This window comes from Aythya fuligula, chromosome 1, assembly GCF_009819795.1.
Source record: "Aythya fuligula isolate bAytFul2 chromosome 1, bAytFul2.pri, whole genome shotgun sequence".
NCBI classification, from domain to species: domain Eukaryota; kingdom Metazoa; phylum Chordata; class Aves; order Anseriformes; family Anatidae; genus Aythya; species Aythya fuligula.
In genome coordinates, this window is record NC_045559.1 from 198,368,646 (window position 1) to 198,440,734 (window position 72,089).

At 37.9% G+C, this 72,089-nt stretch overlaps 1 protein-coding gene across 1 annotated transcript; it reads left to right on the plus strand.

Moving 5' to 3' along the window:
- The first annotated feature begins 4,197 nt into the window (after positions 1-4,197).
- Positions 4,198-38,981, plus strand: RAB38 (RAB38, member RAS oncogene family). Its single transcript, XM_032207564.1, has 4 exons — positions 4,198-4,242; positions 17,858-18,128; positions 26,142-26,422; positions 38,789-38,981. The coding sequence occupies exons 1-4, from the start codon at positions 4,198-4,200 to the stop codon at positions 38,939-38,941; spliced, it is 750 nt and encodes a 249-aa protein (XP_032063455.1). The 3' UTR covers positions 38,942-38,981.
- The last annotated feature ends 33,108 nt before the right edge of the window (positions 38,982-72,089 follow it).

The window sequence follows — 72,089 nt, forward strand, 5'->3', positions numbered from 1 at the left end:
GCTGCTCTTTTTGAACCTCCCTGCCAAAAAGTATCCAACCATGTTAACAAGAGTCTCAAGAATAGTTTTTGTTGTCCATTGGATCTTACTAGCTGAGGCAAGTGGGGGTGGGAGGGGAGAGCAGGGCACTTTCAACTTATTCCTTTCCACTTGGATTATGTGATACTGCTGCAAAACTGGGCTATGTCCTGTAATGACTTAATGCTGTGGTAGGGGGTGCATTACACCAGGAGGATATGTAGTTCTCCCACACAATTATTTGCCTGAAATGCACAACCATGCATACATTTTCTTTTGTGTTCTCTTCCTGTTTCCTCCTATACTAATGCTTTCCCTGGGAAAAATGTTGCTGGGGTGGGAGAGGCAATATTGCTCTTCTTTCCCCTTTTGTGGAATAGGGAAAGGGATGGCAGGGGCACAGCTTTCCCTTAGTAATCTATGCATGGTTTGTGTCTGCTGTGTTACCATGCATAATGAAATGGTGTGATGGTTCATGTGCTGATAAACAACTCTCAGTAGGTCACCCAACAACCTTTAAGCAGGGATTGATTTGAATTACAGTAATAAAACTAAAGCTGAAAATTGCTTGAAACAAAGCAATCAGGAATGAAAGAAATTGTTGCCTGTGCTGTCATTATGGAAGAAAACAATACTGGCTGCACTGCAATGGCAGCAGCGTGCTGCCTGCTATATTGGTGTTACAGCTACACAGCTTGACCTAATTTGGATGACAGCTTTTCTGTATGTCTGCAGCCATGCTGACACAGGTATGAACTCTTATAAGGTACAGAAGATGGTCTTCTACATATAGGTGGTCTGCAGGCTTTCTCTGTTGCCTACTTGTAGTTTCACTACACAGGTACAATGCATTTTAAATGTCAAAATAAACAGGTATTTTCCTGATTTTTTGGCTTTGCATGGATATGGTAGGATCTTGGATTTCTTTAATATCTCTAGTATTTATTAAGGAGCTTAGCTTGAGAACAGATATAAAAGCTAGGTCATCCTTATTGGTTTTACAGTGCATTGGCCATTAGAAAATTGGATCTTAATTGACTCATCACCAAACTACTGCTGACTATGGCATTACTAATAGAGACTTGCTGTTCACCATACCTTTATTGATATTAGCTACATGAGTTTTAAAAAATATTTTATCTTCTTCTGTTAGAAATTCCAGTGTGTGTCTATATACCTGTCACTGCTTGTGTGTGACAGCAGCACTGATGCAAACTTGAGGATAGGAGAGTTCTCAGAGCTGTCTGTCACCATCGCTGCCCCCAACAACTGTCGTCAGATGTACTTCTTTGCCTCTGGCTGACTGCAGTATGTGAATGTCCCTGTTTTCTGTATTTCAAAGTTGCACAGAGAAATGTCAAGCAATCAGTCTGATGGAGCTGGCTATGTGGCCAACATGACTTAATTGGATCCTCAACTTTTATTTGGGATTATGAAGCTGAGCACAGAAAGTACATTATGGACCCAGATGCTGAAAAACAGATTTTTCTTCCCAGTGGCCAAATGAAATGCAACTGCAAGAGTTGATAAACCTTTTTGTAATGGTGGCTATGGCAGTGTTTCCCATCCTGGGTTGCAAGGAGCAAATCCTTCTAGTATTCTTCTAGGTCCTCAGAAGTAGAGAAGTGTTGAGTAAACTTGGCTCTTAGGTACAGAAGATTGCAAATAAACTGCTACCCACAAAATAGACCAAATGAAGAGGCACAGGACTTTGCAACTCCACATTTTTTAAGAGACTGTAGTTTGTAACAGCTCTACCTGCGCTATCTGGAGTAGCTCGAAATGGGGGAAGAACGAACACATTTGACAAATAGGTCTTGCAGTGAACAAGTATCTATTTAATTTATCAAAGGAAAGTTAATACATAATGCCATGATTGATAAATAGAGGCGAAACAGAATTGATTATCAGCCCAGCAGAGAGATTAAAAATTTAGTTTTAAAATTGGTTACATACAGAGGACAAATAAGCTATAGTTGTTTAACAAACAGCAAGTATAGCAAATCCTGAAAATCTATCAAGGGCTGTGGTGGAGTCTCCGTCTCTGGATTTGGGTGATTTTCTAATTTGAGCATTTCCCTGGCTCAAGAACTGATCAGGGAAATCTGGTAGTGGGTTTTTGAAGGAGACCTGATCAGACCATCATGACTGCTTCTTGCTGGGATCTGAGGACTTGAAATACACAGTGACACCTAGCTTCCAAAGTTGTCAGTCCAACTTGATACAATAAATTGCATGTAAAATGACTGAAGAGACTTTTTCCTAGATTTATTCAAACTGCTAAAATTGAGAGTGAGAATTTTAGCTCTATTGGTCCAAGGGTCCATTGGGAAGACAGGATAAAACATAATGTGCACCAGTGGACTTAATCTCCCAGGCTTGCTTGCTATTTTAATTATTATACTTTGTCAGCTTTTTTTTTTTTTTTTTTTTAAGTGAGCTATGTTCTCATCTGTTGCTTTTTTCTCCATCATTCCTGGGGGCTTAAGAACTGGTTTGTAAGGAGGAGTTAAAACCACTGGACTGCTTTAACTGGTTCTTCTGCTAATGTGAGACTTCCTGTGACCTCTGAGAATATTAATTTATATTTCTCAACTATTTGTCTTTCAAGGTGTAATTAAAATGGGTTTGTAGGTATTGTTAATTGAATATACACAAGGATGCCAATTGGAGAATTTTAACAAGTGTCTTTTTCTCAATTTTTATAGTAGAAACAAGGGATAAATGATTTTTTTTTTTAATTTTTTTTTTGAGAAGAAAAAAGATGGAGTAACAAACCAGAAAATTTTAGTAGTTTCAGTCTGCAAAACAGTATCCTTTACCAAGATTTCCAGTTTTCACTTTCTCATTCTTGATGGTCATTCCCTTCCCTTCCAAACTCCATAACATGACTTTTTCCACCAAATCATTTGTTTCTTCAGAAGAAAACAACTACAACAACAAAATCTTCAGGAAAACAAACAAGCAAAAGAGCATTGCTAGGATATGCTAAGTTTCCCTTAACATGAAATCTATCACTGATTTCACTGTTACTCAATGGATGGGGCTTATTTAGCTCTGCTCAAGACCATCAGCAGTGATAGAGAATATCTAGCTGGGGCCTACTGACATAGGGATGAAATTGCATCAGAAATTGTGTGGCTTCCAGAACTTGCTGAAGAATAATTTCTGGAGCATCCCAGCGTTGAGGCACAGTGGTTGCACAAATGAGCGAGAAGAAAAGTTTTTCTGGGGTGTCTATTGTAAGGCCTACCAGTGATTTTGTGGGGACCCTAGCATGTTGCAGGAGTAGGGTAAACGTATTGAAGACCCAATTTCAGGATGCGGAGATGGAGGACAAAGGTTTGCTAATGGTATTTGCAGCATCAAAGCTGGGCAAATAGTCATCTTGGCCTGTTCGTGCATTAATGGAGGGGTGCTCATATCACAGGTGTGGAGATGCCTGTCCCTGGTGAGTCTCACAGCACAGACTTACTAATGCTGGCATTTGCACCAACGCTTTTGAGAGCAAAACAGCACTTGAGTTGTAGAATGAAGGGTATGAGACAGGCCAGGAAGCCCTTGGGTGCTACCAAAACAGGTTCACAACTAACTCTGCTTTCCTCCACAACATGCATTATGGATGTAAATGTATATTTAGCTGCCTTTTAAAAGTACAGTTGAACTCAGTTTGAACCAGTGACTCAAGGGGAGTCCAAGTGTTTGTTCGTGGTTTTGTTTTGTTTTATTTAATAAATCCTTTCCATATTCTGGATGTTATGGGCATCATGTGATAGCCAAAAAAAGAGGCAGTCTTTGACTGCAGTATGAAATAACAAAATGTACTCGCCTACCCTTTCTGAGCAGTAAGTTTTAAGCAAAAAGGCTTGCACCTTCTTGGCTGAGACCCAGGACATACTGTGTGATCAGAAAAAAAGTGTCAATGCATGCAGTTCAAGCAAGCTGAGGTTTCTTTGCTGGTTGCTATGGTTTCTAGAAGCAACTGCAGGCTGAAGCAGCATGTGAGCATGTGTGTGTGCATGTTTAGGTTTCCAAAAATAAATAAGAAACATTTAATGGCAGCTGGAAAATTATTAATGACCCACAAAATCAGTTTGAAAGTTTCTACCCCAGGTGGTCAGGTGCAGAATAGTAACAGAACATCAGTTTTTGTCAGGTCTGAATATCAGGTGGGGCAGAATGAGGGGAAGTCGAAGGCTTTCTTTGAAGGCTTCAGTGGAACAGGTATGTATATATGCAATAATTTTCTATCTGTAAGAGGAAAGACTCTGACATATATTTCTGCCAATTATTCTTAATCACTTCATTTGGATTGACTGATTTGATCCTGCAGATGCCAGTTAGCACGAAGTGCACAAGCTAAATAAATCTTGGATTTTAGCTTGGATTTTATAAATCTTGGATTTTATAAATCTTGGATTTTAGCTTGGATTTCAGTATGGAAAATATTGTACATTCTTAAATATCCAACAATTCCAACCTTGGTGCTCTGTGTGCAGTAAGGGAAAATTTCCCAAAAGGTTAACTAACTGTACTGAATCTTTATGATTATATTTAACAAAGGAAATAAAATACATAAAATCTGTATATTAAAAACACAAATGACAAAAAAAAAAAAAACACAAAAAAACACCACTTATTTAATTACCTTTTCCAATACTCTGCTGCTTCAACACTTGTGACAGTAATGTAATATAAAATGGTGACCTCTTCTACTGTTCTGGTAATGTTTAGCCAAGATAAATAGGATGTTTGGTCTGGAGTGTACATGGGATTCCCTAAGATGTTTTAACTCATCATTGTAGTCAACTAAAAGACCTGAGTCTTTCAGTTGTAGCAGATAAACTTTCCTGAAAGTAGACACACTATGACCCCTGGGAGGCCTCTACTTCACCTGGAAACCAGCATGCCCAAAATACCACTCTCCTGCCTTTTGGCTCACTTCTCTGCTCTTCTTGCTCCCAGCCCCTTTGTGATCCCCATTCCTGCACTGCAGTTTTGGTAAATCTCTTGAGCCCACTTAAAATTGCAGTCCTATTCTGGGAACATTTCTCCTCAGACTGTAACTGTTCAGGCATAAATAGGTATACTCAAAAGCTGAACATTTGTAGATAGGGGGACTAAGTCTGCAGTCTGTACTGTATTGTCACTGTGCACAAGGATTTCCTTCTAAATCTGACATTAATAAGGTTGTCGAGGATGTGAATTTTATCACTCAGTTTTGCTTCTCCCCCCTTTCCTGAAGCTCTCTATTAACCTTGGGATTATATGCACAGGTTTAAATTTTCTGCAGGATAATAACTGCAGGAAACAGCATCCAGTTGTATGTGTGGGGGGGAAATCAATTACAAGAAGTTGACTAAAAGGCCAAATCAAATACATAAAATTCTACAGGGGGATAATAAAATATAACAAATGCAATGCTTTTGTTTTGCACAGAATGTATCTATTTTCTGTATATGCTGCCCTGAGGAAAGAAGTAGAAATAGAGTGATTGCATCTTTCTGACTGCTGGGGGCTGATTTTTCAGCTGTGACATTGAGAGGTTCATTTTTTTCTTTTTTAATTAAAGATGCTGGCAAAGCAAAACTTAATGTTATTTCTTTTATCCATTTGAATTGCAGAGATTTGTAATAGCAGCATTAAAACTGCTCTAAATGGAAAATGAATGGAACTGGCTGGGTGTGGAAACACCAGGAGGCACAGCAGGGGATGAGCTGTAAGGAAGGCAAGTGCTGAAGGCCAGGCACATGGGTTGATGGTGCGTTAAGTTCCCAGCACAACTACATGAAGTCTATCAGGACACTCGGGACAGGTAACAAAGGGCAACCTAAAAGAGGGGACTGGTTTTTGGTTTTGTTTTTAGAAAAAGGATATCACCTACCTACGCCATTAAGAGGTGGTGGTGAGAAGTTCAAGTCCTTTACAGTAGTAGCATCTGGGAAAAGACTTGATACTTTAATAGGCAAATCATAGAATCACAGAATGGTTTGGGTTGGAAGGGACCTAAAAACCCATTCAGTTCCAACCCCCTGCCATTGGCAGGGACACCTCCCATCAGACCAGGTTGCCCAAAGCCCCATCCAGCCTGGCGTTGAACGCCTCCAGGGATGGAGCATCCACAGCTTCTCTGGGCAACCTGTGCTAGTGCTTCACAGAGGTGGGACAGAATGGAGAGGCCAAGGATCACACACAACCATTGTCAGATCCTAAGCAGTACAAGGAGTCATCCAAAGCCAGCAGCTGAAAGCTAGCCTAAGAAGGATGAGGAGATGATGAAGTCTGGGTGGCTGACATGCCTTTCCCTTCCCATTGCTTCAAGAAAACCTGGCCAGAACACTCAGGTTTACATGGAAATAAGTATATAAGTTATTTGAACATACATCATGACACTTGTGAAAGGTGGGTGTGAGAGTGTTGCTGTATGTTTTAAAATAAAATCATTTTCCCCCCTATAGGTCTTGCATTGAGCTTTGCTATGCTGCTGCTTACAGTAAAACAATGTTAATTATTGCAAAATCTCTGGCTTAAGAGTTCAGCTACAGGACAGCCCTGTTCCTGAGCATTAACTTGTGTCGTGTTTTGATACTGTATGGCAAAGCTCATGTTTACCTTCTAATTTGCCTACACCCTTCTCTGCAATTGCAGCTCCATAAAGAAAAGAAATGTTGGATGTGCCATGTCAGGTGGTGGCCCTCTTACATAATGTATAGATTAAGCTAAGAAACATAGCTGTCAGCCTGGTTACCAGTGGAAAGGACAGGTCTCTCATCAGTAAAATTACTTTCAAAATGGATATGGTTTCTTTTGTTTGAAAAGAGTGCTAAAAATGGGATAAAAGTGGTCAAAAATGTAAAAAGCTCTCATTTCTGAATTACTTCATAACATTTTCTTATTTCATAATGTGAAATTCATAAAAAGCCACAAAAAAGGGAAGATTTGCTAAATGTATAAAGTTTCATCTGCTCAGCAACGTGTCCTGGCATTACTTTTATACACAAACAGAAAAGATTATTTTTTTTTCTCTCCTTTTTGCAGTTTAGAATGCAGCCAAACATCACAATCTGGAAACTTCACCAGATGGACTGAGATCCACAGTATATTACTTTATCCACCTTATCTCTAACATTCGCTTGTCTTGCCTGTTGAGATAAGGTTTTCAGGACCAGGTCTGGCCACCATCCTGAGCCCAAGCGGTGTTCACCACACAGGAACCTTTCTTGTTGGGCACTGAAGCACTGTTCTGGAGAATGGGCTAAGTAATGAATAATAGAAGGTGGAAGGAGCAAAACCCAGTACTGTCTTTGTAAAGACTTTTATTGTGTTTTATTTTCTTTTAAAAGTATTGCCTTTGTGCAATACTAAGTAAAATGGACTCCTAGTTGCTATTTTGGGTTTAGGTGGCTCCTTCTAGAAGGACACATGAGTTGCTTCTTCCCTGGAACATGAGTGAGGCTGGTGGGGAAGGGAAGACCTCTTGAAGAAGCAGCAAGTGGTGAGCAAGATTAAAGGAAGGTGTACCTGTGCTGCAAAAAGATCTCTCTGAATTTCCCAAACCATGGTTTTGTTCTAAATCCCATTGCACTACTTTTAAGATCCCATTTCCTTGTGGTAGAGTGAGAAAGGTGCAACCACATTGTCTGATGTGGCCAAGACAGGAGTTCTGTCCCTCCTTATGGTCAGCTCAGCGTCTGGTTCTGCTCTTGGAGGATCATGCAGACCTTCATGTTCTACTGAGGCCATTGCATGTCTGAAAACAAAGGGAGGTTTTTGGAGCAGAAACTTTGATGTAGCCTGGCTGGAATATATCAGGTGAAGATATGTCTCTCTTGTGAAGAAACCACTCTATTAAATCTCTCATTAGGTAAAAATGCCCATTGCTTTTATAAGAATTGCTTGCTTTGAGTAGCATGTGGCTTTTCTTGATGTTTGACGTTTGTGGCAATATTTTGCAGTTGGTATGTGTGGGCTGCATGAGGGCAGTATTTGGCCATTATAGTAACATCATAACCACATGAAGTAAGCAGAAGTCTTCAGTCAGAACAGATCATTCCCATGTCTGTGTGAAGCAAGGAGACATTAGGCTTGGAGAAACAATATGCTTTTTGGTTGTATTAATGAAGAATGGGATCTTGATTCTGGTGAAGAACCAATGGGAAAGGTTTCTGGCCATTCTAACTGAGGACAGTGTGGACATATAATCAGATCTGAGGTTTAGCTCCTCATGCAAGTGAAATGCTGTGGTAATACATTTATAATGTGCTTCAAGATTTATTTATTTTTTAATCAACAATAGGGACTAACATTTCTGTATAAAAATGTCCAGAATCATCATACTTTCTTAGGAAGAAAATGGGGAACAAATTCCCCCCCTCCCTTTTTTCTTTTCTTAGGAAAAAACAACCCTCATCTCTGCAAGTATAGAGCAATTCCTTCTCTCTTGACCTTTCTCTTGAAAGTAGCAATAATAACGTTTCAGTCTTGCCTGTGAATGGCAGTGTGATATGTCCCCAAAAGGTAATAGGTGCGCAGTTCAATATGCAGCTCTGCAATCAGAAACAGAGAAGAGGTTGCTGGTTATTTGGAAATTCTCAGAACTGGGTCATTACTCATGTTGCATTTCATTTGCATGTCATGCTCTTACATCTGAACATTGGGGGTTAGTCTCAAATAAGACACAGTAAGCATCAGTAATAACGGGGTACCAGTGTCCAGCTGTGATCGTGAATCTTGAGTAACCATGGAAAACTCTTCAATAAGCCGGAGTGAATTTCTGCAAATATTAAGTTGTCACTGGAAGAAAGAAACCAGGATGGTAGTTCATGAACTGTCTGTAATTTTTAGGCACTTTATTCTTAGGCAGATAAATGTTACTTACAGTGAGCCATGTGACATGATGTCATGAATGACATGGAGACTCAGGCCAACAAGCATCAGTCTGAATGAGTAAGAGGTCAGGATCTGCCCTCCCTGTTCAGGTAGACAGATGCCTGTGGTTCAGCAGAACTTATTAATCATAACAGAAAAATGCTGAAAATTGCCCTCAGTGCTGGCTGTTTTGCACAACTGCGCCTTTTACAGTTTTTTTTTCAAGACTGGTGTTTATAACAATTTTAATATGTTTGAATCAATATTTTGTTTAAAATAAATAAATAAATAAATAATCATCAATGTGGCCTCAGGAAGAGGAAACTAATAGCACAGGCATCCCAAAGTGATCGTGAACAGGCACGCTCAAGACAACACAGAAGTGACCAGAAAAGCTGCCCATAACTCCACAAAAGACAAATGGATCACTTTGGGATTTGTAAGTCTCCACATATTCCCACTAGCACTTCTGTTCTTGCCAACTTGTTTTGGCAGTCAAGGGTACATTGTTCCTGTCACCAGTGATGTCATTTTAGTCACTAGTTTCTATGCAATGCATCTTGTGCTAGATGTTGTAAAACAAGCTATCTGAAGTCACTGCTCACTTCACCATAGTTCTTGTGTGCTGGACGTAGCAGCATCTGCAGCTGAGGTTGGGCCTGAGGATATCAGTTTTCTCACTCTTCATCACCAGAGTCCATAGTGGGTGTTTAATTTTCCATGAGAAGAAAGACTCACTTGAACTGTGCCTTGATATGAGAGTGCTTAAGGAAGTGATCTTTTGGCTGCTAAAGGGCTTAGCAATCCTGTTTGTAGCCTGCCACAGAGAGCCACTAGAAAGAGAAAGACAGGGCAGAAATATCAGAGAAAGGGAACTGTTGAAGACCTAACTGCAGGTGATTCCTTACCATTTTTGAATGCGTCCATTACTATAATGACATCTTGCACATATAAACTGTCCAAAATACTGTAGGGTTTTAGAGCCCCCACACTACTGCTCACCTTCATGAACAGCAGTCTCCTAATTAAGCAACTCCTTGTGCCTGCCTGCATTTCAGCCTCTCCAGACATAAAATGTACTAACACTGGAGCATGAATCTTACTTGACTGCACTATGAACTATTCTATAAACCAATAATCAGATTAATTCAACATAGTCATCTATTAAAAGCCTCTGAGTTCTTCTTTTGAGATACCCACAGGTCTCAAATTTCTTTGACTGCAAGACACTGTGGATGTTTAATGTCTTTGATGAGATACTGTGGACCACACAGAATCAGGCCCTCTGGACATCTGAAATTTCTTACCAAATACCATTGCACTGTCTATTCTAGTACAGTAAAACTCTCCTGGGGGCTTTGCTGTGCACCATCCCTTCTGAGACAGTTACAGCAGGAGACAAATAAAGCAAAGAAGATTGCAGCTGACAGTGCTGCATGAATAAATTGCACGATTTCTTTTATGATCCTTAACTACTGTAAGGCTCCTAATCCATAATGACTTAAATAATTTTGATGGACCAGTTCTTTAAACTGAATTTATTTATGAATATCTTTCATTTTTCTTGGTATTAGAAATATTCTTACGTATTTTGCCCTTCCTCAGACACCTGGAAGAAGCCTTAGGTTTGCAGGCTCTGATCCTCATGGAGCCTTTTAGTCACCCCAGTATCTGCTGCAGGGACAGACCAGCAGGGCACAAGCTGAGCAGAAGGTTTCTGGAATGCATTGATGGTAACTTCCTGACACGGATGATTGAGGAGCTGATAACCAAAGTTTCACTTCTGTACCTCATACTTACAAACAAGGAATACCTATATGTAGGTATGAAACTTGGGGGTAGCTTTGGCTGCAGTGACCATGAGAGGGTGGAGCTCAGGATACTCAGAGCAGGGGAAAAGTGGTGATGGGACAGGTTGCACCCTCTGCAACTTGGAAGATGGTACAAAGTGATTGATACACCAGATGTGTTGGGTGCCATTCAGAGGGACTTCAGTGGGCTGGAGAACTGAGCAGAGATGAATCTCATGAAGTTCAAGGGGAAATGCCATATTCTGTGCCTGGAGAGGAATAACCACAAGCACGCTGGCAGATTACCAGTTGGAAAGGAGCTTTGAAGAGTAAGACCTAGTGGTCTTGGCAGCTACTGAGTTGAACCTAAGCCAAGCCAGTGATGGTCTCTTGCAGCAAAGGAAGCCAACAGTATCCTGGGCTGCATCGTGTAGGTGATATTTCCCCTGTAATTAACATTGGTGAGATACTGGAGTGCTGTCCAGTGCTGGTCTCTCTAGTACAAGAGAAACAAGGAGGACTCAGTTTGGAAAAGAACTACAAAGTTTAAGTGTTTGGAGCACTGAGAAAAGACCAAGAGATTTGGGACTTGAACCTGAGGAAGAGAAGACTCAGGGGATTCTTGTTAGTGTGAAAGTCTGAAAGGGGGAGTAAAGAAGGCAGACAAAGATGGAGATTCTGTTTAAACAGAAGAAAAAAGGTTCCATCTCGAAAGATACTCAAATCTCAACTGTACGTGGCCCTGAGCAACTTGCTTTCACTGACCTTGCTTTGAGCATGGGGGTTGGACTCATCAGTTTCCAAAACACCTTCCCACCTCATCAACTCTGTGATCCTGTGATGTTTTAAATTTTAGCAGCTATGACTTGCAAACTATATTCCTGTTGAACCCTGATCAGGTAAAGGAAGTAACTTTTGTTGTTTTGTTCCAAGGTGTAAATGTGCAGTTCGGGGACCCAGACCCCAAAGAAAATGATTTAAACCAATGCATATTAATTTTGGATCTATCCTTATAAATGTTCCTGCGCATAAAGCCCATGCTAGGTGAGCACCATTACAGAATAATACTCTCCAAGAATCAGGCTTACATGTACATGAATCAGACAGAAGTTTTGCTGATGTGATTCAGCTCTGTTCTTAAAGATGATGTTCTGTTGTTGAGGACACTATTGCCTAGCCATCAAGCTCCTGCTGTGATGATTGCATACAAACCCTTGTGGGAGGTCATAATACAGATAACTATCAAAAACTTTCTTCATTGTGCATATGTACCTCTACCATTGCAACTGTTCTGTCTTCACCACACAAATCACAGTAACTGGAGAGTGAAAACTGCTGTACTGTCAGTTTGATCCAGGCTTTTGTTGGTAGCTGCATAGTAGCAACTCTACAATGAATGTAATGGTTTAGTCTACAACCTCATTGAAGTACTTTTACACTTTGCTTATTGATTCTGAGATACAGCAATATTTATTTGGAACTGCCACATTTCAGACTAATTTTGTGCTGTATGATGTTTCCACTGCCATTTAGCCTTGAGGAGAAATCAGTTTTTCTTCTCCCAGAGTATTACTGACCCCCCTGTTATTAGATTTTATCCATGGCAGACATTCTTCTCCTACCCCTTATTGCTTTTCAAGTTGCACCGTGTTCACGTATTCCCAGGTGATTGTTCAAATGTACAGGGTGTAAAATGCACTGCAACCCATAAAAGATTTTGCTGCAGGCTTCAAAGGATAGACCTTAACTTATATTTTATTAGGTTGAGTGGATCTATACAAGAATGGAAACAAAACAAAACAAAACAAAAACCATAACATATTACAAATCCTTTTTCAAAGGTATTCAGGTAATCATCTTTGGCTCTCTGTTAGAATTTGATCATGTGAATAAAGGGCAACACCTACCAGAATTCACCCTTGAGAAAAGGTAATTGTATCTAATTATTTTTGAATCTGTTGGAAAATAAGTTTGTGTCTGCATTTGAGCCCTGATTGTGCTCACACACACATCCTAGATGGTTTTAATCACCTCTAGTGATCCTAGTCACTAGTGTGGTTCCCTAGGGCTCCATTTTTGGACTCTTTAATGTTTTTCATAAGTGACTTGGGTGTAGCACTTGAAGGTATACTGAGTAAGTTTACATATGACACTAAATTGCGAGGAGCTGTTGACACCCTCAAGGGTGGAAAGGCCTTACAGAGAAATCTTTACAAATTATGATGCTGGGCAATCACTAACAAAGTTTAACAAATGCTGGATTCTGCATCTGTGACGGGGCAACCCTGGCTGTATGTACAGACTGGGGCATGTGGCTGGACAACAACCCTGCAGAGCAGGATCTGAGGATTTTGGTTAACAAGTTGAATCTGAGTCAGAAGTGTGTCCTGACAGCCAAAAGGACCAATCATACCCTGGGGTGCATCAGGCACAGCATTGCTAGCTGGTCAAGGGAGGGATTGTCCTGCTCTGCTCTGCACTGGTGCAGCCTCACCTCAAGTACTAAATGCAATTTGGGGCACCACAGTATAAAAAGGACATAAAACTATCAGAGTGTCCAAAGGAGACCTATGAAGATGGTGAAGGGTCTAGAGGGGAAAACATATGGGGAGCAGCTGAGATCCCTTGGTTTGTTCAGCCCAGAGCAGAGGGGAGGCCTCATGGTGGCCTGCAGCTCCATCATGAGGGGAGTGGAGGGGCAGGCGCTGAGCTCTGCTCTCTGGGGACAGTGACAGGACCCGAGGGAACAACATGGATACATGTTGTATCATGAACAACATGGAACAACAAGGGAGGTTTAGGCTGGGTGTTAGGAAAAGTTTCTTCTCAGGAAGTAACACTTGGGCATACCCATTAAGTCCATATTGCTATGCTATTGATTGAGTGCTTTCAGCCATGGTGCAGACTGGGCTTAAAATGAGTAAGAATAACTGAGTGTCAGAGATATAACAATAACTTGGCATCTGACCATAATAGCAAGCTAAACGGTATCTCAACTGGTTGCATAAATATTTGTTTAGCTATTCCCTGAGGGATCTTTGCTGATAAAGTGTATTTTCTACTAAGTTAATTATAAGTTAGAAAGATCATAATTTAATCAAAGGAGAGCTCTGGCTATGTTTAACAAGTCAATAACCATCCCACTATGGGTATGTTTGATGAGTCAATAGTAATTTTTAACCAAATGTCTTAATCACAGGAGCAGTTGGAATGGAAGAGGGGAAAATCCAAACTAATTAAATCTTTCTTGTCTAAGAATATAACAGGGAGGAATGCACCATTTTGTTAAAACAATCTATTTCTCTGTAAGAGGTTATTCTTGCCATGATTAACCATTCCCCTAATGAAGTCAGTGAATACGTTGTAACTGAATTGAAGAAGACAATATATTAATAAAAGATGAACTATCTTCTGTGTAGCTAACAACTTAGAATTTGATCCGTACCCCAGGATTAATTGGGATATGGAAATCTGGCAGAAATGTGTATAGAATTTTAATGTTGTGTGTGTGTTTTTAAAGCATTTCATAAGATAATTTTCTGTCATACGAATTTGTATGTATATAGATAGATGTAAATGTATATATACATATATATATGTATATGTATAAACTTGCTTACGTATGTCATATCTCAATCCCTTCAAGGCATTTAAAGTTACTAGGTATACCCATGATAGCTGTGGTTTAAATGCTGTATCTAATTAGACGGCAATCCTTACAGTACATTTATTTCCAATAATTTAAATCTATTTCCTTGGTCAAAAACTTTCACCTCATGGTTTTAATATTTCAGACAACATTGTGTTCTTTTGAAGGTGTGTTGGTAACAACCACAGTGCTCAGTTAAGACTGCAATCTTTTTCTGTGGTTTCTGTGTTTTTTTAATGCCACACAAAGATAATGACTGATAAAATGCAGAATACAGTTACATTGTCCTTGACTTCTGCCGATGCAATTGCACCCTCAATTTTATCACTTCTTCTAGAGGAAAAGATCTCTACTAATGTCAGAGAAATAGTGAGAAATCCCTGCAAATTATCACTGTAAAATGAGCATAGCTTCTCTGCTGTGACCAACACAGTCCATAATGCCTTAATCTGATGGAGCTTTCTTGAATATTATTTACAATGTAGTTGTAGAGTTTGCATCAATTCCTACAAATTAAAATAGAGTATTAGTATACTCATAAAATAGAGGTAGCAGAGCATGGAACGACTCTATTGTGGCAAATAGAATAGTGATTAGACAGGGAACATAAAAATAAAACAACATAGATACACATTAGTATTAGTATTAGTATCATGTGGAATATTTTCAAATTACTGTTTACTTTGATTTAATAATGTTTAAAATGCTTGTCTTTACCAGAGAAAACAGAGGCAGCCAACATATAAACACTTAAACATTACATAAATTTTAATATGTTTACATGTACTTATTGCATAGATGTTGTTGAACAACTTGAAGCAGGACTTGAAGTCCTTACTTGATCCTTACTTGAAGTAAGGACCCAGAGACACCATCAGGCTCTCCCAGTTTAACAAGTGTCATCTGAGCCATGGTAACTACCTACTTGTGGGTGGTTAATGCAAACTAATATGGTTTATATCAACTGCCCTCAACTGTGGTCTCAGCAAAGACAGATTGCTTTGCATCTGCTGCAGGTTGAGCACGCTTCCCTAGACAGCAAATCATTGAGACATGGTAACCTGGTTTTATGCCTTAAGGGATCAGCCAGTGTTGTCAAACAAGTCTTGCAGTTATCATTTAAGACACAACCAGCCCAAACTGTCTGCCTTGCTCTGTGGCAGTGCTTGTTGTTCCTGCAGCAGAGCTGTGCAAATGAGCAGTACATCCACACCTCCCTGTCCCAGTGCCTTCGGATGCCAATGAGGCCAAACAAGTACTGACACATAGTTCAGGAGGTGGGAACAGTCCTGCAAGAACATGGATTAAAGCAGGGATGAAAGCTTTATCCCAGCTCAGCTGCCTTCTGTAGAAGACATTTATAAAACCTGATTCACCATGGAGAGAAATTAAGAGATCTGGATATAGCTTTCCATCAGAAAGACTCTGTGGTTATGTGCTTCACATTAACTCAGAAAATCATTCCTCTAAAGGCAATGGAGCTTCCTACATTCTCACCCCACATCTGAACACCTCACTTATGGTCCTACTGCCATCCTGGGGCGACCTAGATTTAGCTTGTGAGTAGCTCATTGTACCAGGGTGTCGCTGGGGCCAAGAATTTAACTAGGTTCAAAGAAGAATTGGAAACCTAAATAATGTGATTATTCAGTTATTGTAGCTAATGCTAACAAAAACTTTGGAAGGGAGGTAAAGCCTCATGCTTCTGGTTGTAGGCCAATCTTTAACTAAACTTACTAACAGAATAAGACTGTTACCTAATTAATATCTGTTCACAACTAGGTTTTGTGCACTGAGCACTGGCACATCAAAGAGTATCTGAACTATCTTAGACTGTTCTTTTCTAACCTGTAAAACCAGAATCTTCAACTTTAGAGAGGAACTGTAAGCATTTTGAATTGCTTGGCTAGTGGATACTCTCTGAAAATGGCAGTGCTAGGAAGGCAAGAGTCACAGCTTGCACACTGCCAGATAGCAAAGATAATAAGCTTGAATCACACAAAGGTAGTAGCTGAGAGGAGTGAAATGATCTGCTTCTCAAATTGCAGTCTTTAATGATGCTGTAAGCTAACAAAGCTAATCCCTTCATAATTTTGTCTCCAAACAGAAGTATAGAAATGACATCTTATTTTTGGAAAGTGTCTTATTGAAAAAAAAAATAATAATAAATTTTATTAAAAAAAAAGCTTCAAGGAAAAAAAAAGATTTTTTTTTTTAATCCTCAAATTACACTTTTCTGTATATGTGTATGTAAACAAACTTTTGAGTTTAAAAAGTGATTATAAAACAGTACATAACATAAATGTTCCTAATGGTACTCTGAGATCTTTGTCTTCTAAAATCCTGCTTTTGGATAGATTACAAATTCCTAATGCCATTTCAGTGCACATTTGGATAAGAACTCCATTAAATGGTATTTCAGTAAGTGTATAATATATTTTCATTTTATCACTGTCATTGATAAAAGTTAAAATAATTCACGGATGAGTTTCACGCAATATCAAAATTATGGGAGTTTGCTTTCAAAACTGTTAAACGGTTCAAATGTCTCAAGGCAGCACATAAAGGTTGCCAGCAAAGCTGCCTAATTGAAACTGTCACTGTCATTTTCATTTAAAAGGTAGGGTCAATCATGTCAATGGAATGATTTACTCAAATATTTTTAATTGTTTGTAAGTTTGGTATCACTCATATTGGAAAACAGAGAACCGTTGAGACACTGACATTCACATGCTGTAATGCTTTTATGCTTTCATAACTTCTAATTATCAGAGTCATGGGATAAATCCAGATTTTTTGCATTTTAGATTCCTGTTGTATGAAAACACAAAACATGAGCATTCAGCAGATGTGAACATGTACCTTATTGGGACAGATGATAACAAATTATGATGTTAAAACAAAACAAAAATATGTATCTGTTATAATTAAATTCACACATCTTTCCTAACATGGAAATGTGTAAAGATGTTTTATATTGTTATTAACTGCCACTTCTAGAGATATAAGTGAATTCACACTGACTTACATTGATTAAAAAAAAAGAAAAAAATCACATCTAAAGTTAGTCACATTGGCTTAATTTTTATACTTTAATGGAGGGGTGACATCCTTAAAGGAGATTTCTGCCTTTTTTTGTGGTGACTGCCATTTTAAACATGTCTGGAAATGAGCAGGGGCTAATAAATTATCACCAAGAAGATAGTGATCAAAAAGAAGTTTTCAAAGCTAGTGTACAATAGACACACTGTCCTTCCAGTGAGGAGTGAAACAGGGAACAGAACTGTGGCACTAATTTTCCTGCAAAGTCTTTAGCAGTCAGACTAATCCCAGACACACCTCGTGCTGACCTTTACACATGTACGCACTAAACTTTCTGGGAGACTTTTCTTCCCCGAGTTCCTTGCTTACTTCATTTCCCAGCAGGGCTGCCTGCTGGACTTGGTGATCCTGCTTCCGTACAAAGGGAAGGAGCCTCCACCTACCATCTTCGCTTCCCTCCCCGGCTCCTCACTCCCTCTCTTCCTCTCAGGCTGGCAGGATTCCTGGGGCAGAGTATGCAATCAGTTTGCAGGGAGCAGCCACAGCAACAGGAAAGATGCAGAAGCACAATCAGAAGGAGCACCTCTACAAGCTGCTGGTGATCGGGGACCTGGGAGTGGGCAAAACCAGCATCATCAAACGCTATGTCCACCAGAACTTCTCTCCTCACTACCGGGCCACCATCGGCGTGGACTTTGCCTTGAAGGTCCTCAGCTGGGATGCTGAGACTGTGGTACGGCTGCAACTCTGGGATATTGCAGGTGAGTACAGAAGGGAACCCTGTGCCCTGTAACCCATCTAGAGACAGTACAAAATATAGACTCAAATTCATTTGTTCCGGTCTTTAAGTTACCTGTGCAGTGAGGGAGAGGAGACTGAGGAGAGAGAATTTCAGGGCAGCTTGAAATTTTGGAGTTTTCATAAAGCCAGCAGACCCATAGACAAGGGATGTCAGAGCAAAACCTGTCTTGTCTGATTTTTCTCCCAAGCCCTCAGACACAGTCTCCTCTCTCTGAATGGCCTGATTCTTCCCCTGCAGCTGCCAGATCTCTGTGATGGGAGGGAGGCTGACAAGAATTTCTTGTTGTGTCTATTTAATTTGGTGGAAGAGATGAGGGATTAAGTAAGACAGTTAATATGATTTTTATAGTTAAAAAATGAGGAAAAAATATATCAGGGTTACCTGATCACAATGCCTACTTTCCTTCCTTCCTTCCTTTTTTTTCCTTCCTTCCTTCCTTCCTTTTTTTTCCTTCCTTTTTTTCCTTCTTTTTTTTCCTTCCTTTTTTCCTTCTTTCCTTTTTTCCTTCCTTCCTTCCTTCCTTGCTTCCTTCCTTTCCTTCCTTCCCTCCTTCCTTTCCTTCCTTCCTTCCCTCCTTCCTTCCCTTCCTTCCCTCCTTCCTTTCCTTCCTTCCTTTCTCATCCTCTCCATCCTACATTCCTTGTGCCCAATTCCTTGTGTCTGATGAAATGTAAAAACTTCTGACACACTTTAAAAAGATTAGTGTTTGTATTTGGCAATTCTTTGTTAGAATTTATTTACCCAGGTTTACTTGTTCTTTTTTTCTAACATCAAGCAAAAAAGGAACTTTATGCTCAGGGGGAGAAAACAGGTTAAAGAACTCCATCTATCCTTGCATGCCTGCATTATTTAAAAAATACAGAATTGACATTGTTGCAATCAGTGTTTCAGTTTTTTTATACCTAGCTTCCAACTAAAACCACAGCTACTCCTTCTTGCCACATGCCTTCCTAGACTCCTTCTTGCCACATGCCTTCCTAGGAATAAACCACTTGATACAGTGCACAAAACAGAAGCTGTGCATGGCATATTTTACATGATATAAGTATTCATTTTTCATGTAGTGTATATGAGAACCCAAGTTCAGCAATAACACAATATATTACAACAAAAATGATGGCATTTTTGAAACTCAATTAAAATAAGAAGTTATGTTCATTAAGTAGGGAATGAAGGTGAAAATTGCATCAGCTGTTAGGCAGCTGTGCCAGCCTGTGAGTTCATATGTGAGATCTAGTCTGCAGTTGTACCTAGTAAAACTAGTGGAATAGGAAAATTCTTAACATTCTTATCAACTGAGGGAGTGCCTTTCTTCTACGCTTAGCTAGTTCATATCTGAGCTCTGAATTTAGCACCGAGGCACTAAAACTTATGCAACAACACTGCGTTATACAAAATGTGCATATCCTCAACTTTTTTTTTTTTTTTTTTTTTTACACAATAATGTAATTGGGGGGGATTATGATATTAGAGAAACCTGGGTGTTGTTTTGTTTTGTTTTGTTTTGTTTTGTTAGAAGTTTGAATAATGGGGAAAGCATTGCTTTTATTGCTCACCAGTGACTGATTATAATGATAAATATGTACACAGCAAAACTTTTCTTCATGAGAGAAAAAAAAAAAAAAAAGTCTTTAATAGTAAATTCCAAGTACATTGGGGACTTAAAGAATGCATTTTGCATGCTCTGAAATTTCAGAGATTTATTACACTACTAATCATGTGCTGGCAGATCATATGATGTAGCTTTCAGTCAGGCTGCAGAAGCAATTACACCGAGTTGTAGTACTGAATGACTAGCATGCTTTCTGAGTTATCACACATGACAGAGAGAATTACAGCATAGTACTAAATTTCATATGAATTGCTCAATTCAAAGCATCTCTGTGAAGGTCAAGACAGCGGCCAGTAATAAACAGAGTTGCTGTCTCAGTTTTAATGACTTCTGTGTGAGGAGCTTTAGCTGTTAATGGCTATACATAGAAATTAAGTTCTGCAAGCAACCTTCTGAATTCAGATCAGTGTGGTGCTGGCATAGAAGTTACAACAAATATGGCATCTGGCTGATGTGAAAAAAGTTGTTTCAAAATGAAAACGAAATGAAACTGATTCGGCATATGGAGGGAATGGAAGCGTTTTCCCCTGGCTGTGGCTTTCATGTGTCAACATGTGCAAAACACAGATATGTAGGAGTAGGAGGAGATAAAAAAAATACCTGGTTTCAGAACAATCCCTGTTTTTTGCTTGAATCCTTGTTATTAGGTCATGCTTAGCTTCGGGGGGGGTAAAGCCCCCAAGTAAAATTTTCTCTCTTTAACCAAGATTAAGGATGTTGGCTTAGCATTTAGGACATTTTTAATTGAAACAAATGCTGCAGTGTATTAATAGCATTTCATATTGATACTTATATATAAATATAAACATATAAATATATATATATTTCAGGTATTTTTGCATGTCTCACATCCTAGCCTCCCCCTTCATTATACAGTCAGTGAACGCTACTACTAAGCATAATGTGTATTCTTCCTTGCACTTCACTGTGTGCATCAGTAGGTAGTACATTTTTTAACAATATATAAATAATTTTCTCAAAAATGTTTTGAGTAAAATTAGCATCAAACTTATCTATGTTATTAGTAAGATTTAAATACCTGGTGATTTCATGGGAGGAGTGGTGCACTCCATCCATAGAAGGACCAATTTTACCCATTACATACTTCCTATAACAGATATAACAGGAAGAAAGTAAATTTGTTTGGTGCCATCTCATTTCATAGTGAAATACCATATATTTTTCTGTAATATATTATTGTGTATTCCTTAATTTGGTAAACAAAACTAAAATAAGATCTAATAGCTAAATGTTGAGCATGCTTTTTTTTTTTTACATGAGAGATAAATGCTGAACAATAATAACTAATCATTAGAAAATAATAATTCACAGATAAAAGTGGTTGTTCTTCACGTATTATTACATTGGTTTCTTTGTTTCTTTTTTTTTTTTTTTTTTTTTTTTTTGGAAAAATAGTATATCTGTTCCTAAAGCTCTGGCTGTAAGATAGGAATAATTGGATAAAAATTCATGGTTTCTCACGTTTTGATGTCTCTAATGACAACATAGTGTCATTAAAATGTACTAGTTTATGTCTGATCCAGTGAAGTGTCTAATGATTTGGGTGACTGAATGTTTGCTATTTTGTGTGGGAGAAGATACACATGGTATGATTCTCATTGTGTTTAATTTCATCCATTTTATTTCACTGAATGTCCTAAACTCTCTGTTAAGGTGTTGTTGTCCCTCCTGACGTGTTCTACCACCTCTGCTATTGTGTCAAATATCTTTCAATCTTGCTCCTCTGTCTTTTGTTCTGTTTCTTTAGCTGTTCTGTTACCTCTATACTATCATCCTTTAGATTTGTGGACAGACTGTTGGAAGGGAACATTTAAAAGAAATACTTATTTATATTTGGAACAAGGTTCTTACAAGATAGGATTACTGTAGGCTTCCCTCCTGCGGTGGGGTGGTCCTGTAGTTGCAGACTGGAACCATTTTTGATGAAGCCAGCTGTTGCAGACAGGAGGTCTAAGGCAGCAGCTCTCTGGGAGAGACATGAGGGGCAGAGGGCAGCATTCAGAGCCTCCCACAGAACACTTCAGAACAGGCATCACTGCATACATGTATATGTGGGCTGGATTATTCATTGCTACCAAAAATAGCCTGGTTTACTTTCACAAGGCTGGATCTTATCTCATAAATGGTCGGTCCACTGCATTGGAGACATTCACACAATACTGGTGACAAAAGACCAGTTTGATTTCCTTTCCCTGCCATTTTAACATTCAAAAACAATAGTATTTGCTTAGATATAGACAAATGTCTGAATAGTTGTAAAGTTTTGGGGACCAGTATACTCCACAAGGACTAAACGGGCCATTCACAGATGCGAGGCACTGTACATCCTCAGTGGTTTAAGGTTTTAGTGGCTGCTAAGCATTTCAGTACATATGCATAATTAAGATAGTCATGGTGATTTCTAGGCTAAGTTACCTTGAAATTATTGTCTGCAATCATAAATAACTCCCTGACTGAAATTATTGTCTGCAATCATAAATAACTCCCTGACTGTGACAGTTTTATTTTGGTGGGGATTTGATGGGGTCTGTAGCCTGATCCAGCTCAGAGCCTGCTTCTCCACATTCTCATGTGCTCAGTATGTGGAGTTTTTTAGTCTGGTTTATGTTTCAGTCTTGCTTCCACAAAGTCAATGACTAGACTTGAAGAGTCAAAATTCTGAAAGTTGTTTTGAAGTAGAAGATAAAAAATGTTTAATCCTTTTGCACATTTTCCGGCTTTTCAGTGTTGGCTAAAGGCCCTCTGTGTAAAGCCGTGTGGTTTCCACAAACTTTTCCCTCCGAGGATGAGGGATAGTAGTAAGAAGTAAAACCCACAGTAAATGTGGGCATTAGACAATTTTTATCTATACTATTTTTCAGATATTATGGTGGAAATTATCTGAGTTTTAGCACTTTCTCATCAGTTTTTATAACTTTATCAAAGATAATAGTGGTTATTGGAGATTGAAGTTCTGTAGAAGTCATGCTTATGTAGTGTGCATTTTTATAAACTATAATTGTTCAGATGTTGATTGCTTTAAGCTTGTTAAATGATACCTTACCCTGCTACAGAAGTCTCTGAGATCAATATAAAAGCGTGGACAGGTACCATTCACAAAGGAATTCCTTCCCTTTAATGGAAATCTTGTTGCTTTGGAACATTCATCTCTTTGGGATGACTTCAAAGTAGAATAAAATTCATCTGGCTTAACAATTAGACATCTTTTCCTGAACTGAGTGTAAGCTAGTCACATTGGGCTCACCAAGGAGTCACGGGCAGAGAGTAAATACCTCCATAAGGAAGCTTATGTGACCTCTCTTAAAAGTCTGTCCTTGCCGAGAATGTCCTCTAGACATCTCTTCTCAGTCCCTGACTACAAAGGGACCCTAATCTTAGACAGAAAATTAATTTTTTAGAACCTAAGTTAGGGCTGATGAATCCCACCATAGAGCAGCATCTCAGTGGGCAAAAGCCATCAGACTCATTGGACTTGATGCCAGATGCCAGTGGCCTTGCAAAGCCCAATGGGCCAGATCAAACAAACGTTTCACAAATTTCTGATCCTTTCTAAAAAAGGCAAAAACCACCTGCCTCAGTCACTCATGAAATAAAGCAGGTTCTAATGTTCAAGGCTGCTTGTGAGATACCACTGAATACCTAATGGTTGACCTAGTTTGCAACATAATAACCGCCTAAGCCATTGTGTTTCTGAAAAAACAAGTCCACATTCTGACACCATCAAGTAATGCCTATTTTCATGAGTAATTCTGCTAAGTGAAAAGGTTTTAGGAACCTTGTCTATTAAGATAAATATTTGTTCAACTAATTTGGAATCTTTGGAAGAAGTGTCTTCCCAGGTGCTTTGATACAATCTTTTGTACTTGAAGCACAACAAAAACACAGAGATCCCCTTTTCACAATGCAATTTAAATAAGAGTGAATCCATTATGCAAATGACATAAAGCTAAAAGTCTGTGGCTATGAACTACCTCTTTTCAAAGTTTCATAATATCATTATGCTAAATATGTTCATATATTAATATTCAGTCATCTGAATGTAAATTAATATTCAGTCATCAGCTCCATTCCTTCTCTTTCTTTGAGATGATTTGTAATGGAAGTTGGTGAGCTCTGTCTGTCTGCATAAAGTTGCTTTTACTAGTACAGGGACTTTTCAGTGGAGGGAAAACCTAGGTATCTGCAAATGCAGTTGGAAGCAGGACAAGAAATCAGTCACACCATTTGTCAGTACTTTATCACCACTAGCCAGAAGAACACTTCTTCTGAGCCTTTTATTCCTTTAACCTTCATTGTTTGTGATGAAGGATTTTTTTTGCTGCAAATTATTTATTTATTATATATTCTACATCACACCTATCTTAGAAAACTGTAGTGCTGAATATGTGTAAGACCCAAGTTTTGTTATTCTTACATATCCACATCTCATCTGCTGTGCAAGCAACTCAAGAACTTTGCATGAGAAGTGTAAGGTATCACTGTAATGCAATATACATCAAAAATTAATTGTATATGTTGCTGTTGACCTCACTGATGAGATTCTAATCAGTCCTTGACTTCTGTTTGAAGGTACCTTCTTGCAGATGAAAAAAAGTTTGCTCAACAAGGAGGTTGTTGAATAACACATGACTTAGCCATTCATCTGATCAGCCCGCTAATAGGAATCATAAGACATTTTAATAAAGCATGACCATAAGAAATTTTCAATCAGACCTTATATTTTTCAGATTTTTTTTATATTTCTGTCTTGCTTTATCAATGGAAAACAATGTTTGTTTAAGATAAAAAAAGAATCTAGAATAAATTTGGGGATGACAGATATCTGCTTTGAATTTCTGTATCATGTGAATGACTTTGTGTTTGCTAGAACTATTGCATAAAACCAAAGATGAATGACACAAATAGATGGTGTTGGCTCCATAACATGCATTCAGTAAATTCCAGGGTCTGGCCCTAAGTATGTCTGGCCAGTGTCATTTCCATTAAATGAAACTGCATGGCTTAGAAGCCCAGCAATCAGGATGCATCAGGTCTCATTCCAACTTTACATTTGACAGCACAAATTCCATTCATAAAACCTCTACAGGTAAACTTCTTGGGGTGAGACAGACAATCTTCTTGTCTTTATAACCCACTCAAAACTATGCACATTAGGAAAATCAGGCCAAAATAGGTTTCCATGGAGTATTGTCTATTTTCATAGCACTTTTTCTCAGCTATGGAAACATACAGCTAAATACAATGGCTGTCTTACTTAAATCTGCTGTTACTTTGAGGTGTTTCAAGCATTGGTAATTATGGGATCACAGCTCAGCAGTGAGATCAATTATTTTTTTTTAAATGTTTTTATTTTTTCACTTTGAGGAAAATTCTGTGTGCTTTATTTATTTATATTTATTACTTTTTTTTTTTGCCAAATTTCCCATGAAAACAGCACACACATTAAAAAAAAATATATCCTGATATCTTTCATCACTAACCATGTAAAATAATAGACATTTCCAATCGTCCATGTTGAAATATAATAATGTACTGTTACCTAGAAAAAATAAAAATAAAAAAAATGTGGGGGGAGAAGAACCTTAACTATCTTTCCTTAAAATCCTTTTAATTCAGCAAATAAAGCTATAAAACTTAAGAACACATCTAGTGTAAAACTTTTCCTCCCAGTTCCTCTTACTGGAGCTGTACAGCTCCTTGTATTGCTACTGCAGTTTTCTGTTTTCTGATAATGTTTTCCACTTTTGTAAAGCTTTAAACACACCTTTTGCACCTCTGTGTTTTACTTTGTCAGTGACAGTAGGGTCATAATGACTCTACTGCCTGGTATAGTTCCAGAGCTTAATTAAGCTACTGTTTACTAGAATCACTTGCATAAAACTGTGTGGGACTTCCTGTCATGCATGAGACCATCTGCATTAGATGTTTCCCACATAATACTGTAGTATCATGGAGCTTCAAATCTTATACCTAGATGTTTTGTGAGTCGTTTAAATTCCTGTGATGTACACCAAGAATCTGGGTACCGTCCACAGAAATCTGGCAGCTTAATAAGTATTATGACAAGCTTGTCATAAATTTATTACATTTCCTTGTATGTTTGCTTTAAAACTGCTTTTTCCCTCTGTACTCACATTTTCATACATGAGTTTAGTACTCTACTTATCATTCTTTAGATAAATAGTAGCCTTCCAGAGGTGTCAGACTTACTTACTTACAAAATCAAGCCCTACCTTCAGTAATATTCTATTAGAACATCTGGTATGTGAAATATTGACTTAGACTGGAAACAATGATTTTTACAATTATTATTTTTTCTCCCCACATTCATGATCACAGGTCAGGAAAGATTTGGAAACATGACCAGGGTCTATTACAGAGAGGCCATGGGGGCATTCATTGTCTTTGATGTTACAAGACCCGCAACATTTGAAGCAGTGACAAAATGGAAAGAGGATTTGGACTCTAAGCTGGTTCTTCCAAATGGCAAACCTGTGCCGACAGTCCTCTTAGCAAACAAATGTGACCAGGGAATAGATGTTCTTATGAACAACGGCATCAAGATGGATCAGTTCTGCAAAGAAAATGGGTTCGTGGGCTGGTTTGAAACGTCAGCCAAGGTAATGTTTCCATTTCTTTTTAAGTGTTTTTCCAAGAACAGAGAAATTGTTTTCCAAAATAGGTCACTCAGTTGAAATATGTATTTTGCAAAGGTCTTATATTGGTGGATTTAATTAAAGGTGAATTTGTAAAGTAATACAGCCTTCTATGGCAATTTATATTTGTTTTAAGCCTTTTCTTTCAAAACAAGTTATATGCAATGTTATGAAATGCTACAGCTCTAAGATTATAGGCCAGCAGTAAAGTATGTAAACAGTCAACAATTTACTGCGTAATAGCTTAAGAAAGAAGATGACCTTTGGCAAGACCCAAAGACTACCTCTTATGAGAATATGAGGATATTTTTCATAATTCTTAACAATGAACATTGTCTCTAAATTTTTATATAACCACTGTCTGTAAGATCTCCTGATTTGAGACAAGAGCTTCATTGTGTTAGATTCCAGAAAGCCAGTCCATGGTAGCACTACTCTGGTTGTACTATTCTGACTGTTGTAAGTTCTCATCCTCAAAAACGTTTTCAGAAAAATCACATGTCCAGAGAGGAAGAGATCAGTGGTCAAACTGCTGAATGAGCTTCTCTTGGGTTAAATTCTTTGCCTTTGTACAGATTTCCTGGGTAAGGCATTCAAGATTAAAAAGGCACTGGGATGTTTAGAGCACAAAGCTTAAACATACAGTGCTCCTGTATACCAATTTGAGATTTCTCAGACAATATCAGTACATGCAAAATTTGCAGAGCTGGCATAGTAAGCCTAAGGTTTTCTGAAAGGGAACTATCTCACAGACTGTATGACTACATATCACCTGGATATTGCTATGGCTTGTGGAAGATAGTCATAACCTTGAGGATTTTCAGATGCATGGTTGACTTTGACAAAAGGTCCCAACTAATTTTATTAATACATAAAGACTATATTCAAATATGCAGTGAACTTTTAATGAAGAATAAGGTTACCATACAGGACTAATGGAAAACTTCTGCTTCTGAAACAAGATTTCTATTTATGGAGAGAAGATATGACCAGGAATACCAATAACAGTAACACCAATACCCACAGACACATTTTCAAATGCTTTCAGTATTTTTAGTCTTCTAAATATAGCCTTTGTCCTCTATACTTCATCTATAAAACATGGATACTCTTGTATCTCCAGTCTATTGTCTGCCTTTGGCTCATGACTACAGAATTTAAGAAAGCAGCATTTGGCTTCTCCTGATGTTAAATGGGACTTTTTGGATAGTTTTATTGACCCCAAGTACCTAAATTCCACCTACACTGTCATCTCAGTGCCTGAATCCATTTTTGCTTCTGTTTCTAACTGCTTTGGAGCAGAGATGGACTCACTGAGTGAGGAGCCTGTGATGTGGTTGTCCAGACTCCTCTTGGATTCAGTGGAGAAAAACATACCCTTCTATACTATCCTGAACTGGACACGTAGAAAATTTTCTCCCAAAAGGAACATTAGCTCTCCATTTACTACCAAGGTATATTAACTCTCTATATCCTCTCAATAGGTGTCTAAAATTTATACCCTTATTATGTTTGTATACTTTCTACCACAATGTGACTTTGATTTTTTCTAGCACATGAAATTAAAACATAGGAAATTTCATGTCTTGATTCCCATCAGCAACAAAGGTATCTAATCAGTGTTGCTTGAACTTGAATTTCTGCTATTCAAATTATTTCATTCCTATTATGACAATGACTTTTAGTAGAAGCTTGATTGTACATGAAATAATGATTTAAACATAACATCTTGGTGGATATTATGTTTATTATATTCTTTGATTGTGAAAGCTGCTCTCTTCATTAACAGAACAGAGGAATGCTTGAGTGTTTGAAATGTAAACCGTTTGGCACTGGTTTGGCTAAAGTTGTTAGTAGACTGAAAACCAAAATGTTATATTTAGTTGTTTAATTTCTTTTAAACACTTTGTGAAAGTTACTTAAGAATCTTTGAAAGGTATACCTGTATTTTACTCTTCTGGTCTTGATATCTTCTAAAATATTAATATTTAAAAGAAATTTCATTTGCAATCAGCAGGGGTAGCTGCAGGTAATTGCCTCAAGCATTGTATGAGTTGTTGGCTGAGAGGTCATTGTGATTAGTGTCTTTACTTTCCCACTGAATGGGCTTCAAAACTAGCCACCGTCTCTTCAAAATGGCTTTTCTAGGGAGACATTGTGGTCTAGGTTCATGTGTAAATTATCTTTCTCTATGTATAAGGTTACTTTCATTGCAACATTTGCAGGGCATGGTTTGAATTCAGTGTGGTTATCTAATGATTTTTGCTGGATGAAGCCACCAGAATCCAGTAAGGATGGTATCTATTTCTGTTTAAGAAACAGGATGAGGACAAATTATTGTTTGTGTAAGAATTACATGTTCTGGACTTTTCAATATTTTCTTAGGTGTCTAGCTGCATTTCAGGCCACAAATAACATGAAATATCTGGTTGTGAGTATTTGGGATCCAGCTCACCAGTGATGTATAACATTGTATGTGGCTGTTTTCTTCAGAACTACTTTTTCTTCATTTCTGACATTTACATGACTCTACATTTCCTGGGGACAAGAACCAATTCACTGAAAACTCAGGCCTGAGGGCAAAATCACCACAAAAATCATCTGCAGAAAAATGACTTGATTGTTTTAAAATGCCTGGATCTAAAAGATTTACGAAGAGAAGGAGATGGAACAGGGGAACAAGATGGACCATTATTTAAAGGATGCAGGTTTCATTGTTCTAGGTGGTTTGGATCAGCAGCTGCTCACTGCTCTTTGACGTATGAGAAAGCATATGAGGAAGGAATCCATACTGTGAGTTCTATGAATTAGTCCCCAGCAAGCATCTGTCCTCCTCTTTTAAAAACAATAAGAACAAAGCATTTATGTTGTTGGACTATGGACTACTTAAAGTCAAGGCAGGGAATGAATGTACAAAGAATTTCAAAGGTGGCAGAGTTTTTACCATAATGGTAGAAGATAGGCACTCTTGTGGAGAATCGTGGAAATGTAAAGGACAATTAAATCTAAAAGAAGTGACAACAGAGGAAAAATCAGTCTGGGTTTTTCTGAGACAAACAAGTATAAGATTTTGACTTAAAAAAAAAAAAAAAGCAAATACAAAACAAAAACAAATACAAAACAAAAACAACCTACTTCTTTTCCTTACTTTTTTTTTTTTTTTTAGCTTACTTTATTTAGATTTTCCTTACTTTATTTATCTCAGAAATAACTGCTAGCCAAGCAGTCCTCTGTTTACCAGTCCAGACATGATTGAACAGAAAGAAATCCAATTATTTAAAATGATTCAAAACAAAGTAATCCCACTAACGACTGTAAAAGTCACATTTAGGCTAAGTTATATAAAAATAATTTCCCCATTTGGTCTAAGTTCTGAACTAAGCCTGTGCACTTTTTATTTTCTTTCTTTTATTTTTTTTTTTATTTTTATTTTTTATTTTTTTCCTAAACAGGTGTTGTTATTGCTGTTATTTTAAAATATTGGATGTTACATGTATCTGGTATTCTTTCAGCCTGAGGCATATTAAATAGTTGAACTCAGCTCTAGGTAAAATAAAAATCTAGCTATGTTTGCTATAGAGAATAGAAACTCTTTTCTGAAGTAGAAAAACACTGACAGAGAAGTCATCGTATTGCAGCTAGCAGTTTTAGTAGTTCAAATAAGTAATAACTCTTTTTTTGTGGTATCCTAGAATAATTAGATCTCCAGAGGTTTTCTGCCAACGTGTCTGGAAATGTTATAGCCTTCAGAACAAACTGAATATGATTTATGTGTTTTGGAAAAACAAAGGTGATTATTTATAAAAACTTTTTTTTTTTTTTTAAGTTCTAGTCGCCATGCCTAAAGTAGCATGCTATATATGTACCTACCATGTTTCAGGCTGTCAATGGTTTGAAATTTTTGTCTGTGGAATTGGCAGAACAGCAAAATACATCACTGTATTATTCCCTGGTGCTGTTTTTTCTTAAGTTAACAACTTTAATGTAAAGTATTTGAGCCATGTAATGTATTCTCTTGTATTAGTTTTGATTCTTACATTAATATAAAGGAAATATTCAGCCTATTCCAATCTTCTGTTCCCTACAAACATAGAAACTTCTTTTGATAGTTTCTCATGTAAGAAGGACCTCATTGGGCAACAGCACAATGTAGTATAGTCATGTTATATTTAACACCATATTTCCAGTGGGGAGCCTTGTCTCTTTTACACATATCTTTGGTTTGCTCATATTGATTGCAGTCTTAAAAACACATCCCCGGATATTCACAAAATAATCCTTAATAGTAAATTATTTAATCAATTTCATTACAATTATTGTGAAAGGTACGTTTATTTAAAGAGAGAAAATTTTTCATTCTTGTCACACCTTCAATCATCCAGCTTGTGGCTAGAGCAGCTGAGATGTCCACTCACTTTTCCAAGCCTTTAAACTGTTATCACCACCATTCCCAGTTCAAAGAGACTAGCTTTTCACTTGGACTAGAAGAGCAGCAATTTGAAGCTTATTATCACTTCATAATGGAAATGGAACTCATGCATCAAAACAGACAAGTCAGGCAAAACTATTGTGCTTGAAAATACCTACTTCAGAAATGAATTGAAATACCTTACCACTTACCATCGCTGTAATATGATCATGTTTGAGTTTCTCATTCCATGCTATAATTCCACTGTCAACAATGGAGAATTAGGTAAAAAGACAGTCACATTTTGTCCATATTGCCCAGAAGGTCTGGTAGCCATGCTTTCCAGATCCTTACCAACCTAGGCTGAGCACAGAGCTCCCTCTGTGCTGAGCACTGTGACCAGGAGACTGAACACCAAGTCTTTGGGCTATTTGGACACATCCTATTTGGACCTAGAAAAAGTTATATAATCTTTCCTTCTATAGAAAAGGTAGGTAATAATGTATCATTTTTCTATTTTTGTCTGACAAGCTATACAGAATGTGTCATAGTGCTCAAATTCTGCAACAGGAATCAGGAGTCGTCTTTGCCATTAATCTGCTGGGTGACCTTTCAGAAAGTCACTCTCTCCTCTGACCCGGCCACTTCTAAGCAAGGACAGCAGTTCTGTTTGTCTTATCAATGAGCTGTGTGAATGAAGCAAGCTCTACTGTCCCTTGTTTAAAGTATAAATTCTTCTGACTGTACAATCATGAAAGTTAAAAAACAAACAAACAAAAATAAAACAAAACAACAACAACAACAAAAATCCCAAAGAGAGGACATGGTTTTGATTTCCATAAAGACAAAATAGGGTCATGTGTGTGTCATTTGGACATATGTATAAATTATGCTGACACACAACAGCTAATCTGCTGATCTGGTAACCGAAACCAAAGCAATCCATTTGAGGCTGCCAGACACGGTTAGGAATGTATGGCTTCTTACATTTTCTTTCAAATTTGTGGGAAAAAAAAAGTCTAAAAAAAGTCTAATCCATCTAATCCATTTTACTGCACAGAGACTTAGAAATATACTTCTGTTTCTGCCATAAAACTAGTGAAACAAAGCTGACACCTAAGGCAGAAGCTTACAGTTCAGATATACAGTCACTCTATGTGGAATCCTCTGCAGATTTTGTTTCCTGAAACTAAAAGAAGAGTTGCTTCAGAGCATACTAGAGGCATCAGAGCTGTCCTATAGCTCCATGGATCACTGTTCTTAAATACATTATTTAGTACCGGCCAAAAGCTGAAAATTCACAGAATTACAGAATTATTGAGGAAGGTGCTTCTTGAGGTTATCTAGTTTAGCCCAATGGAGTCCATTAAGAAGATCTCCAAGATTGGACACTCCTCAGTCTCTCCGGGCAGCCTGTGATAGTTCTCAGTCATCCCCACTGTAATAAAGTGTTCTTGTGTTTAGATTCAATTTCATGTGTTTTACTTCAGTTCCAGTACACCTGCTGCTCACAATAACCTGGAAATTTTAATGTTTCCTTCCAAAATGAAAATTCAAAATTTTTTATTCAAAATAATTAAATTGTTCAGTTTAGGAAAATCTAAAATCTAAGAGAGCCCTTGGCTGAGCTCTGAGGTTAGAAGGACATGCTGCTCTGGTTTCTCAGCCATGAGGCCTGGCAATGCCTCTGTGTGGAGCCAATGTTTCCTTAGGCAGACTGCCCTGAAACCACACAATCAGCTTCTTCTGATGGAAAGGATTTTGTTACAGGATTTCTAAACAGCTCTAAGAATTCAGTCCCAGAAATTATCTGGTTCTCAGGGGTGCAGTCACAGAATTTCACATCTGAGAGTTTCATGTTCATGCACCTGGATGCCTTTTAACTCACGCTGTTACATTTTCCTAGAAACCCGACCACAGCAATACAACACAACATCTTAATAAGTCTCTGCTGCCCATGATTTACAAGATTATCTACTCTGATAAGCGAGTATGTGTAGCCATTTCCTCAGATTGGTTGCACTGGGAGAGTGCACATTACAATGAATTTTAAATCATATGCCTTCTCCTGGATTTTAGTGCATAATAGAAATAAAATTGGAAAATGATGAAGTCATCCTGCAGCCTCCTCTTCTTCAGACTGGACACCCCAACGCTCCTCAGCCTCTTCTCATAACAAATGCCTTCCTGCCCTTTTGCCATCTTTGTTGGCCTCCTTTGGACTCTTACAAGGATATTAACATCCTTTTTTTTTCTATCATGGAGCCCAGAGCTGCACACAATATTGAAGGTGATGTGCGTGGTAGAATAGTGGGAGAATCACCATGTTTGACCAGCTGGCCATGCTGTCTTCAATGCACCCAAAAATGCTGTTTGTCCTCTTGGCTGTCGGGGCACGCTGCTGGCTCATCTCACAGTTTGACCATCTGTCCAGAAGGGTGCTGTGAGGGACAGTATCAAAGGCCTTACTAAAATCCAGAAAGATCACATCCATCACCCTCCCTTCATCCACCAAATGGGTTACCTTATCCTGGAAGGATATCAAATTACCAAGGCAGGAGTTTCCCTTCAGGAACCCATGTTGACTATGCCTGATAATAGCTTTGTTCAATAACTGCCTTTCAATAACCCCCAGGACCATCTTCTCCATTACTTTTTCAGGGACTGAGGTCAGACTAATAGGTCTGTAGTTTCCTGGGTCTTCTCTCATGCCCTTTTTGTACATGGGTATAACACTGGCTAGCTTCCAGCCCTTCTCCCTGACTTTCAAGACAAGATTCAGAAGCATCAGATTCAGTCAGAGAAAATACAAAATACCTGAATATAGAAAGGGAGCAATTTTATATCTGAAAACAACCAGAAAGACAAACCTAAGATATCTATATGGCAAAGAAAAAATGAATAAAAAGTGTTTGATTTGGAAGTGAGACAGGCCCATAAAACTATTAAATGTCTTTTTTCTTCAGTAAAGAGCTAAGAGTCAGTAAGGAAGAAAACAATCCAGAATACAAAGAAGCTTGCTGGGCTTGTATACTACTGTGAGACATTCAACAGAGTATTTATTTTCCCTTCGGTTGATTGTTGCATTACAAGACTATAAAATTTCCCATAGCAATGGGATCAAATGTTTTAAGTCATGCAGCCCTCCCCCCTTGAGTTGCTGTTCTTTCCGCAAAAATGTCCTTTGAGATACTTCTGAAGGACATTTATCTACAGAGCAAACTGTAATTTCATTTGCGTCTTTCAGTGTTCCTTTCTGGTTTCAAAGATTGCTTACATTTATTTTCTTTGCTTTACTTTGGTAATAGAATTAACAGTAGCAAGTTTTGATTTTCACTTAGGATTGGATTCAATACTCAGTTTTTGCAGCACTGACTGTGACAGCATCTTTCATGTGCTGGGGCTTATTAAGGCACAAGAGTCACAGAAATAGGTTAGACACCTCCTGTTCAAGATGTCCAGGAAAAGTTTTTATAAGAGCTATCATGCAGGAAGTGTATGTGAGAGGTAGTGGAAAAGCGAGGGGAGAGGACCCAAAGCAATAAAGGCACCATGTTAGTGGCAAGATCCTTCATTTTTGGTCTTGTAGTATAAACCTTCCACAAGCCTTGGAGGAAATAAACAAGCAAACAAACAACACTTAAACACTTCAAACTGTGCCTTCACCAACTTCCCAGCTAGCCACCATGAACTGGACCAGGATTCTTGCAGTTTGCTTTGTCTGGGGCTCTTAATTTTCTTCATTTGGTAAATGGTTCTAGCAGCACTTCCCTAACTCAGAAAGATGCTGTGGAGAAAAACAAATAAAAGATGCCATGTTGAGTATTAACAGCCTTAAAATAGTGTAAGTAAACAGTCCTTCCCTAGTATTTAGATAACTATCCAAAGTTAGGAAATAGAATATAATTTAAATAAGCTGCAGAAAATAAGCTGCAGAAACAGTAGTGCATCTAGTAACATGTTAAAGACTAAATGAACCTGTATTCCCATCCTGATATTCAGAATTTCCTCCACCATTAAGGCAGGGTACATTCTTCAGGATGGCCTAAAGAATTTGCTCTGAACATGAAAGAAACCGAGTGAAAATGAAAAAGAAAGGAAAAGAAAGGTGATCTGAAGTGCTATCACAATTTCTGAGGTGTTTTGTGTAGAACAATAGTCATAAGAGAGATGACAGTTAAAGGATTTCTACCTAGAGACAGATAGACAGACACCATTTCACTCTGTTCTTTCACTTTTATTTTCTTTCCTATTTTTCAAATGGTTAATTTTATTCTTAGGCATAATGGGGTCAGTTTCCTTGTTTCAGTACGATTAGTAAGTTGTCTGTGATTAGTCCTCTCTATCCAGTCTTACATCCTGATTGTTAGTTTCTTTGTATTTGTTGGATGGCTTTTCACCTGCTTCTTTTTCTCTGTCATTGCCTAGACTGCTTTTCAACACCTCCTATTCTCTAAAATTGCCAGGTCTCTGGGTGTCTGTTTGGATAGCAGATCACCTTCTACTGTTTGCAGCTGCTGCTATGCTGCCTAAAAGAATATTGATCTTTTTTTTCTTTTCTTTTCTTTTCTTTTCTTTTTTTTTTTTTTTTTTTTTTTTTTTCCAAAACACACTCTAGGATGAGAGGTGCAGAAATCAATATTTCATTAGGCAGACCAGAACATAGCAATGTCTGATCAACAGATCTGGGACAAGGATTAGGTTTAGAATAAAAGGCAACAACAGCATCAGAGGTGGTCCAGGCATGGAGCTGGGACTGCTGGAGTTGCTTTGGTGGCAGAAGAACCTCCTTGTAGTGAGAGACTTAAGGCACTGCTTCTTATTTGTACCATGTACCTGTTGTCACTTGAACCATGGGAGAAGGGTGGAGTTGGACAAAAGCTTAAAAACAGCTGTGCTGGCTGTAAAGGCCAACTCTTGCTCCCTTGTCCCCTGGCAGAAATTTTAATCGCCACATCTAGACCATACACATAAATGTTCTGGAATGACTGGAACAAAAGCAGGATGAGAATATGTCTGATCCAGCACACACTACGGACAGGACTTTTTATTCCTTACCTCTTACATACCTCTTATTTTTATTCCTTACCTCTTATACAGAACAAATAGAAGAATTTTAACTGCTTGGCTGCAAATACTTTAAATAGTGAAACCTTGCAAACCAGCACATTTTGCCTGAAGAAGCAAGAGCTCAGTCACGTAAACTTCTGTAGGCACATCTGAAGGGATGGTGCTCTGGCAGAGAGGAAGGTGGGCATGGACTGAAAGCAGAAGCTTATTCAGGTGGAATGGCCAGGGCTGAGCATAAAACTTAGATTTATTTAATCCTGCTTTACAGAGAATCACTGGATGTGGGCAGACACTTCCCAGTGAAACAGTGGACTCAATCCAAGATGCAACTATCAAAGAAATCAGCAATATGGGTCAAATTTGGAAAAAAAAAAAAATAATAATTAAAAAGGAGAAAGAGCAATACAGAAAAAGAAAAACATTTCATTTTGATATTTCCAGAACTAAATATTTTGATTTTTTTTATGTCAAAACAGTATTCGCCTGTTCAAGTTTGGCTTACTTCCCCAAAAAATCTATAGAGGATTTAATAACCTAGTTTTGCTTCAGCTTCAGTTCAAGATGAAATAGAACAACATTTTGTTTTGTTGGTGGTGATGGTGGTGGTATTTTTTTGTCTGAATTTTTAGTCTCAGCCACCTGGAATCTAGCACCAGTGCGGATAAGGACCATTCACCTATACCCATTTTATGCTTTTGTGGGCTTGGGTTCATTCCCTCTTTCCCACTCCTATAAGATGATGATCTTAAGTCTCTGATGAAGTGCCTTTGCATGTTAATGCATGTGAATATTAATGTATTTAGGCACAAACTGAGATAGTCATTAAGACATTCTTGAAAAAAAACTAAATGCTCCCATCTCAGAAGAGAAGTGGCACACGGGTAAATGAAATGATTATCTGTCCATTAACAACAGAATACATAATGGAAAAGACTTTTTTGGGGGGGGCAGAGGGATGGATTTTTTTTTTTTCTCTCTCTTTTTTTTTTTTTTATTCTCTGTTTGGTAACCTTCTTTTATTGTCAGCAGAACTGAAATATTTTTCAATGTCTATTTTTTCTAAGAAAACTTCACAGTGTCCTGAAAAAAAAATTTCATACACAGTTGAGGAATTTGCTTGTCTGGTTCAGGAAAATCATGTGATAAAGTTGCATTTTGACAGCTCATTACAGACCTGATTCCAAGATCTTTATTACTTTCCAGGGGTTAGTATGTAAATGGCTTGTCTAAAGTTCTGATTTGTTAAAACCAGACTATATTCTTTACAGGTCAAAGTTGAAATATTTCAATTCACTTGTGTAGTTGAAGAATCCTGTGATGTTGGCACGAATTAACATTTCCAGTTAAATCTCCAGATTTCAACTCTTTGTTGTGGTGCAAAGTTATGGCCAGTGGAGTTTGTGGAGTTTGCAATTGACTGCAAGAGGATTAGAAATCAGCCTCACAGAATCCATTGCTTTGGCTTTTGATCTTTCATATAATTGTACCATTTCTACTGAAACACACACATGTGCTTTGTTTTCTTTTTTATAACTGAACTACATTCTTAAACATCTCATCTGACAATTTTGAACATGCATAAAAAAGGGTTTTACATCGAATTTTACAGGTTGTTTGTGATGCTGCACTGATGCTGAGCATTTGCTGAAGGTAGACTTGCATTGGGTGGGTGGGTGGGTGTGGCCTCAGTACAGTAGGCCTCAGATTCAGCTTGGAAACCTGGGTCAGTCTTAAGATGCAAGTAATACATAATTTTGATGGAGCAAGAGAAGTATGTGCATACACATAAATACATACTTATATTTTTATATATATATGTGTGTGTGTGTGTGTGCGTGTAGGTGTGATATAATTTCCTGTAAGACTGAAGGTGCAGTGAGTTTCTATCTCTTGTCATATGAAATAAGTGATCAGTGCCAGTAGTTAGAGTAGGAGAGTGTATTTTATGCTAGAAAGCCTGGCTTCTCATTCCAGCCATACCGGTTGCTGTCATTAAAAAAATCCTTACTCAGTATTCCTGCTTATTTTATATGCTGTGCTGAGCTGTGTCTCACTGAACAGGCTGTTTTGTTTATTCTAAGTAAGAGTTGTAGCAAGTTAATCATGCTATGGAAGAAAGATCCATGTAGAAAAAGATGAGCTGTTCATTTCGTTCTAAGCATCTAGAGTGAGGATTTCTGTCTTGAAAATGAAAACAATGGTGATATACATCTTCTGAAGCAGTACATTAGAGATACTGTCTCAATAAAAAATAAAAAATAAAAAATAAAAAAATAATAAATAAGGAACCTTAATGATATAGGACTTTTTTTTTTTTTTCTGTTTTGTGAATAATTTGAGATTGTATTATTTTTTCAATGAATCTGTTCATCACAAGTTTCATTGTGAGCATGGTATAAAGAAACCCTCCTGAAACCATGGAAAAAGTTCTTAAAAAACAAGAGCTATTTATGCCTGTAGTTGCTGACAGATAATTAATAATTTAAAAATCAGAGTAACCATTAATCAAGCAGTGAAATGTGGATTCTGGAGCTTTACTTCAGCCATTTGTCTTTAATATCTCTTTAGTGTTTGTATAGTTTAATGAAGTAATCATATCACCAAGACTGAGGTAATTTAAAGTGAGTTCTATGTATAATTTAAAGGAGATGTGAATCTTAATATACATAAAATGTAACTAATTAAAAAAATGAAAGTAAACATTTTTAAAATGTCAAAATCAATTTTTAAAAGCTGTTTATTAAGGAAAGTAAACTTTTGATGTAACCCAGGGAAAAGTTTAACTCTACACAGGCAATATGCAGCATAATGTAATTAATATTGACTAATCAACCTCTCTCTTTCACTTGCAGGAAAATATAAACATCAATGAAGCTTCCAGATGCCTGGTGAAACACATAATTGCTAGTGAGAGTGATCCAGTTCAGCCTATTGAACCAGATATTATAAAACCACACTTGAGTTCCAGCAAGATTGTCAGTTGTTCAGCTTGCTTTAAATCCTAAGAGACTTCCAGACTATTACAAGATCTGAGCAACTATGACTCGCAATGTATACTGTATCCAAATGTATCCAGCCTGCACAGATTGTCCATAAGCAAATTTCAGTTATCTCAAAAGTATACTTAAAATTTTCCAGAAATTTTTAACAGCTAAAATTTGTTGTGAACTGTTCATTGATAGCAACTACTCAAAACTATCTGACTACTAGTCAAATAAGTCTCATAGCTATGGCTGTGTTTTCCTGGTTGGGTAGCACCACCACTGATATCAAAATCTATTTCCTTGCAGTGTGGTTTCTGAAATCTCATATTTGTTATGTGACTGCAGCAACACCCTACTTATCCCTTGGTCCTCCAGCCCATCTTCTGAATTCTCTGACCAGACAACCATCATCATTACACTGTTTTGTTCCCACATTACAGTTGAATAATCTTGTTTCATATAAGGAAGGTGATGATGACAATATAGCTGTTCAGGAAGGGGCAACAACTCTCACAGTGAAATATTGCCAAGTTCAGTCTCCTGGATGAAGTGGTAAGGTTGAACATAAAACAACCTTCCATGTCAGTCAGTTCCCCAGAAGGTCTCAGCTTATGAAACTGAACATGAGGTAGTTTTTGCTGTCCCTTCCAGAGGAGTTACATTCTCATAGTTGTTATCATTATCTTCAGATGAAGCAAAATGAAACAAGTCAAGGGTGAGAGGTGACCAAATAGGGAATCAGGGGTATAGTCTCACAAGTGAAGTGACTGACAGTTTTCAGAAAGGTTATCTATTTCAGAAAGCCAGCATCTCCTTAAAAAAAGAACTCCATGATTTTGTTCTTGCCCCTCCATCCATGTATGTTGTCCCCATGTGTTTAAACTGTATGTACTCCAAGAGCCCCTGAATGCAACCTCCCCATTATGTTGATTCTCATGGGAAAATATACAATAACATAACACATAAACCTTTCAGGAATACATCTTTGTTGAACAGCAGGGTATTTGTTTTTGAAGAACATTCTTATAAAAAATAAAAATAAAAAATTGTGTGAATGACCATAGGAAGCAAAATGAAACAGTCTTGAGAGTAAACACTCCTGGAATATTTATTTGCAGAAATTGTTGAGCTATACTGTGGAAATGAAGTGGCTGATTTTCAGAATATCACAAAATATGCAGGTTGGTGGAGTCATTCAGACAAGTGTGTCTAGACAAGAAATCTTGACACTTGGCTGCAAGCCTGCAAGACAAGTTTTACCTGTCTCCTGCCACAGACATATTTCTTCCATTTTCTTGCTCCCACTCAGTTCTTTCCTTCCTAAGCTGTGAACTTTCAGTGGCAAGTGCTGTCTTCTGAGATGGGTTTCTGTCCTTAGAGGTGTGTAGCGCCATGGATGGGAGGACTGATACATTTTGTCACAGAATTTTCATACAAGAAAATAAGGTCTATAATTTTAAAAATAAAAATACATATCCAGAATTAACCTGTGCACATACATAGACATAAGGACTCAAACATATATATATGTATATACATATATGAATAAGCTGGCTTTTTTTATCTAGGAGAATAACTTCCAGTTGTCTTGATCTCAGCACAGATCAAGACTCCTTCAGCACAGATTCCTGCTGTGATCTGGGTCAAATATCTTTCTGCCTCAGTTTCCTCATCTGTAAAATAGGGATTGATGTACACACCTACCTCACAGCACTCCTTGAAAGTTACTGTTGGCACAGTGCCTCAATTATATGAATTATGAGTGCCCTCTAGCATAAATACATGGTGCTGTAATGCCTTAATGTTTTAAATCTATCCAGGGCTTGCCTGAGCTGCAACAATTAGCTTCAATTATTCCACCTCAGTTAACCCAGTTGAGGTTATAAAGCAGCGTGCGACTGCATGGGATGATTTGATTAGCTGCAGATGTGTTGCAAATGGAAACTGGCTACACGGATGTCATGCTACTGGTTTAATAATCTCAGCAGCTAGGCTGTAATTTAGACCCAGTGCCAGGTCAGCTATTTCAAATTTACAGCATTATTTAAGTCAAGTTGTATGGATGCCTTATTAAGGATAACACTTAATTCATACCTTCAATCAGCACTCAGGTGAACGCAAGCACCTAAACATTTAGATGGCTTCTAAAGGGCTAAGCTTCATGAGCTGAATCCCATGATTTACTTAACAATCTAGGTGCCTCAGGTGAAGCAAAGGAAGTTCTTGCTTCTTCCAAAAATAATTATGTACTCAACTTGCAACCAACTTAGCAGTTGCTGATGTGTTTTAGGTCTCTACTGATTGCTTGTCTTTGGTGGCTTACAGTCAACATTCAGAAAGCATAATGACAACTTCCTCTCACAAATATTTATGAGAGCTATGACTTAAAGTCTGGGATAATAGCAATTAACAATAATAATTAAAAATAACAACAACAACAACAACCACTTAGAGGATATATAGTTATTTGCTCATTTGGTGTTCGTTTGTTCTTTCTTTCTTTTCCTTCCTTCCTTCCTTCCTTCCTTCCTTCCTTCCTTCCTTCCTTCCTTCTTTTTCTTTTTTTTTTTTTTTTTTTAATTTTTAATATATTTTTCAAACCTGCTTTAAACTCTGATCTTACCATCTGTTCCCCCTGCTTCTGTTGCATCAAGTTTCAATGCAGTCACAGTTTTGGACCTTATATTTTGCTTTTGATAGCAGGAGGACAGAACATATTTATAATGTAAGAATTAAAACAATACCATGAAGAATAAGGCATAGACCACCTGTTTAGGTGGTTACATAATTCAAAATGTTTTATTTGTACTGAAGTGATAAGAAACTGTCAAGTCTCTTTCTATAATGCAATAAATGTGTGAATGTCACCTGGATATCAAGTGAACAGAGCCTTTTCTGAAGGGGTTGTCATAGGCAGGCCAGAATGAAAGATTTAGTTTGGAATTAATGAGCTCACTTTGTTCTGATACCCTTTCAGAAGCAAATGTAAAATTTAATTATATTGATCCAATCCCTAACATTTCTTTCTTTCCTTTTTTTTAAAAAAAAAATAAATAAATACAATTATATGTTCTATATTGTCCTCTTTGCTGGTCATTAGAGATGAGTTGTCTTAATTAGATGACCATTTCAAAATGAAACAATTTCCCATTTTGCAATAAATAATAAAATGCATGAGTCTCTATTGCCTTCCAAGTGGGTAAAGATACTACAAAATGGATTTAAAATTCATTTTCATTCTAGTTCTCCATAAAACCACCTCTGCGTATCCCAGCTCCTAGGACTACGGGCTGATGCACAAGTGAGTTGCCAGGCATGAAGACTTAGCTCCACACACCCATGAAAAATGGTGGTTGAGCATCTCCACTCAAAGCTTCATTTTCCAACTCAGTCACACCACCACACCACCAGCAATGATGGGTTGTCTTCCATTTTCCATTTCTGAAGCTCCATAAAATCAGTATCTGACAATCCTAAATACAATGGTGATCCTATATACCTTGGAGCACATACGTATTACTCAGATAGGAAAATTGATAGAGTGAAATGTAAATTATGCTATGTTATTCCAGAAAGACCATAATTTATTTGACCAGGTTGGGTTTTCAATAAAAAGCCATTTGGACTCTGAAAACCAGACTTTGTTCTTCTTATACACTATTTTCAAGATTATGTATTTTCATTGAACTTTTCTGTTTAGAAATAGTTGTTTCGGACAGTACCCTAGGTATGCAGCCTGGATTGTTGTATGTCAATATTTTGTTTTCAGACTTTTTTTTTTCTTTTTTCTTTTTTTTTTTTTTTCTTCTTCTATTTTATTCTATTTTAGTATGCCTGACCATATTAAAGGGTGAGGGAGGGAAGGAGGAAGAGAAGTAGGGAATAAAGGAGGGATGGAAGGAGAAGGGGCATATTTAAATAGCAGTTTTGTTTTACTTCATAAAACAGTTTGTCTAGCTGAATGAAGTGAACTTGTTAAATATATGCAGGAAATGCAATTTAATGTCAATTGCCAGCAAACGGTCAATGAAAAAAATATTTACTTCACTAGTATTTATGCATGTGACTGCAGGTTTCATTGTAATAAAAGATATTTCTGACAAAACGTGGAATATGTGCGTTTTGTAAAATTAATTCGTTAAAAAAAAAAAAAAAAGTAAGCAGATATAAGTATCACAAGCTAAGTCAACTGTTCTCATCCATAGTCAATCCATGATATATATATTTGTCATTTTCCCCAGAACAGTTTCATTTGGACTGTTTACTTTCTGTACACCCTCTCTTGTAAACTATCCAGGTTAGTGTTGGACATTGATTAAAGGCTTACTTATAAGAGACAGAAACTTTCCACCCTTTCTCCCTTTATCATCCTATTTAATATGCAATTCCAGATGCAGCTTTTATGGCTCCAGCTCTTGAAAGAACCACAGTTCAAAGTCTGATTTTACAGGCAGAATTTTTGGCTCACAAATAGAGGCATCATCAGTTTAGGGGCTCATTATTAACCACAAGCTCCATTCTTGGAAATATGGCTGGGTAATAAATGGGCTACATCTGTAATTCAGGCAGTTGTATATCTAGGATGTAGAAACTGTATTCATCTTCAGCTGTCAGGGCAGACTTGTACCTGCAACAGTGTTACACACTTGACCTTTCATGATTCCTTTCTTGTCCCTACAACTATTATATTGTTTTAATAAGTAAAGTTTTAAAAATAATAATAAAAAAACAGCTTCCTTACAATGTGAGTCTAGTGTTTATTTTACAGTTTTTAGTTTTTCTGCAACTACCAAAAAAAAAAAAATCAATTTTTGATTGGTTGTTTGGCAGATTTTTTGGTAATGAAAACTGACATTCTCTCACCCTGTGGCTGGAGATGCTTCAAGACCCATAATAAAATCCCTGGAATTTAGTGATACTGCTTCTGCTACACTGAACAATCACCTTATAATGAAGAAATGTCTTTAACTGAACAATTTGGGAATATTCATTTCCTGAAAATCATCTCCCTTTACAGTTGCAGTGCATCAGCTGCCTAATTAAGACTGAAATCTGCATGTTTTATGTTTCAAATGCAGTAATAATAGTTTACAAAGATAAGATATTAAACTGAGCAAAGGCACAGCATGCAACTCCCTGGAGTGGAAGCTAAGCTAATGAACATGTCCTGGCAGACTTCTCTGCATGTTAGAAACAGGAGAAAGTTTCTCCAGTCTGATATTTGCCTGGAAATATCAGATTCCAGGAAATGAGCTTTCATTTAAACTTTAGTATCTGAATTCTCCAGAAGCAAAAAAAAAGTGTTGCTGGCAGTATTCGCACCTGGCATCTGGAGTTTATGTAGTTTTAAAAGACCAGCCACTATTTCATTCAGAAATGGCATCATTGTTAAAAGTTTAAATGTCAGTGGTGCCTAAATGTTTTATCAGGCACAAAAAAGATCATTTGGGTATCCAGTTTCCTAAACTAATCTATCCACATCTCCTGTTTTTTGAATTCATGCCTTTGGCTTTCACAAAACATGCAAGGAAAGGGCAACTATAAGATGCTCCTTTAGCAGAGACATTTCAACCACAACAAAGTCCTACAAGGGAGATGAACATAGTGAAGGGAATATCGTAGAATCATAGAACGGTTTGGATACCCCAGAGTCAGGGTAGAGATGTTGCTTAAAAAAAGAAGAAAAGATGCAGAAAAGTTAGAAAAGAAGAAAAGGTAGAAAAGATGCTTAAGAAGTTCCTTAGAACTGCAGAAATTACTTAATGATAATCTGACTCTGTTTAGCTTTTATCACTTAGGGGTCTGTGAATTTTCCAGGGCACAAAGAGCTATGGTTCTGTCTTGTGTGCCTCGAAATTCACTTCTTCATTGGCTACCTTGGTGAAGCTTCCTGGTTTCTTTCAGGATTTCTCTCTTTGGTCTTTGGTGCCATCTCATCTCCTTGTCTTGATGCTTCAGTGAGGAGCTTTTATCAGTCATTAGCGTTGAGGATCATGCTGCAGTGTCTATGCTTCTTGCATCCAGATTGTACCTTCAAGAGCCTCTTGTCATCCTGCATTAGCATTTCTGATCACCACTGACAGTCAATATTGCTGCAACATATGTATGATAAAACAAGAAAAAATCTTTAAACTGTCCATTAACCCATCTTCAGGCAGTGTGCTAATGTCAGTGCCTTGTCTGAGTGTAGCTGATGTTTAAATAGGCTAAGAGAGTTAGAAACCTAAAAGAAGAAAAAAAAATAAAAATAAAATAAAAATAAAAAAAAAGGTTACCAAAGGCATCTGCCTCTTGAAATCTATGTATGCTGTTGGGCAATTTACAGGTAATGGATATCTTAGGCTTCATCTGTTCCTGCTAGCAGGTCAAACCCATCCTAGGGGTGTAAATTCCAGAGGAAAATCTTGTTTCCTCTGGTTTTATGAAGAGGAACCTGTGAGTGAGACAGAGGCTGGAAAATAGCACACAGATAGCATGTGGGAAGAAGCAACAGTATTAAATATTCTGCATTACTTTATGAATTTCTTTGATTTTCCCTGACAGAAGCAATATATTGACAAAGTGGACTATGTGACAGGACTCTGTATCTCCACTGGGACATGTGCGCACAAAAGCTTTTATTTCCAGATGGAAGTAAATCTCTGAGAGGACAGCTATAATGTGTTATGAAATCTGGAAAGGCCTGTTGGACTACTATCTGATTGCTAAAGAGAGCCTTATTTCCCTGTTTGCTGATGATTATATTTGCTATGCAGTCGGAGGCTCTGCACATGACACCTCTGCAGCTATTTAGCTGGGTTGTGTCTTCAAATTGTGAAGCCCAAATGTCTTTACTTTAACCGGATCTGCTACAAGAAAAAAGGTGTTACAAACTTATTACCTTTCCCATTAAGTAAACATAATAAAAGTTTGGTTAATTCACTTTTTAAGCACAGCTTTTTATAAAGCATAAAATTCTCATTCCTTTAGCTAAGATCAATGTATTTCTCTTCCTAAAGAGTAGTCAGAATTGGTGAAATGGGCCAGGAGAAAAGGTATCTTCCAACTGTCAAGTATTTCAATGGGAAGAGGGGTTAATTAATAACAAGATCTTCCCACACCATTTGGACTTGTTATAAATAGGATGTTTATATTCTATAAGCCAAGTGGGGTAGATCCAGGCATCATAGGCAGATGAAATCCTAAGACCTGGAGTGTACATGTAGTCAACATCAAAAATAGACTTTTAAGGTAATGAACCTGTTCCAGTAATATGCGAGAATATGAATCTCCCATCATAAAAACATCAAAGATCTATAATTTTTTAACCATCTTGAAAATGTGAAATTAGTATAGTGTGGTTTCCATCCATGTAAAGACCACCTGTAGACTAGGCAGGCATTGTTAAGCTCTACATGATTTTAAAATAAGATAACTTATCAAGGTGCTTTTGGAGGATATGACAGTACATCACATATTTAGAAGTAAGAAGTTAACAGAATTAACTCTGATTGGAATGAAGGGGGGATTTAAATGAAAAACAAATGAAAGTGAATGATGAAAGGAAGAGAAATTAACAGGTCAAAAGAAGTTTTGTTATTCTGCTTGGCTGGCCGTTACTACTAGGCAGATAGGAAACGTGTGTGCAAGGCACATGCTGCACAGACATCCTGCACAGGCTGCATAGAAAGAGTTTTGATTCAAATCTGGGGACAGACTGTCAGGTCAGCCATCTGCCAGGGTGAGGGATGGTAAGGGATGACACCTCCAGCTGTATCCCAGGTCACTTTATTGCTCTGAGCATCTCCCAGGAATGCAGCAGTTCTGCCAAGGTGTAGCAGGACTGTCCTTGTCCAGCAGCATTCTGATAGGCAAAAGCAATCGTTTGTACTAGGCTATATTCCTCACAGTGCCTTGATATTGAGGTTCATTGTTCCTCCAGACTGGAGTGGATGAGCATCCTGGTACTGGCTGGGTTGTTTTTAAGCAGAGGAGATGATACAGGGAAACCCTTGGTGTCTGGATGCACCAGCACCGGCAGAAACTCTTTTTTGGAATCAACTAATCCCAGGGCAAAGGGGCCCAGGGATTTACAGAGCACAGCTCTTCTGGTTGATGTTTTCTCCCCCTTCCAGGAATGAAACCCCAGTTTTTTTCTACTCTAAGTTCCAAGTCTGGTTTTATTTTAACTTGGGGGGCCACTAGCAACTCAAAAGATGCATTGCCCAGGTAAAAACAAACAAACAAACAAAACAAAACAAAACAAAACAAAAAAACACCAACAGCAGATGTGTCTCATGAAATCTCATCTCTTCCATAACTTCTGCTTTACTGGACCAATATTGAGTTAACAGACCTCAAAAAGCCCAGTGATGATGCATTTCTTAAGCATCTTTTTCAGGGCTAGAAAATGACATGCTGACACTGATACTTTAAAAAGCATGTGAGTCGGGATTCTTCAGGCCATTCAGCTCCTTTCTTCTGTATGAACACTGCTGAAGGTGGGATGCAGGCAGCTGGAGAGGAGATGGCATTACAGGAGCAGGAGGTGGGAGCTCAGGGGTGATATGGACCCCCAGGGACAACAGAAATGAGACTACCTGAGCAGACACTTAAAGAGAATAGGTAAAATATGCTAGACTAGCTGACTTCTTGAGGTCCTTTTTGACTCAAATTATTCTACAATTCTATAAGAGAAAACCAACACATAGAAAGAAAGGAGAGATAGGGACAATCTGAAGGCACAAATCAGTTAGGGAGGAAAAAAAAAAAAAAAAAAAAAAAAAAAAAAAAAGGTTAATAAAAGAAAGAATATGTAACATACTTAAAAACAAACAAACAACAACAACAACAAAAACATTTACATAACAGTAACCTCAGACTTTTTGCTGAATACTTATTCACACAAAGAGAATTTTTTACATTTGCATTTCTTTGTGTGCATGCACTAATAGATAAATTCAGTGTCTTATCAAATTTTTGAGTTTGAACCAATGGGTCTGGGTAACTTCTCAGTGCTAACAGTGACCTGTGATTATGCCTCTGCTTCTTGTTTCTATTTCAATCAATCAGAACAAATTCACTCTGGAAAACCACTGTCTGGGAGAAGTGATAAAATCAGGATACCCTCAGGAAGGGAAACAGGAGGAAGTTTCCCTAGCTATCTATTAATTTTTAAATAATGACTTCAAAGGTGGGTTGAGAACTGGCTGACTGGCTGAGCTCAGAGGGTGGTGATTGGTGGCGCAGAGTCCAGCTGGAGATCTGTGACTAGTGGTGTTCCCCAGGGGTCAGTGCTGGGTCTGGTCTTGTTCAACATCTTCATCAACGACCTTGTTGAGGGAATAGTGTCTGCCCTCAACAAGTACGCTAATGACACAAAGCTGGGAGGAATGGTTGACACGCCAGAAGGCTGTACTGCCATTCAGCAAGACCTGGACAGGCTGGAAAGATGGGCGGGAAGAAACCAAATGGGGTTTAATAAGAGCAAGTAGAGAGTCCTGCACCTGGGAAGGAACAACCGTCCATGGTTGTTCATCATGGGGGATGACCTGCTGGAGAGGAACTGTGAGGAGGACGTGGGGGTCCTGGTGGACGACAGGTTGACCATGAGCCAACAATGTGCCCTCTTGGCTAAGAAGGCCAACGGGATCCTGGCGTCCATAAAAAGGAGCGTGGCCAGCAGGTCAAGGGAGGTGATTCTCCCCCTCTACTCTGCCCTGGTCAGGCCTCGCCTGGAGTACTGTGTCCAGTTCTGGGCTCCCCAGTACAAAAAAGACAGGGATCTCCTGGAAAGAGTCCAGTGGAGGGCCACAAAGATGATACAGGGCCTGGAGCATCTTCCCTATGAAGAAAGGCTGAGAGACCTGGGTCTGTTCAGCCTGGAGAACAGAAGACTAAGAGGGGATCTCATCAATGTGTATAAATACCTGAAGTGTGGGAGACAGAGAGATTTGGTCAACCTCTTTTCAGTGGTTTTCGGGGACAGGACAAGGGGTAATGGTCACAAGATAGAGCATAGGAAGTTCCGCACCAACATGCAAAAGAACTTCTTCATGGTAAGGGTGACAGAGCACTGGAACAGGCTGCCCAGGGAGGTTGTGGAGTCTCCTTCTCTGGAGACATTCAGGGCCTGTCTGGACACCTACCTGAGCAGTCTGCTCTAAGGAACCTGCTTTGGCAGGAGCATTGGTTCCGATGATCTTTCAAGGTCCCTTCCAAATCCTTCAATTCTGTGATTCTGTGATCTTGCTGTTGAAGTTCAAAAAGAAACCAAGATGCAAGGAGGAAGGGGACCAGTTTCCAGAGACTGTTAGCTCAAATGGATTACAAGAGCTCTTCAATTCAGGTAGTTCAGCTAGAAATTAATCCAACCATCAAGGAAATTGCAGGGACATTGCTGAGTGGGGTTGCCTGAAATCCAAAACTGCAGTCCTCAAAACACCAGGGCAGCTGCAAGCCCCACGACACCCAGCTCTGCATTGCCTCAGTTCCTGGCAGCAGCAGTTCTCCAGGTGCCTCTGCTTTGCCTTCTGGCATGCTGATGGATGCTTCTCTGGTGATTATTCTGAGTAGTTCTGTATCCAATTAATTTTCAGTATTCCTCTACCACACAGCCTTCATTAATTAATTTTTAAATAACGATTTCAAAGTCTTACTGCCACCTTCTTATCTATGTAATTGCCCACTAGTTAAAGTGTTCAACTTTTCCTTCCTGGTGGGCTTCAAAGTCCTATCTCATGCTGCCCTGAGGTGGAGCAATCAATGGAAGTATTGCCTTTCTAGAATAACCCTATTGGGAGCAGGGTTTAGACTTGAATTAGTCAAAAGATTATCTAACCTGGTGGCAAAATAACTCGTTTATTTTATTTTATTTTATTTTATTTTATTTTATTTTATTTTATTTTATTTTATTTTATTTTATTTTATTTTATTTTATTTTATTTTATTTTATTTTATTTTATTTTATTTTATTACTTATTATAGGAAAGAAAGCAGAACTCTTACCTCTCTCCTCCATGGCTGGATGCAATAACCAACATGGTAAAAAGCCACATGGTCATGGGCTTAATTTTCCTCAGGAAATCCTGAATTGCTTGATGGAGGTTGAATGATCTTCATCACACTGTTTAGAAGCCTTACACCTGTACTCACACACCTCATATCCTGGTGATCTGGGGACTGCTGTAGAAGTACAGATGAGAACCAAGTCTAATATTTACAGGTGCAACTTCTATAAAATCTATAAAATATCCAGCTCTATAACAGCTGTCTCTTCTCATTTTTATATATAGCCTCTATGTGTTTATGGTAAACTTTGTGCATATGAATGAAATGGCTGCTAGAAACAGCTTTGTATTCATGCAAAGCCATGTTTGATTTAAGAGCTACAAAAGCTATAAATAGATCTGGATGTAATTTGGTCTTCTGCTCTGATAACAATAAGTGCATTTATGATGTGATTTACCACCTAATAAAGAAATTAAGGGGTAAAATAAAAAATACAAATTAAAAAATGCAAACAGGGAGAAATTCGTTGCAAAATGTCTTTTAAGTGTTGAGGAAGAAATAAGAGATAATCTTACAATGGAGATTCATAAAAGGGTATTCTCATTAAGTAAACAATTGCAAATCAGAATAAATGCATTTGTCAAATAGATGGGATTGCCACTACGAATATGGCGGAGCAATGTGTTGAAATGATTAAAGAAAAGAACAAGGAAGTAGGAAATAACATGATAACATTATTTCAATTTAAACAGGAAATAAAGACAACATTTCAAAATCACAAAAGAAATAATAAGGTATTGTAGTTCTTGTAGCACATTGAGTAAAGATGTATCAGCAACAGAAAGCATATCAAATTACTGCAGGAATATGGTACTTACAAAAGGGGAAATCAGGATTGCAAATGGCACCAAAAATCACATAGATTTACATCAGGTCTCAGATTTTTATATATTTATTGTCCACTGAATAGCCTCAGTGAAGTATCTAGAAAAAAGAATTCAATAAAAATAGTCTGAATCCTGGAACTAAGTGAGCCCTGCAGTTCCTGCTGAGCTGTAGGTGGACATGTTACTGTTGTATGAGAGACAAAGGAAATATGACGCTAACAACATCGCTTTTGAAGTATTCAAAAGTCACAAGGAAAACCATTCCCAAATAATGACATGTTGGTTTCAGAGATATAAGATTCCTTTAAAAATAAAACCTTATGTTCTGATTTCTGAGCATTTTTTCTCCCATTTTTTCTCATCAGACAAGATTTGGAATCACCGTTTTTTTCTAGAAAAGATAATGAAAGACAAAATTCCTACAGACCTATGGGATTCCAGAATCTGGGATCACCACTAACTTGTGTTAAGAAGCGGTCCAAATTCATAGTCAGTTGCTGAAAATATTGGCTTTGGTACAGTATACATAGCCTGGTATATGTATAGTGCTATATATAGAAAGAGTACTATACATAAGCATAGTAAGTATAATGTATGTGCATATGTATATGGATATGCATATATAATATTATATATATATATATATCAATACTATATAACTGATGTTAGAGATGTGTGTAGTTGTGTAGGGCTGCTAAATTTCCAAAGGGAAAAATAATGTCCAGTGAAAGGAATGGGTAAGAGTTGTGACAGAGGTGAGGTGCAGTCCTGTGTAGGTGTCCTCTCACCTAAATAAGGATCTTTGATAGATACGCCATGCACACAACACTCTTCCTGCCCTAGGACCTTTCACGTTATCGATAGCCCAGTGCTGCTGAAATTCACGTGACTGTTTCTTCACACCAGTATCAATATCCTCCTCTCCCTTACAATCCAGAGCCATCAAGTCTCCTCTCATCCACAGACCTGGATCCACATCCACGGACCTGGCCTCCAGTTCTTCACTCTTGCTGCAGACCATCATTTTCACTAGCTGCAGAAGGCAGCCAAGCTTTGCCCTTCCTTTGCTTCCCCTAGCAGCACAATTGCTGTGACAGTTTTAAAAATCCCTAGCAAGACCTTGCACATACTGAAGTCAATCAGACCAACCTCTAAAGGCAGATAACTAAGAGCAACCTAGAAAATTAAAAGCAGATATTACGACAGGTAAATGGAAGGTAGAATATTTTACATTACAGAATGCTGATTAAAGTACCTTCACAAAAGGACAGTTCATTGTAGTCTCTTGGGATTTATCAGTCTCAGCACATTGATGTACAGGTTGAAAGGCTGATGTAAAATTTACCCTCCTGTCTCTTGATGACTGCTATGCAAAAGCCATACCTCTAACAGGGTGAATAACAAGGGAAATCACCCTCTTAGATTAAGACTTTTGTGCATCTTTCTTTTACAAGTTAGAAAGTTAGAAACAGAAAGGAGAAAGATTCAGTAGCTGAGCCACTGAACCATACCTTTCATTCAGCACATGGACCAATTCCCTGTGAGATCTCCTTTATGATCCCCCACCTCACTGGAACATCTAGATTCCTTTTTGTCTTTTTCTTGTGTCCATTTTTGTTTTGCCACGAGTGAATTACTGGGCTCAGAGAAATCTTCACTAAAACCAGGGCTAGCCTCAGCCACAGAAATCAGCACAATCAATTGGGTCATTAAGCTCTCAAGATTGCAGCCATTAATAAGAAATCTTTTAATTTGTTTATAACTATGACAACAAGATAAGCGTTTCTCAGATAATTGTTCTAGCTTTTTCTCAGATCATTTCCCTAACACAGCAGGAATCTCAGGGTAGCAGAACTATTGTAGAGCCAGGGAGGACTTTAAATGTACTCAAAGACTAAACAAATTAGTGGATGAGGAGTCTACTGAGGAATGACATATAGCTTACGAAGTTCGTGAGCTGAGAACAGAAGGTATCTGAGACAATATCAGGTAGTTATGCTCTGCTTATTCTCCCTTCATTGCTTTTGGTGACTAGTGGAAACGAGGCACTGCCCCTTTGCTCTAACCCAGAATGATTCTTTTTATGCAGGACAGGGAACGAAGTCAGTTGAAGTCTTATCTGGGGACTACTAAAAGCCTTCTTCCAGTAGAAAGTCAGGGTATTTGGGTAAAAATTTTCTGGCCTGTATTCTCAAAAAGCAGAATTATATATATAATAAGATAACAGTTCTGCAATAGCGGCTGGAAGCCAAGCTATTTGATATCCTAAGTAATTATATTCATATTCTTAACAGCACATAAAATGTCACCTTGCATAATGACAAATGGCTTATCCTAGATTTTCTTTTACTCATATAGTCAGTGGTTGGACTTATCACAACAGGCTTCTGGTTCCTAAGAAGTCAACATCTAACCTAAGGTCATTTCCTTTTCTCCCATTTGGCTCTGGAGAGGAAAAAAAAACATCAAGGGATCACACTTGTTGAGGTTTCTATTTTGAGAGGATCCTTAAGTATGATTTGACATTGGCTGTCACAGAAGCATACATTACCAGAATAACTAGTTGAATTTTAAGGGAGGTGCATTATCACATGATGTACTGACTACAATTATGGAAAATGAGGCCTAAAAAAATAATAATCTCCAAATGTACTAAAATGTAAGAAGTACAGCATAAATGTGGAAAAGTAGATAACATATAAAAAATCCTGTCCCTTCTAATAATCTTAGATTAACATCCTGTATAGGCCTTTTTTTTTATTTTTTTAATATGTTGAGAATGTTTTTTTTTTTTTTTCCCAAAAACTACAGATCTTCTACAAGGCAAATGACTTCAGATTTCTATTTTCTTATCCATTTGTTTGTAGTTTTCTTTGGTATTTGAAATTGCTTGTCATATCTGAATCTGCTTTTGAGCCTGTTTACAAAAACAAGTAAGATGTCAGGTTACTGGTGCATTTTCCCTTTCCTTCCTTCCTTCCTTCCTTCCTTCCTTCCTTCCTTCCTTCCTTCCTTCCTTCCTTCCTTCCTTCCTTCCTTCCTTCCTTCCTTCCTTCCTTCCTTTCTTTTTTTCTTTCTGCCTGCCTGCCTTTTCCTTTCTTCCATTTTTTTTTTTTTTTTTTTTTTTTTCCCCTTTATTCCTTTCTTCATTTCTTCCTTTCTTGTAAATTGGCTCTTTCATGGTTGCACCTTGCCCGGCAGTCTTTTATCTTTTGTCAAAAACAGTAATAGGTGAAGAATATATACATATTTTCCAACCCAAGATTTTAGCCAATTCTAACCAATATTTATGCTGCAGTAAATTTTCCCCTCCAGGTCATTTATATAAGGTGTACTACCACCTCCGAATGACTGTAAGTTTATTAAACTTGTCAAAACCCATTTGTGAGGTTTTGGATAGTCAACCTATAGTAAGATATATCCTATCAGCCCACAAAATGATGTATGTTTTCCATTTGTTGCATTTTATTTTCCCCTCTTTATCTCTGTGGTTGTCCCCTTTGTACTCTGTACAGTTTTGACAGTTTACAGTTGACCCCATTACACTGTTCTAATTGATGACTGTTTGAATTACGATTACAAAGCAGCTGTATTAATCTTGTAGCACATCTGACTTGTTTTACCATATTAGCCTGCTGGGAAATCCTTCAGAATATTATGTCCACACATTAAGCTATTAAGCTCTTTTGAACAATCAGTTCAAACTAAAGTTTTAGCCACAAAAAAATCCATTTATTTTGTTTAGAAATCAGTCTCATAATTTCTAGTAATTTAATATTCTTTTTTTTTCCCACAACATTAAAACCAAATTTTGTGTATATTAGATGTCCAAAGAATATTAATTTTAGCACAGGCAAATAGAATGAATATCATAGACAGCAAAAGATGTGAATTGTAAATTTTCCAGTTTTTAAGTATATAGCAACAAACTGAAGGTTTGAAGAGCTTTTTTGTTTTTCCTCTTTCCTGTCTTCTGAAAATGACTTGGAATATTTACCAAGATGAATGAAGCATGCTCAGTTTTCACCTTGCCCTGGGAAATCTTTTTGCCTCATTATCTCATTCTATATAGAAGAAACAAGAAAGGAATGTCTTCATTGAGGACATATGAAGCAATTCATACTGTTTTGGGTTGAACTTTTTTGTTAATGGAACGTTCTGTAGATAACATTACTATTTTTCTGTCTTAACTTTGTGATAGTTTCTACATAGTGATGCCACAATTTGATATAATAAATGTTTATTTACATAGGTAGATGGCAGCTACATATATCTGCATTATGGTTGCCAGACTTACATGGACAAAAAAGATAAGTGAATTTGGAAATCTGAGTTGGGAAGCACCCTTTTCCTTGGGAGCAACACAAAATCTCAGCAACACTTAATCTCATAATTGACTTAAAAGTCATATGTTGTCCTTATATTGTCCATATGTTGTCATGTCACTACATGAATAAATATCAGATTAGGTGCATGAGTTATGGTCTGAATAGGTGTGATCTTCCTAATATTTCATGTACTTGATAGAAATGAAGTCAAGTTAGCATAATATTGAACTTCACACAGTTTATCCCACTTTTTCAATACCACTTCTTGGCTCATACTTAGCATTTTCCTGCTTTGTGGCTTCTCCAATATTAAGCATTCTGCCTACCAAGATGTCCACAAAAACAAACAAACAAACAAACAAACAAACAAACAAAAACTCTCTTTAAGAGGGGATTTATAAAGTGTTGTGTTATAACTAGTGAAAATCACCCCTCTTTCACCACACTGCATCATGAAAATGTTTGTTTTGTATTGAAACACAGTGTATAGACTTTTTAGACAAGGTGTTGTGTAACTGAATTAGAAAGATATAGCAAAAGTACTGTTTTCTTTAGAATAATTTCAAGAATTTATCTCTCAGCATAACTTCAAAGCTCATGGATCTGTTAATATTTCAGTGCCCCCAGACTTCCTTTTACACTAACACAACAGAATTATTCTGTAGGTGGACCAACAGCCTGCTATATTGGGATAAAATCAGCCTTATTATTTTACTACATGTAATGGAAGTAATGCTAAAAGTTGTTAATTAAAAGTTACACATTTTGCATCAAAGGGTTTTCAATATAATTACAGACTGTACATGAAGTATGAGGCCACACAAGTGTGACTGAAGTAATCTTACACATTACTTTATTCTTGGTCCTTATCTCAATTATATGTGTCTTTTAAGATAAAGAATTCTTCTTGCTTGGTGTAGTGAAGGTTTCAAAAAGTATTGGAGCTATTCTCACAGATGAATCTGAAAGAAAAGGAATAATGCAGCACATTAACTAAAATGGTCTTTGAGACTTCTGACTGGTTTTGCAGGTGATTAATTATACTCTAAAATTATCTAGCTTTATTATTCTTCCTACAAAATCCTAAGAATGGCATTAAATGTTAGTTCCATGCATTTTCTGATAATAAAGTATCTTTTTTTTATGCATGTTTCTTGCTTGCAGTGAAGCAGAAAGATTATGAAATGTCTTTCTAGAAGAAAATCTGCACCTAGGTAAGTGAACAATCTAACTTACTGATGTAAAAAGTAATGGTTTTCTTAGTAAAGTAAAAGTCGTGGTGGCAGAAGCATCTTGAAATGCTGACACTATAAACAATCTACCAAGCTAAATAAAGATGCTGATTTTTAACTCCCATTGTGTCATAGCAGCAAGAAATATTGTGGATTTATTTTTTTTTTTTTTTAAGGCTTTTTCATTACATCCATCACATTGATTATTTCATAAGATTTTTTTCATAACATTTTTTTTTCTGTCCTTGTTAAACTGGAAAATGTGTGGCTGTCTCATTGTCTGCCTCTGGGGCTAGATCCACCCACCTACATCTTTCTGTGTCCAGCTCCCACCAGGTCATGAATAGCAGACAACTGAGCTAGAAGAGAAATCTCTTTATATGACATAATAATGTCCATGTCTGTTTACGATAAGGTCTTAGAGGAATCTCTTTCTGTTTTCACACCTTTTTCTCCTAGGAAGGGATATTTTGGCATCCAAGAACACACAACTTTTTTTTTTTCTAGGACACACAACTTCATTGAGTTTGGCTCACACCTATGCTCACTGCAAGTTTTACCCAGACAATATTAAATGAATATGCTTTGCTCCTTTACTGTTGCAACTCCTCAGAGTTGCAAGAGAAAGGATTGCAAGAAACACAATTGTTTTGAGATCTATCTCTGGGTTCTGACACTGTTCCAAGAACCTTCTTGTGGGCATATTATATTTGAATTTGGGTGGATACTGGGGAAAATAAGCTTTCAGGACAAAAAAAAAATAAATGGTTGGAGATGAGCTTTGTGAGGAAAAAAATAACTGCCTAGACTGGAGGATAATTATATGGTCATTCCTACCATAACAGGTAATAGAGACTTGGCAAGGGGTTTCATCTCTAGAATGTAACAACACACCACACTTTAAATCAGGTACTTACCTCCACAAATAAGCAAAAAGATTTAAAGATTTCTCACAGCAGTCTTGAGTGAAATGTTGTAGTAACATTCAGTTCACAACAGATTTGAGGCCCTGGAGCTTGAGAGACCGGTAGGTGAGGATTAGATAGAAAGTCTACCCAGGAGGATGCCTAGGGCGAGGAAGTCAACTCCATGCCTCAGAACTGCCTCCAACAAGAAAGAAAGAAGGGTGATTGTTGTAGGCAACAATCATATTACCATTTATTAAAATTGTTTTTTATTTAGCATACAAAAAGGTTTACATTTCACAGTTTTTTCTCATGTACGGCATGTGGAGAGACTCATATCTACCAATTTATCTTTATCGATGATCTGGATGAGGGTATCAAGTGCATCCTCAGTAGGTTTGCAGATGACACCAAGTTAGGTGCGTGTGTTGATTAGCTTGAGGGTAGGAAGGCTCTGCAGGAGGATCTGGATAGGCTGGACCGATGGGCTGAGGTCAACTGTATGAAGTTCAACAAGGCCAAGTGCTAGGTCCTGCACCTGGGATGCAACAACCCCAAGCAGAGCTACAGGCTGGGAGATGAGTGGTTGGAAAGCTTCCAGGTGGAGAAGGACCTGGGAGTATTGGTTGATAGTCGGCTGAATATGAGCCAGCAGTGTGCTCAGGTGGCCAAGAAGGCCAACAGCATCCTGGCTTGTAAAAGAAACAGTGTGGCCAGCAGGTCTAGGGAAGTGATTGTCCCCCTGTACTCTGCTCTGGTGAGGCTGCACCTCGAGTACTGTGTTCAGTTTTGGGCCCCTCGCTACAAGAAAGACATTGAGGTGCTCGAGCGAGTCCAGAGAAGGGCAACAAAGCTGGTGAGGGGTCTGGAGAACAAGTCTTATGGGGAGCTGGGCTGGGGGAGCTGGGTTTGTTCAGCCTGGAGAAAAGGAGGCTCAGGGGTGACCTTATCGCTCTCTACAGGTACATAAAAGGAGGCTGTAGCGAGGTGGGGGTTAGTCTATTCTTCCATGTGCCAGGGGAGTTTTAGGTTGGATATTAGGAAGAACTTCTTTACTGAAAGGGGTGTTAGGCATTGAAATGGGCTGCCCAGGGAGGTGGTGGAGTCACCATCCCTGGAGGTCTTTAAAAGACATTTAGATGTTGAACTTAGTGATATGGTTTAGTGCGGGACTTGTTAGTGTTAGGTCAGGACTCTTCAGGATGATCTTGAGGTCTCTTCCAACTTAGACAATTCTATGATTCTGTAATTATCAAGAGATAACTGGGATTCAGAGGCCGTACAGAAATTTTCCTCCAAGAGGAAAAGGAACACTGAAACCCTTCCAAGAGGAAGGGAATACTGAAACCTGTCCACTAAGTTAAGGTTACAAATCCAGAAGAGGAGATCTGTTTTTATCTTACAGTTGTGAGTGGAAGGATTAAGCAAGGATTAAATGCTAAATGATCAGGAGCAAGAACTGCTTACTGTCTTATTGCTTTGTTATAACATATTTTTCCTTCTTGCCCCTTCTCTTCTAATTCTGCAATGGATCACCTCCAAATGCTCTAGTGGTATGATACATATTCTGCTTGTTTAGTAAATGGAAATACATGGTTGAATCTGTGTTTCTAGATCAGGACTGCTATACAGGATGTTTGCTGATGCTGCTCATCCTTCTGCCCCCTATCCTGACCTGAAATGGAATACTCTTTTGGATTTCTACTTTGAGACTCTTCATTTCTCAGTGTATACTTCTGGTGTTTGTTCCATTTCTTGTTCTCTCTTATAATCCTTTGGGATCTTTTAATACTATAAGTTTTTGACAAGAGGAGAAGGACTTGGTTTTGTTGGCTGACGAGAAGCTCAATGAGCTGGCAGTGTCCGCTTGCAGCCCAGAAAGTCAGATGTATCCTGAGTTATATCAAAAGCAGTGTGGCCAGCAGGATGAGGGAGGGGACTGTTCCCCTCTTCTTTGTTCTCATGAGACCCCACATGGAGCCCTGTATTCAGCTTTGGGACCCCAGCACAAGGAGGACATGGAAGTATTAGAACAAGTCTAGAGGAGGGCGATGAGAATGATCAAAGTCATTGAACCTCTCCTACAAAGGCAGGCTGAGGGACCTGGGGATGTTCAGCCTGGAGAAGAGAAGGCTCAGGGGAGACCTCACAGTGGCCTTCCAGTACCTAAAGGGGGCTACAGGAAAGCTGGGGACGGACTCTTTGTCAGGGGGTACAGTGATAGGACAAGAGGGATTGGCTTTAAACTAAAAGAGTTTAAAAAGTTTAGATTAGATATTAGGAGGATACTCTTTATTGTGAAAGAGGTGAGGCACCGGCACAGGCTGCCCACAGAAGCTGTGGATGCTGTATCCTTGGTGTTCAAGGCTGGATGGGGCTTTGGGCAACCTGGTCTGGTGGGAGGTGTCCCTGCCCATGGCAGGGAGGTTGTAATTAAATGGTCTTTAAGGTCTCTTCCAACCTAAACCATTCTATAATACTATGATTCTATGATTCCAATTCTTTTTAAGCATGTCTCTAAAAAGTGGCTGTTGCAACTAGTAATAAATGGACTCATAAAACTTTGCTAGTTTAGATTTAGCTGTGGGAAAGAAATAGTAAAATAAGCATGATGAAACGTAGCTCAATAAGATTATGCACTACTTCATGGTATCACGTTATTATGAGCTTATCATCATCAAGAATTTATCTAGGTTTGCTAGATATTATACCACAGCTAGTTGGCAATAGCCTTCAAGTGGCCACCGTATTCTGAAATCACTGAATCGTTTAGGTTGGAAAAGACCCCCAAGATCATAAAAACAACTGTTAACCTAGCATTGCCAGAGGTACCACTAAACCGTGTCCCTAAATACCACTTCTACATGTCTTTTGAATACCTCCAGAAATCAGTGATATAATTCTAAAATAGATATTCTTTTAATGAAGTGCCTTTACGTATTTCTGAATAAATTACTTTTATTACAAAGCAGAAAGCATAGAGATGTTATACAGAGACAGACAATTTGGTTGCTTTCCACCACGCATTGTTAATATCTTAATTGCATTTTTCCACCTGCTTTTCCCTCTTGAACTGAATTTCATCCATTCAACAAAGTTGCTAGGGATAATTAGGAAAGGATAATTAGGAAAGATGGGGTATTGTCACATCCTTGCTGCCAAGAATAGGAAGCTGCTCTTTTGAGCTGTAGCTTGTCCCACTTGTGGGCTAAACTTACCTAGAAAAGAACAGTTCAGGATGAATAACATGTTGGAACATCTGACATAGGTTTCTTTCCTGTTAGTGTCTTTTCTCTTGTAACAGTTAATGAAGAGAAGCTCTTATAAAGGAAGGTTACCTGTTCTATCCACCTCTGTATTCTTCACCATCTCTTATTGTTATTCATGTCTCAGTTGAGTAATTTGAATACATTACAGTCTATTGCAAAAAGAGACCTGAAAGGTAGAAAAGATAGAGGGGAGCAAAATGATATATCTTTCCTGAGACTGAAAGTAGTGTCATCAAAAAAGTAAAAAATAGCTTAAGAGCACATAACTCTTAGGTATAAATTACTCTAGAAACACTAAAAGTTCTTTGTAGCACTTTATGAGTTTGAATTAAAACTATGTCTCTTATGGTTGCTTTCATGGTAGACTGGTAAAGGAAGATTAAGATTTGAAACATTTACACTTTTTCTCAAATACCAGATCTTCTTAATACCAAAAGAAACTGCTACCTAGATTTTTCAGTCTGAAGGGATGGTGAAGAAAGACAATGCTGGCAAAATTATTTATTCAACTATAGATCATCTTTATCTAACTAGAGATTAGATAATCTTTAATCCCCCCACATAACTGTTTTTATTTTGTTTTGTTTTTATAACAATGAATTGTGTTTTTCTATGTTTATTATGCTCCTAAATTATCACTGCAATATGTGTATCACCAGCACGTTACTACTCCTTCAGTTAGCCCACTCTATCAGTCAAATCACTTCCTGTTATGTATAACAGCATTTATTAAAAAGGCATATATACTGTTTTCTTTGTGATTTTGAAAATATTTTATTGTACCCTGAACACAGATATGCCATATGTGGTGTCACACACATTAAAGGTTCCAGCAGCAGATTAACTGCTGCTGCACTTCCCCATGTAGCTTTTTAAATATTTGTTTGGATGTTTGTTTCTGCAGTGAGCAGGATTTAACATGATATAAAACCAATAATGAAGCAATAAAGTGTTCCCCTGTGCAGAATTCTTACTGCATTTAATTGGCACAATGGAGCGCTTTATGGCTAGTGTTCTTGGATATATGAAAGTTTACTGCTATTGTGCTGCAGATGTTTCTAGGTAACCTTTAATAGGAGTGGGAAATATAGATCTTTGAGATTGTTGCTCATGCTTTATGAGCATATTTTATAGAAATCTGTGGAGTTGGGGCTGACCTGCTGGAGAGCAGCTCTGTAGAGAGAGACCTGGGAATCCTGGTGGACAGCAGGATTACCATGAGCAAGCAATGTGCCCCGGTGGCCAAGAAGGCCAACGGTATCCTAGGCCTGTTTAGCCTGGAAAAGAGAAGGCTGAAGGGAGACCTCATCAATGTGTATAAATATCTGAGGGGAGGATGTCAAGACGATGGAGCTGATCTCTTTTCAGTTGTGCCCAGCAAGAGGACCAGAGGCAACTGGCACAAACTGAAGCACAGGAGGTTCTGGCTCAATATGAGGGACTACTTTACTGTAAGGATGATAGAGCTGCCCAGAGAAGTTGTGGAGTCTTCTCCTCTGAAGATATTCAAAACCCTCCTGGATGCCATCCTGCACAATGTGCTCTAGGTGATCCTGCTTGGTATGGGGATTGGAGTAGGTGATCTTCAGAGGTTCCTTCCAACCTCGTCCATTCTGTAATTCTGGGAATGACACAAAATATTGGAGACATTATTGCCTGAGAGAAGGGCACCAATAATCAGGAGTTCAGTAAACCTCACAGTCATGATGCAGCTTAGTGGGAGACTCACATTAGTCTTCTGCAGGCATGGAGACCTGTGGAAAATCATTAGAGAAAAAGTACAGGAAAAACTTACAGTCAAGGTTGGAAAAAGGTTCTGATGCTATTCACAAGGTAAGAAAATGCATTACTTGTAATATTATTTTAAAGTATAAAGCAATTATATATAGATGTGCCTGCGCACATACATATCATATACGAGTTCTAAATACTTTCTGAATATGATGCCATGACTGTTAATTACATCTGTTTAACAGCAGCTTTGTGAATAACTGGGTGAATTTTTTTTGAATATAACATTCCACCTTGTTATTTCTGTTGTAGTTTGGACTGAACAGTTAATAAAATCCATGTAATCTGTCTGAAGCCCCAATAAGTCACTAAACCTGAAGGGATTAACAATGACTGAGATGTTACTAGACAATACCTGCAAATGGAGTTGTCTGGGTTTCTTAAAAGAGTTTTAAAACTCTTTGAGATTGGCGAGGCTTATCTCTTCATGCTTTTTTCCTACGGTGCTACGGTAGAAAGTTTTTTGTCCCCTGCATGTTTCATTTCCCTGCAAGCCATATCATTAATGAGCATCTTTACCAATAAGGAGTTCAGGATGGCTCACTGGGATGAGGTGCAATATTCTCAACTCAAGCTCAGACTTGAGCTCTGGTACAAATGATAGTAATCCTGGAAAATCCATGGGCATCCAGGTCCATAGATATTCTCCTAGGGAAAATAAATAAATAAATAATAATAAAAAAATAATTAGACATATTAATGACAAAAATTTGTCAAGTGGGGAGTAACGTAGGTGTCTGGTTTTCCGATATTTCCATTTGGAGTTGTCTTCTGGTAAATGGGAGAGAAGTGTTCAGTTTTCCTTAGCATGATCGGAGATTTGAGCATGAGTTTCTTGTACTTTTTCTGTACTGATATCTGGATAAAAATAAAAGTGAGCAATGCACCAATCTGTCCCCATATTTTCTTGAATTTTATTACAAGTGTCACACACATACACAAGCTCTGCTGGAAAATCGAGGCAATGCATTCTGACTAATACTCTGTATATTGTACTTTAGCTGTAACCATCTAGTAAATTTGGCCTGAACTTAGGAAACATTCTGGTTGTCCTCATAGTATGGAGGTTTAATATATGTGACAAATAAATGGTTTATTATGGTGAATTTGTAGAAAACAATCACTCTAGTTATACATATCCTCCAGCTGGAGGAGTTTCCTGTAAAACAGAAGCACACCACAACTTTGGGTTTTGGATGTATTCCCATTTGAGCAAGAGAGCCCCAGCAATAAAAGCATATTTAACTACTTTAACAATTATCATCTTATGTGACATTTCCTAAACCTAAAGTAGTTTTCATTGGATCTGGAAGTGAGAACCACCCTTAATTATTTTCACTCCATGTTTGATTCAAGATGAGATACATTTTTTTTGCATGACTAGAGAGAGCATTACTCTGTGGAATAATTCAGGAGATGATTCCTGAATGTATCCTAAATGGACTTAAGGTACGTAATAAAGAAGATGGAACTAGAATTTTCTCCCAAGTGCACAATGAAAGACAAGGAGCAACAGACACCACTTCCAACAAGGAAAATTTCAGTGAGACAGTGGAATTATCAATCTTAAAGATTTTCAAAATTTTTCTAGATAAGACCATGAGCATGCTCCTCCAGTTTTGAAATTAAACCTGATTTGGGGAGGCAGCAGGACTAAATGAGATGCAGAAGTCACTTCCCACCTATATTATGCCATGTTTCTATGCAGCTAAGTGGGAACCTGAAGCCTGATGCAATGAAAATGTTTGCTTTGGTCATAGAAAATGGATCATAGATCATGGAATGGCTTGGGTTGGAGGGGACTTTAAAGATCATCTAGTTCCAACTCCCCTGCCATAGATAAGGATGCCACCCACTAGATCAGGCTGCTCAGAGACTCATCTAACCTGCTCTAGAACACCTACAGGAATGGAGCATCCAAAGCCTCTCCATATTGGCCCAGTTTTCTTGTTGATTTCATAGGCCTGCAGATATCTTCCAGTCTGAGAGGCCTCTGTGCATGCTCTCAGCATTAGCACACAACTACTGTACAGAAGATTGCCAAAACCTCTGTTCTGCTCATTTGATGTCATAAAGTTAAGTAGATTTAATTGTTACAATATTCTGTTCCTTTCCTGCAATACTGTCCAAACTGAAATACTGTGGAAGGTTTTAAACATATAGTATGCAGTCACGAATTTAAATGTATGGTTTGATTAGAATAGGAATTAAACAGGGTTGCAGTTAGTAGGAATGAAATTCTGTTTAATAGCAACTGCAGACACCCATTCCCACAAGGTATAAGGTTCGTTACTTTGAAGTGCTACTGAAACTCTTTCTCTAGTTTAGTTCTTCATGAACACGCATTAGCCAGCTATTAACTCTTTGCTAAAGATCCTGGTTTCACATTTCTCCTCTTGCTTAAAAAAATTGAAGCATGCTTTATTTCTGTCACTTAAACACTTGTAATAGCTCCATTTAGAGAGTTCACAATAATGAATTGTGGCATATTGCCAACTGATTTGCACAACTTCAGCAATGAGTGTTGTATTTTCTCCAATGCCCGTTTGGATTTTATCTCATTTTCATTATCTTCTACAGATGAGGACTTTTTTTCCCGAAAGTCTCCAATCCTTATATGATTTCATTTGTTTCACATTTTAAAATAGAAATTTCTCAATTTTATTTTGTTTTGTAAGCTGACATATCCTATATTAAGTATATTCCATGAATATACTCTACATTAAACCTAGAAAAGCACATCGGTGTGTCTGGCTGAGGACTGTGACTTAAAGGTAGAATTCCTGACTGAGACTGACATTAATTACACCTGACAGCCACCCAACACTCAGGCTCAGTGCAGATTCTGCAAGTGTCAGGAGCTAGCACATAACAGCAGGAGCCTCTGTCCTTGAAAACAGAGTGATGAATACCAATCTAACATGCTTGAAAAGGACTTTGCAGTATTCATTGATTAAAATTGATGGGAGAACTACTTGTTGTTTAATTGTTTAATTGTTTCTTGCATTTTTAATGTGATAAGTAAAATTCTTTCTCACAGCACAGCAAAAATACAGTATGGTAATGCAGAAATGGTAAGTTTCTAGCTCTGAGAGGCTGTCATGCATTCAGCTATGCAGTACGGGCAAAATCAGCCAGATGTTAAAAATGTCTGTGCACGCACTCAGAAAGAAATGCCTCATCAGGAACTGTGAGTGCACAGTACCTTTAAAGATTAACTTAGCCCCAGTCTGATAGACATGATTCAACAGAATGGTTGGGCATACCATGTCTGGGGACAACTCCGAAAAAAATGTCTGCTCTGGATCTTCTTAATATCACTGTTTTGAGCAAGAATTTCAAAGTAAACATGTTTAAGGACAATGAGAATAGGGCTTGGTGGAAATGAAAGGAGAAAAAGAATGTTAGACAATATCACAGAATCACAGAATTGTCTAAGTTGGAAGGGACCTCAAGATCATCCTGAAGAGTCCTGACCTAACACTAACAAGTCCCGCACTAAACCATATCACTAAGTTCAACATCTAAATGTCTTTTAAAGACCTCCAGGGATGGTGACTCCACCACCTCCCTGGGCAGCCCATTTCAATGCCTAACACCCCTTTCAGTAAAGAAGTTCTTCCTAATATCCAACCTAAAACTCCCCTGGCACATGGAAGAATAGACTAACCCCCACCTCGCTACAGCCTCCTTTTATGTACCTGTAGAGAGCGATAAGGTCACCCCTGAGCCTCCTTTTCTCCAGGCTGAACAAACCCAGCTCCCCCAGCCCAGCTCCCCATAAGACTTGTTCTCCAGACCCCTCACCAGCTTTGTTGCCCTTCTCTGGACTCGCTCGAGCACCTCAATGTCTTTCTTGTAGCGAGGGGCCCAAAACTGAACACAGTACTCGAGGTGCAGCCTCACCAGAGCAGAGTACAGGGGGACAATCACTTCCCTAGACCTGCTGGCCACACTGTTTCTTTTACAAGCCAGGATGCTGTTGGCCTTCTTGGCCACCTGAGCACACTGCTGGCTCATATTCAGCCGACTATCAACCAATACTCCCAGGTCCTTCTCCACCTGGAAGCTTTCCAACCACTCATCTCCCAGCCTGTAGCTCTGCTTGGGGTTGTTGCATCCCAGGTGCAGGACCTAGCACTTGGCCTTGTTGAACTTCATACAGTTGACCTCAGCCCATCGGTCCAGCCTATCCAGATCCTCCTGCAGAGCCTTCCTACCCTCAAGCTAATCAACACACGCACCTAACTTGGTGTCATCTGCAAACCTACTGAGGATGCACTTGATACCCTCATCCAGATCATCGATAAAGATAAATTGGTAGATATGAGTCTCTCCACATGCCGTACATGAGAAAAAACTGTGAAATGTAAACCTTTTTGTATGCTAAATAAAAAACAATTTTAATAAATGGTAATATGATTCCTGAAAAGACAAAGCAATTGAAGCCTGAATAGCAATGATACTTCCTTACTTCCTACAAAAAATTCTGTGGTCAAAAAATATTTTCCTTTGAGCCTTTGGAAGTGGTCTCAATTTGAGATTCCATTTTCCTCTGGAAGATTTGTTCTGCTCAATCTACATGATTCAGTGTAACAAGTCCAATCGCTCTTCTGCCCTGTCTCTGAGCAGTAAGGGCTATGCTTGATCTCATTGCAAATGACTGTAGTGTGATTCCCCAAATACCAGAGAAAAATTTAGAGTGAACATTGCTGATAAAGTGAAAATATTTTCAATCTTATGACATTTTCAAATCCTTCAGTCTGTCACACTGAGTGGCACCACTACATTTTTACATTTATAAAATAAAGTTACTCTTTGAATGTTTGCTGCAGCCCCTGTTATATTACTGCCAGCATAAACCCAAGTAAAAGTTATTTAACACTCTTTGTATAATGACTATTATGCAAATGCAATGGAGATGGGTCAGATTCCTACCTCAGAATTAAAACAGAATAATATAATTTAAGTCAATGGAGTTATTTTGGTTTTTACTGTACAAGAGAGATGAGGAACTCCCTCAGTTCCTGCTTTAGTATCAAGTATAAAGTTTGTAGTACAAAGACACCTTTTTAAAATGTAGTGTCTTTATCCTACTTAGATTGCCAGCTTTGCCTACAGAATGAGAATGGAGGGTTCAGTGTTTTTCCCCCCCTCAGGTGAATTTCATCTTTGCATTGTGTATTTGTGTTTTAACACATCTTAATACTTAAAATATCTTAATACTCTGATAGCAGTTTCACTCACACAAAACAAAGCATATAGCCAAGTAATGATGCATACATAATGTTAGGTCTTTGTCTCCATCTTACTTCATCCTGTGGCTGATTGCCTCACTGCAGATTGCCAATTAGTTTGACTCCCAGCTGTATTCAAGAAGAAAACTGGGCGTGCCTGTATAAGCCTTTGAAGTCCTTTACATTATCTGCAAATATAAAAAACTTATAAATGCAATATTTGAGAGAAAAAATAAATAAACAAAGAGGGGTGAGGGTGTGTGTGTGTGGGGGGAATACTTGTTAAACAAAAAAACAGACAAAACAAACAAACAAACAAACAAAACTAATCTTCCCAAAGATTTAGAAATTGCTTGGGCACAACTGAAGATACTGAATAAAGAAAGTTAGAGAGACTTTTTGTCCCTTGTCCTCTCACTTCTCTTGGGTTGCTTATGACAGCAATGAAACAGATCAAAAAGCCTTTTTTTCCTCCAGTTGTTTTAAATAATTCTCTAGATTGTTAACATGTGCTGGTCACCACTGCTAATAAACTCTGAACCCACCTGGCTGAAGAGTTACAACTGAACTTGACATTTTGTCCCTTAGAGACACTCTGTCATCACACCATGATGCAAGGCAGGAATGAAAGTGCCAGGAGAGCAGTGAAAAGCCTTGAGCTGCTTGACCTGCTGGTGGAACATTTGTTTTCTTTCTTTCCTTAGCAGCAACAGTAAACAAGCAGAAACACAGGTATACTGTATTCAGACTGAAGTCTAATCATATGACTGTTAGATATTCCCCTATGGCCTGCTTTTCCTTTGACAAAACTCTCTCATCCGCTTATATATGCCACAGGCTGATGGTGTGAGTACAGTTGATGGTGTGAGTAATATTACTGATACAGCACTTCAGTAATATTAGAGCGCTGAAGGCTATTGCAGCATCCCCTGTAAATAAGAACATCTGGCAGGAATGTAGTTCCTCACAAAAGGAGTGCCCAATAACAGCTGTCACATTGTTTTTCCTTTTCTCAGGTCTCTGGGCATGAGGGAGGATCTGGGATTTTGGAAGAACCTCTTCTCTGGTATGTAACAATTAAACAAAACTAGAGCAATGGTTTAGTTATGTTGGTAAGGATCCAAAATAGCATTTCTACTTTTCTTTGCTTCGTCACTTCTTCAGCAACATTTCTTTCTGTCTGTGCTATGTTGGTTCATTTTCAAAGGATATATAGTTCTACTAATGCCATATGTACCTCATACTTTTTATCCTCTTCATTATTGTGTGTCCATTGAGTCAGAACCAACTGTTTTCATTAGCTGCTGTCATCAAGTTATAGCTAGCTTCTAGTGATCTTTCACATTTCTAACCACTCATATGTGAAGAAAGGTTGATGAAGGATTTTACAGAATGAAATAAGTAAGGGGATTTCATGCAATAAGGGATCTCTTGCATATACTCAACCTTAATCTTTGCTGTTGTTTCCTATATATAAAATATATATATATATAAAATATCCAAAATTATTTTGACTGAAAATCCAGAACTATGTTTTCTAAATGAAAAATAAATTGACTTTTTCCTGGAATAAGTGATTCACCTTGTTAAAACAACAGTATGAATAAGAGGAAGAAATGTTACAAAATATCATATGTTTCTCCCATTCTTTGTGACACATTCCTTCCCAGCTCATTTTTTCTTTTTCATCTTCTCTTTCTATTCTTTTTCATTTTTAGGTCTTATCTTTGTTGCATGTGCTCATATCTTCACTTTTACATTTACTCCTATTATTTAAAACATAATAAAAAGCCTTCCCTACATGAAAACTGTATGATTGTATGGCTATGAATATTAGGTAGAAAATGTCATTTATAACCTATTTTTCTAATAAAAATATGAAATAACCTGAGCTGTCTTGAACTCTGAGCTGTTTTAGAGACACTGTCATGGTAAGGAGCTTCATACAATACAATACAAGATGCAAAAAGCTCCAAAACATAAAATATCTCAGATGCCTATCACAATTATATTGCTGTCTCTGGAAGTTAAAAAGTTAGTGAATTTCATAAGCTTCTACCTCAAGTGTTAAAATAACATGAATAGAAGTACATAATAGGCACATTTTTCACAAATATTATCCACATAAACTACCTACCTACCATAATGCATATGAAAATACAGGCTAGCGTAAAATATCCTTGGACTCAAAAGGTATGACCTCTGGATACAAAAAAAATAATAATAATAATAAAAAAAATCAAACATATACAAACATTCATCACTCATATTTTACCAGGTAAAGAATGACTCAGAGAACTGTTATGACTCCATCTGTTTCAACAGGAGTGAACAGAGCAGAAGAAGATGACTGTGAAGAAATCCTAATTGTACAGCTTGGACAGTTCTTAAAACTTTCTGGATGAATGAGAATGGCATCCAATTTTCATTCTGAAAGGACTACAAGTAAATTAACAGAAGCAGAGCCTTGCTATGCTCTCAAAAACAGATGCTGTTTTTCCAGGGCTACTCTTTAACACATACTGTCTGAGGAATAGGCTTTTCAGTAAAAAAAGTTTATACACTTTGACAGAAATCTCCAAACATCTTCCATCCAGTTACAACAGATGGCAGTTCAAAAGACAGAGGACATCTGTGTATGACTCATCAGACTTTGCAAAAGATTATGAGAATTTGAGATAGAGCTTGCAACAGATTTGGTTCCTCCTAGGTGAGAATGGAGTCACCTCCATATGGCAAAAGGTCTAAAGATGATGCAAATTTGCAAAGTAATGTTTGTTGTTGATCAAGAAGTTACTGTAGAGGTAATATAAAGGTCTTGAGGGAAAAGTTACAAGATGTGGACGTGTAATGCTTTCAGACAGAATGTTTTGCTCCTATAAATTTTTTTTTTTCCAGAACTTTCCTCCATTTTATTTTGTAAAAGGAAAAGGCAGAGCCAGGAAAACAGCTAAAAGAACATTCTTTACCAAAAGTCTCATTTTTAGTGAAAGAACTAAAGTTTATGAACTAAACTATTGTTGCTGGAGTTGTAAAACTCCAGTGATTCAATGATAATGATTGTCTCAGCTTTTTCTTCTCTATTGAAACATCATTGACAGCTGAAAAATATCATTTTGTACCATGCTAAAATAACTTTGATGTCTTTGTTGTGAAAGATGTCAAGAAATTTCCCACAATCAACAATGATTTTTATATCTTCACAGCTGGTCTCACAATATAGTCGAACTTATTTACTGAAGTTATTACTCTTTGATGTATGTACACAAGGCCATGTAAGAGAATGATGCTAAATAATAGTGATTGGAAGTTTACCCTCAAAATCTCTCCACAAATGTCCCAACAGGTTTAAGATATGACCTTAAATAAGCGGGACAGTTATTGGTTGACCACAACAAAATTGACAGAGCAACTTTTTATAGATGGAAACAATATAGTGTTGATTTATAGAATGGCCTGATATTTATGTCATGACCTATAAGATCCAAAAATTTGCAAGTGTTTATCATAAACAAAGTAAATAATGTTGATTTTCTAAACTATATTATGACATGCAATCAAGGAAATAATAAACTAAAGGTTTTACACCAGCAGTTCAATTCTGTTGTCTAAATATATGCTACTCTGATCCAGGGCAATCGCTGCATCCTCCAGCAGTTGCTGCAGATGAGCATAGGCTCCTCTGAGTCTATTCTGGCACTGTGAAAATAGTTCACATAGCACATGGGATTTCAAATAAATAAATACCTACAATTAGGTAACTGAACTAACCCTTGAGAGTGGGATTCAGTTTCTAAACAAGATATCTAAGTGCCTGCACATCAACTGGGTGTTTGAACTCATGCTTTAATCAGTACAGTTACTCAATACTGCTCATGGAGTAACTCATCTCACTCAAAGTAGATGCCTAAAGGCATGACCTATGCCAAGGCTCCAAAAGCTCTGTATTTGAAAAATCTGATGGAAGACCTATAGAAAAACCCTAATATTCTGGAACAGTACCTCAAAGCCAGGCAGGATACATCAGTGCATGAAATGGTGCTAGGTATTTAAACCTAGGCGGCTCTACTCTATATATCTTAGCTGACAGTGACAGAAGAGAAGGCACTGAGATCACACATTGACACCTAATAGTGTATCTATCAACTCTAGCAACATTGGAGCAGTAGTTTGGCTTTAATCTTCAAGCTACTCTCATTTTCAGTGCATTGGTTCAGTTCATAAAACAGTCCCACCTTGAATATGTACATGAGGAACCAAGCCAAAGGATAGGGCATTCACAGAACATCAATCCATATGTACTACGGGCACCTTCAATCCACAACTCCAGTCAAAGTCTTTGTCAAAATAAACCCATAAAGTGACAAAGACTACAGATAGATGACTGTCAACAACTGAATGTCTCAATCTTCTGAGCTACTCCTGTTATGACAAATTGCTTGCTAATATAAATGTAGCCTAAATGTAGACGTATTAATCTCATATTTACCCTTCCCATGGAATTCTGCCTCTTTTAAGCAAAACTTATACC

Coding starts and splice junctions, on each gene's coding strand:
- RAB38 (XM_032207564.1), top strand. CDS start 4,198: ATGAGGGGAAGTCGAAGGCTTTCTTTGAAGGCTTCAGTGGAACAG. Junction 4,243..17,857: donor TGAAGGCTTCAGTGGAACAG/GTATGTATATAT, acceptor TCTTCCTCTCAG/GCTGGCAGGATTCCTGGGGC. Junction 18,129..26,141: donor GCAACTCTGGGATATTGCAG/GTGAGTACAGAA, acceptor TCATGATCACAG/GTCAGGAAAGATTTGGAAAC.